Genomic DNA, 72,089 nt, shown 5'->3' with positions numbered 1-72,089 from the left:
GTGGCCTGGATGGTGGGGGTCCTGGGTGAGCACCATGGTGTAGTGGTTAGTACAACGCCATTACAGCTCGGGCTGTTGGAGTTCAGAGTTCAATTCCGATGCCATCTGTAAGGAACTTGTATGTTCTCCCCGTGAACCGTGTGGGTTTCCTCCCACAGTCCAAAGACATACAGGACAATAGAGTAATTGTAAGTTGTCCCGTGATCAGGCTAGTGTTAAGTAGGTGGGTGGCTGGGCAGTGAGGTTCATGGAGCCGAGAGGGCCCGTTCTGTGCTGCGTCTCTAAATAAGTGACGGATGCTGCTTTCCTGCCACAGCGCTGCACGTAGACGTGCTCAGTGGCGAGCTGCAATCAGCGCGAGGGGTCGTTCATTGGTGATGCAGCGCGAGGTTTTAAGAGAGCGCGCGGTGCTTTCGGCTCTTCTCTGTGGGCTGCAATCAGAATGAGAGGTCGTTTGTCAGTGACATAGAGCGAGTTTTGAAAAGGAGCCCCGGGTGCTTTCGGCGTGCAATCGGTGGCTTTGGTGGGTTGCAATCAGCACAGGGCCAATAAAAAGAAGGGAGGTGTAAGCAGAGCGGCCATTGTTTGAGTGGGCTAGTGTTAGAGTGAGCAGTTGGCTGAACATGTTAGGCAAGAAGAGGCTCAGGCAAGCACGGACAGTGGTTCTAAGTAAGTTATATTTCCTGTTAGTACACAGCTAGTGCACTGAGAATGGGTCCAGAGGGAGTGGTCTATTCTTTGTGTGAGATGTGGGAACTTTGGGAGGCCTCCAGACTCCTAGATAACTACAGCTGCAGCTCCTTAGAGACCACGTTAAGGAAATACGTGCTCAACAATTAACTTGATAGGGTTCAAGAGATGAAAATGAGGAGCTGATAGATATGAGCTGTAGGGAGGTAATAACCCCTACGTTGCAGGAGGCAGGTGCCTGAGAGGGAAGGGGAATAAACAGCCAGTGTAAAGTACCCCTCTGGCTGTTTCCCTCATTAATAAGTATACCACTTTGGGTACTGTTGACCCACCAGGAAAGGCACAGTGACCGGGTCTCTGGCAGTGAGTCTGGATCTGTGGCTCAGAAGGGAAGGGTGAAGATGTGAAAGAGACATCTGGATGGTATGTTGTCTCCCAGCTGCAGGGTCAGGGATCAGGGATCTGTTGGATTAGGGCCATGGCATTCTAAAGGGGAAGGGCGAACAGCCAGAAGTTGTGGTACTCATGTTGTGCACGGAAACGGAAAGGTACGCCGCATCCGGAGTTTCTCCGGTTAGCGGACGATTTCCCTCCACGCCTCTCTGACGCAGTGGGGAACCGCGTACGAGGCAAGTTACAGCAGTGGTTTGCCATTGCCTTCTGCCGGGTGAGTTTCCAAAGAGATCACCACCAGCTCGTAACCCAGCACGGATGGAAAGCGTGCAGGGGAGTCGAACTCGGGACCTTTCGTCCCGAAGTCTGGCACTGATGCCACTACGCCACCAGCTGGGTCATGTTACGCATGACAAAGGTAGAGAAAGGAAGGAAGTCCTGAAGAGAGAATATAGGGAGTTAGGCAGAAAGCTGAAAAGCAGGAACTCCTGCGTGGTAATCTCTGGATTGCTGCCTGTGCCATGTGCCAATGAGGGTAAGAATAGAATGACTTGGCAATGAACGGGTTCCTGAAGAATTGGTGCAGGGGCCTGTGTTTCAGATTTCTGGATCATTGGGATCTCTTCTAGGGAAGGTATGACCTGCACAAAAAGGGAAGGTTGCACCTGAACTCAAGGGGGACCCATATCCTTGCGGGCAATTTTGCTAGAGCTGTTGAGGAGGGTTTAGACTAATTTGACAGGAATATGGAACTGGGTGATCGGATAAAGGGTGGAGCAGTTGACAGGGCAGTGTGTAGTGAGGCTGTGAGGAAGGACAGGAGATTAGAGGGCAAAATTGCAGTCAGTAGGATGAATTGAAATGTAACATGGGGGCAAATTCGAAAAGGGTAATGGATACAGCACTGAAAGTGTTATATTCGAATGCACATAGTATACGGAATAATGTAGATGATCTTGTAGTGCAGTTAGAGACTGGCAGGTATTACATTGTGTGAAACTTGCTGAAGTTTAGAAGAATGAGGGGAAATCTCAATGAAATCTATTGAATATTGAAAGGCCTAGTTAGTCTAGATGTGGAGAGGATGTTCCCTACAGTGGGAGAATCTCGGACTAGCGGGCACAGCCTCAGAATTGTGGGACGTACAGTTAGATCAGAGAAGAGGAAAGATTTCTTTAGCCAGAGGGTGGAGAATCTGTGGAATTCATTGCCACAGATGCTGTGGAGGCCAAGTTGTTGAGTATATTTAAACAAAGGTTAGTACTTTCTTGATTAGGAAGGGTATATTTAAGGTGGAGGTTGATAGTTTCTTGATTAATCAGGGCATGAAAAGTTACAGGAAGAAGGCAGGAGAATGGGGTTGAGAGGGATAATGAATCAGCGGAGAAACTCGATGGGCTGAATGGTGAAATTCTGCTTCTGTGTCTTATGGTGGGAAGGGCTTTACCTGTGATGGACTGGGCTGTGTCCACTACTTCTTGTGGGTCTTTCTGTTTAAGGGCATTGGTGTTTCCATACCAGGCCGTGATGCAACCAGTCAGTATACTCTCCACTGCACTTGTATGGAAGTTGGTCAGGGTTTCAGATGACATGCCGAATCTTCACAAACTTCTGGGAAAATAGAAGTGCTGCCGTGTTTTCTTCGTAATGGCACTGACATACTGCACCCTGGGCAGATCCTCTGAAGTGATAACACCGAGGAATTTAAAGTTGCTATCCTCTCCACCTCTGCTCCCCCGATGAGGACTGGCTCATGGGCCTCTGGCTTCCTCCTCCTGAGGTCAATAATCAGCTCCTTGGTCCTGCTGACATTGAGGGAGAGGTTGCTGCTGTGGCGCCACTCAGCCAGAATTTTAATTTCATCACCATCTTTGATTCGGCCAATGACAGTGGTGTCATCAGCAAACAAACATGGCATTGGAGCTGTGCTTAGCCTCAAAATACCATAACTGTAAAGCGAGTAGAGCAGGGGGCTAAGCACACAGCCTGGTGGTGCACCTGTGCTAACGGAGATTGTGGAGGAAATGTTGTTGCCAATCTGACTGGCTGGGATCTGCATGTGAGGAAATTGAGGATCCAATTGCACAAAGGGGTATTGAGGCCAATGTCTTGAAACTTATTGAATAGTTTTGGGAGGGGATGAGTGCCAAGCTGTAGACAAGAACATCCTGACGTGTACATCTTCACTGTCCAGATGTACCTGGGTTGAGTGAAGAGCCAATAAAATGGCGCCTGCTGTTGACTTGTTATGACAGTCGTCAAGTTGAAGTGGATCCAAGTCAATTCTCAGGCAGAAGTTGATATGTGTTAAACGATCAACTTGATAGGGTTCAAGAAAAAATTCTTCACACCTACTTTGCAATTTAACCTCAGGGCTAACGTTTTACCTTTTTTTTTACTGGATCAGTGATTTTGCAACTTACAGAAGTTGGGGAAATTTCATCATCATCAGGTGTCGTGTTGTATGCCATGGGCGACCATGGTCTTCCATCTGTCTTTATTAGAACTTAACAAATTAAACTCTTCAAAACTTTTGCCTGTCCATCCCTTATGTAACTCATGAACGTCATGCACTGTCATCTGCAACTGTTTCTTCCATCAGTTTATCCCGTCATTGCAAGATGTTCAAGCTTCTTCCTCTGTACATGTCCCAGAAATTCCAGCTGCTGTTTCCTGATTTATGATATCAGCTCTATTCTTATTCCGGCTTTTCACAACACTTCCTCGTTCGTCACTCTGTTCTTCCACAATATTTTCATCATTCTTCTTAAAAATTACTTTTCTGCAGCTGTGAGTCTTCCCTCATTTTGCTTTGATATTGTCCAGCATTCACTTCCATATGTTAGTGTGGAATGAACGTAGCACCGCAACACTCTTGAGTTTCATACCCAAAGAAATTATGTCATTCTTTAGTATCTTGCTCAAACCTACATTCAGCAACCCCAATCCTCCTCCTAATTTCAACATCAGCCCTATTGTCAGATGTTATCGTGCTCCCTAAATAATTGAACTTCCACATTTGTTGAATTGTTTCGTTACTCACTTTCAGTTTGCCGGGGAAATTTAACCAATCAATTCAATAAATCCTGAAACAAAATGACAAGTTTTACTGGTAACCATTAAACCACCGGATCATCATCGCCCATCTGGCCCACTCATCTCCCTCACTGAAAGAAGTACGTGATGAAAGGAGCCTCGACTCAAAACATCGACTGTTTATTACTCTCCACAGATGCTGCCTGACCTACTGAATTCCTCCAGCATTTTGTGTGTGTTACTCCGGATTTCCAGCATCCGCAGAATCCCTTTAGTGTCCGGTTGATAGGCAACTCCAGACCCTGAATAATGTGGTTTACTCTTGATTAAAATATCACCAAGAAGGCACAAGAGGCCGCAGATTCTGCAATCTGCAACAACAAAAATCTGCTGGAGGAATTCTGTGGGTCGAGTAGCATCTGTAGGAGGAAAGGCACTGTCGACATTTCGGGTCAGAACCCTGCATAGCATAGAAAGTCGCCAAGATCAGAGTCAATTTGAGATGTTCATTAAAGGTCAAACTTGGAACAATTATGAAACTCTGTAAGGGCAATAATATAAACATTACCGCTGGCAATATTTACTACAAGTGAATGTCAGATTGGACAGCATCATGCTCAAATCTCATACACTCTGTTGCAATTTGTGATGAAATTAAAGCAATATTTTTTTTAATTGACAAGAAATGAAGAAAAAAAGTGTAAAAATATTTTGCTGACATTGACAAAACAAATTTAACCCATTTATCTGTGTTATTAAGGTGGAGACTACATGAAATGGAACATACAGCGCTTGTAACAGTAGCCTCATACAGTGGATGTACAAGAAAGGGAAGTAGGTCACACACCAGATTCAAGAAGAATTCCTACTCTACAATCATTAGGGTCTTGAACTGGAGTGGATAGCTTTATTCTATAACCTACAGACTCACTTTTCAAGGACTCTTTACAACTCCTATTCTCAGTATTTTTATATTTGCACAGTTTTACTTCTTCTGCATATTGGTTGTTAATCTTTGTTACGTATAGTTTTTCATAAAATTCTACTGCATTTGTTTTTCTCCAAGAAGATGATTCTCAAGATAGTAAATGGTAACATATACGTGCTTTACTTTGAAGTATTCTGCCAGTTAATAAGATCAGAGTAGAGGTAAATGTTGGTGTTGTATTTTTCTGTCTGATTCCCCACATCCCTTTAATTCTCTGCAATCCAAAGGTCTGTCTCACCCTTGAATACACTTTATGACTCAGCATTCACAGCTCTCCGTGGGTGGAGAATTCCAAAGATTTTCGACTACTGAGAAGAAATTCTCCCTCATTCAATGATAACCCTTTATCTTCGGATGATAGAATCTTAGGATCATGCAGCACAGATTGAAGCCTTTCGGTCCATTGGCTGAAGTTTGTGCTGGTCGTCAATCACCCAGATATGCCAATTCTGCATTAAGTGAAGCTTGTTCTAAATGACACATCGGGGTGTTGGTGGTGGGGGGAGGCGGGGAATGTCCTCACAGCATCTCAAAGCTGAAGTACATTTATTATTAAAGTACATACCTATCACCATACACCACTCTGACATTCTTGTGGGCCTTCACAGTAGATACAAAGAAACTCAATAGAATCAGTGAAAAACTACACTCAAAGGTGGACAATATGCAAAAGAAGACAAACTGTGCAATAATAACAATATTAAATAAACCAGTAATAAATAATACTGAGAACATGAGTTGTAGAGTCCTTGAAGTTGAGTCCATAGGTTGTGAAATTGGTTCAGTGTTGAGGTGGGTGAAAAAAGGGCCTAGTGCTTTCCTGGTGTATGTGACGAATAAACTCTTCTCGGGCTTCCAGCCAGGTACAGGTATCGATTTTAACTGACATTTCGATGACAAGCTCTACCATCCTCATCAGGATGATGCCTGGGTTCTTTGGCCCAACCTCTTTGTGTTTTCCAAGTTGCCTAACAGAGCTATCTGACTTACCTGTGTTTGGTTCATATCCCTCCCCACTTCCTATCCATTTCCCTGTCCAAATGTCACGATGGTACCCACCCCCTACCTATCACTTTCTCTGGCTCCCACGTACATATCATCCTCCGTGTGGTAAAAATGACCCCTCGGGTCTCTTTTAAATCTTTTCCATCTCACTTTAAAGCTACACCCTTTAGCTTGGACCCTGGGGAAAAGACTGTGGCTATTCATCTTTTCCATGCCCCTTGATTTTATAAACCTCTGAAAGGTCACCCCTTAGCCTCTTGTACTCCAGGGAGAAAAAAACAGACTAGGCCTATCCAGTGTCTCCTTACTTCAAACATTGCTTAGAAGTTCTCCCTGTGATCACGTAGGTTTCCTCTGGGTACTCTGGTTTCCTCCCACATTCCAAAGATGTACGGTTAGCATTAGTGAGTTGTGGGCAGGCTTTGTTGCTCCAGAAGTGTTGTATCCTGTAACATCTGGACAGCAAAGATACCATTTCATTGGCTCAACCATGCAACATCTGTTCAGTGAAGATGCATACATCAGATGCTCTTTATCAACTACAGCTTGGCATTCAACACTATCATCCCCTCAAGGCTAATCAATAAGCTTCAAGACCGAGGCCACAATACCTCCTTGTACAACTGGATCTTCGATTTCCTCATTTGCGGATCCTGGTCAGTTCAGATTGGCAACAGCATCTCCTCCAAAAGCTCCATCAGTAAAGGTGCACCACAAGGCTGTGTGCTTAGCCCCCTGCCCTACTCGTTTTATACGTATGACTGTGTGGCGAAGCACAGCTCCAATGCCATATTTGGTTTGCTGACGGCACCACTGTCATTGGCTGAATCAAATGTGGTGATGTATCAGTATATAGGAGGGAGATTGAAAATCTGACTGAATGGTACAACCTCTCACTCAGTGTCAGTAAGACTAAGGAGCTGGTTATTGACTTCAGGAGGAGGAGGAAGCCGGAGGTCCGCGAGCCAGTCCTCATCGGAGGATCAGAGGTGGAGAGGGTCAGCAACTTTAAATTCCTCGGTGGTGGTGTCATTTCAGAGGACCTGTCCTGGGTCCAGCATGCAAATGCGATTATGAAGAAAGCACAGCAGTGTCCCACTTCCTTAGAAATTTGTGAAGATTCGGAATGACATCTAAAGTTGTGACAAACTTCTATAGATATGTGGTGGAGAGTATATTGACAAGTTGCAGCACAACCTGGTATGGAAACACCAATGCCCTTGAACAGAAACTCCTACAAAAAGTAGTGGATATGGCCCAGTACATCACGGGTAAAGACCGCCCCCCCCCCCCAGCCACCATCGAGGACATCTACAGTGAGCCCTGTCGCAGGAAAGCAGCATCCATCATCAAGAACACCCACATTGTCTTCCCTCTCGCTGCTGCCATCAGGAAGGTGGTACAGAAGACCTTCTTCCCACACCACCAGTTATTACTCACAGCACCATTTCAGGAACAGTTATTACGCTTCAACCATCACACTCTCGAACCTTTGGGATAACTTTACTCATCTTCACTCACTCCATCACTGAACTTTTCCCACAAGCAATGGAATCTTTATCTCACGTTCTCGATATTTATTGCTCATTTGTTTGTTTATTTATTCTCTTTCGTACGTGCACAGTTCGCTGCCCTTTTCACATGGGTTGTTTGTCCATCCTGTTGGTTGCAGTCTTTCATTGATTCTATTGTGTTTCTTGGATTTACTGTGCATGCCCTGTAAAAAAAAATTAATCTGAGCATTGTATATGGGGACATATATGTACTTTGATAATAAATTTACTTTGAACACTTGCAGGCTGCACAGTCCAATCGTCACTGATTTGATTTGATTTGACACAAATAATGCATTTCATTGTGTGTTTCGATGTACATGTGACAAATAAAGCTAATCTTTATTCTTTCTTTCTCCCTATCTCCCACTTGTATTTACAAGCAGATCTTCTAGGCCCATTTGGCCATTTACACATCCTATACTGAGTCTCTCTTTCTACTACCTCGTAATTGCTCTGTTTTGGCTTTACTATAAATTAAAATCACTAACCATAATAATTCTTTGGTAATTGAAAGTCAAAAGATCGCACGTGCAGGAAATGTGGGAAAAGGACAATGGTGTGGACACATTTACTAGGAGCGTTGCATATGCAGGACCCTCAGCATAGTCAAGGATTCCTCCCATCCGTCCCACAATTTCTTTGCCCCCCCCCCCACCACCAGAGAGGAGATACCATAGCATTAGGACAAGGACTGTTAGGATGAGAATCAGCTTCTTTCCCCAGGCTGTGGGACTGCCGAACCACCCAGGTATCACCACATCTGAAGTTTACTGTTTACTTTTTAAACTTGTGTCGTAAGTGCACCTTGTACTAAGTGTCAATCATCCGGAATAGATTTTAATATCTGGAGAAATTCTACTTTATGTGTTGTGTGTGAGTTGTATGTATTCTGTTGTGCACCTTGGTCTGGAGGAATGTTGTTTCGTTTGGTGGTATACCTGTGTACGGAGAATGACAATAGACTGAACTTGAACCTGTCAACAGATCAGGCAACATTAGTGGGAAAAAAAAGAGTTAATGTTTCACATTGAATCAATTCAACAGAACTGAGGATGCAAGCGGGGAGAGACTCAGACACAGAATGAGAGAGAAAGAGACAGACAGACAGAATATGAGAGAGAAAGAGAGAGAATATGAGACAAAGAGATACAGGCAGAGACAGAGACAGTGTTAGTTCAAGGCTCTTAACTTTACATGCTCTGGTGGACATTTACACCAAAGCCATTGTCTAATTTAACTTTCCGTTACTGATTGTTAGAGGACAAGACGCTCCTGCCTACATTCATCTGGAAAAGGTTAGAATGATTTTCTCAGGGGACGGGCCAGTTTCTTTATAATGGTTACTAGCAGCAGAGTACAATAATCACTGTTCACATCATTCTACCTGCCCACATTTTGGCTTCAATTGCAAAATTTTCACTGCTTCTTCAGTATTAAAGCCTGAAACTCATGACATTACTCTCTCACCTACAGTGGATAGTTTCCCTTTGAAAATTAAGGTAATTAAGTGTACTGTTTGCAACGAAATCGTATCTACAAACTGTCCCTAACCACTACGTTTATGCAGAAAATAATATTTAATTCCGGGAATTTGAGGAATAGTTATGGAAGGAGATTGGTGAAGACATATTCCTTGGTTAAGGTGGGGATGAAAGAGGTCACGCTCTGCAGACTAGGAGAGAATAGGTCAGAGTAAGCCGTTGCAATGATACTATCATTTACTATTTTTAGATTTTGTGTTCGACTATTTCTGAATTGCTTCTCTAGGACGTTACCCAAAGTTCAGTGACTAGCATTTTTGCCCAATATAGAAGGTTATGGGATTAAATTATACATGAGCTCAAAACCCAGCTAAACACGTGTGTTCAGTCCTCCTTCAGTCAGGGTTGCTTTCTTTCAAAAAGACTTTATGCCAAAGACGGCCCAGACAGTCACCTGCAGCCCGCAACCTCAGCGGGAACCACCAATACCACAGCAGGCTCAGCCCTTTCCTAAGTTTTATGATTATTTAAAGATAAGCCTTATTTGTCACACATGCATCGAAACATACAGTGAAATGTGTAATTTGCGTCAAATCAAATCAGTGAGGACAGTGTTGGGCTGCCTGCCAGTGTTGGCACCCTTCTGGCGCCAACGTACTGAAGCATGCCCACAACTCACCAACCCTAATCGTATGTCTTTGGAATGTGGGTGGCGACTGGAGCACTTAAGACCATAAGAGTACAAGATATAGGAGCAGAATTAGGCCATTTGGCCCATCAAGACTACTTCACCAGTTCATCGTGGCTGATCCAATTTTCCTCTCAGCCCCAGTCTCCTGCCTTCTCCCCGTATCCCTTCATGCCTTGATCAATCAAGAATCTATTGACCTCTGCCTTAAATATACATAAAGACTTGGCCTCCACAGCCGCCAATGGCATACTAGCTTACTAACCCATAGAAGAGAGAGTGATGGGTTGAAGGGGCTTGTTCTCGCTGTAGGCCTGTAATTAGTAGTATTCTGCAGGGATCCATACTGGGACCTCTGCTGTATACAAATGATCTGCAGAGGTCATTTCACAAAGATGGCAAAGCTTCAAGTTGGTGGTTCTTTACCACCTTCAGGGCCAATCAGGTCACCAGTAATATATAACCATAAAACAATTACAGCACGGAAACAGGCCATGTCGGCCCTTCTAGTCCATGCCGAATGCTTACTCTCACCTAGTCCCATCTACCTGCACTCAGCCCATAACCCTCCATTCCTTTCCTGTCCATATACCTATCCAATTTTACTTTAAATGACAATATCGAACCTGCCTCTACCACTGCTGCTGGAAGCTTGTTTCACACAGCTACCACTCTCTGTGTAAAGAAGTTCCCCCTCATGTTACCCCTAAACATTTGCTCCCTAACTCTCGACTCATGTGCTCTTGTTTGAATCTCCCCTACTCTCAGTGGAAAAAGCCTATCCACGTCAACTCTATCTATCCCCCTCATAATTTTAAATACCTCTATCAAGTCCCCTCTCAACCTTCTACGCTCTAAAAATAAAGACCCAACTTGTTCAACCTTTCTCTGTAACTTAGGTGATGAAACCCAGGTAACATTCTAGGAAATCTTCTCTGTACTTTCTATTTCGTTGACATCTTTCTTATAATTCAGTGACCAAAACTGTACACAATACTCCAAATTTGGCCTTACCAATGCCTTGTACAATTTTAACATTACATCCCAACTCCTATACTCAATGCTCTGATTTATAGAGGCCAGCATACCAAAAGCTTTCTTCACCACCCTCTCCACATGAGATTCCACCTTCAGGGAACTATGCACCATTATTCCTAGATCCCTCTGTTCTACTGCATTCTTCAATGCCCTACCATTTACCATTTTTATGTAGCACCTCACATTTATCAGCATTAAACTCCATCTGCCATCTTTCAGCCCACTCTCCTAACTAGCCTAAATCTCTCTCCAAGCTTTGAAAACCTACTTCATTATCCACAACGCCACCTATCTTAGTATCATCTGCATACTTACTAATCCAATTTACCACCCCATCATCCAGATCATTAATGTATATGACAAACAACATTGGACCCAGTACAGATCCCTGAGGCATACCACCAGTCACCGGCCTCCAATCTGACAAACAGTTATCCACCATACTCTCTGGCGTCTCCCATCCAGCCACTGCTGAATCCATTTTACTACTTCAATATTAATACCTAATGATTGAACCTTCCTAACTAATCTTCCATGTGGAACCTTGTCAAAGGCCTTACTGAAGTCCATATAGACAACATCCACCACCTTACCCTCGTCAATTTTCCTAGTAACCTCTTCAAAAAATTCAGTAAGATTTGTCAAACATGACCTTCCGTGCACAAATCCATGTTGACTGTTCCTAATCAGACCCCATCTATCCAGAAAATTATATATACCATCTCTAAGAATACTTTCCATCAATTTACCCACCACTGATGTCAAACTCACAGGCTGTTAATTGTGAACGCAGCAGGCCAGGCCAGGCAGCATCTCTAGGAAGAGGTACAGTCAACGTTTTGGGCCGAGACCCTTAGTCAGGACTAACTGAAAGAAGAGCTAGTAAGAGATTTGAAAGTGGGAGGGGGAGGGGGAGATCCGAAATGATAGGAAAAGACACGAGAGGGAGGGATGGAGCCAAGACCTGGACAGTTGACTGGCAAAAGGGATATGAGAGGATCATGGGACAGGAGGCCTTGGGAGAAAGAAAAGGGGGAGGGGGGAACCCAGAGGATGGGCAAGGGGTATAGTGAGGGGGACAGAGGGAGAAAAAGAATGTGTATATAAATAAATAAATAATGGATGGGGGTACGAAGGGGAGGTGGGGCATTAGCAGCAGTTTGAGAGGTCAGTATTCATGCCATCAGGTTGGAGGCTACCCAGACGGAATATAAGGTGTTGTTCCTCCAACCTGAGTGGGGCTTCATCTTTACAGTAGAGGAGGCCATGGATAGACATATCAGAATGGAAATGGGATGTGGAATTAAAATGTGTGGCCACTGGGAGATCCTGCTTTCTCTGGCAGACAGAGCGTAGGTGTTCAGTGAAATGATCTTCCAGTCTGCGTCGGGTCTCGCTAATATATAGAAGGCCACGTTGAGAGCATCGGACGCAGTATATCACCCCAGCCGACTCACAGGTGAAGTGTCGCCTCACCTGGAAGGACTGTCTGGAGCCCTGAATGGTAGTGAGGGAGGAAGAGTAAGGACATGTGTAGCACTTGTTCCGCTTACAAGGGTAAGTGCCAGGAGGGAGATCGGTGGGGAGAGATGGGGGGGACGGATGGACAAGAGAGTCGCGTAGGGAGCGATCCCTGCAGAAGTGGGGGGGGGTGGGGGAAGTGAAAGATGTGCTTAGTGGTGAGATCTTGTTGGAGGTGGTGGAAGTTATGGAGAATTATATATTGGACCCGGAGGCTGGTCAGACAGAATATAAGGTGTTGTTCCTCCAACCTGAGTTTGACTTCCACTAATGCCCCACCTCCCCCTCATACCCCATCTGTTATTTATTTATATACACACATTCTTTCTCTCTCTCTCCTTTTTCTCCCTCTGTCCCCCTCACTATACTCCTTGCCCATCCTCTGTTTTTCCCCCCTCCCCCTTTTCTTTCTCCCTAGGCCTCCTGTCCCATGATCCTCCCATATCCCTTTTGCCAATCAACTGTCCAGCTCTTGGCTCCATCCCTCCCCCTCCCACTTTCAAATCTCTTACTAGCTCTTCTTTCAGTTAGTCTTGACGAAGGGTCTCGGCCTGAAACGTTGACTGTACCTCTTCCTAGAGATGCTGCCTGGCCTGCTGCATTCACCAGCAACTCTTATGTGTGTTGCTTGAATTTCCAACATCTGTAGAATTCCTCGTGTTTGCGGATTTATTTTCACCTTACTTGCCAAAGCAACCTCGTATCTTCTTTTAGCTTTACTGATTTATTTAAGATTCTTTTTACATTTTTTATATTCCTCGAGCACCTCATTTACTCCATGCTGCCTATATTTATTGTAGATATTTTTCCGAACCAAGTTTCCAATATCCCTTGAAAACCATGGCTCTCTCAAACTTTTAAACTTTCCTTTCAACCTAACAGGAACATAAAGATTCTGTAGCCTCAAAATTTCACCTTTAAATGACCCCCATTTCTCTATTACACCCTTCCCATAAAACAATTTGTCCCAATCCACTCCTTCTAAATCCTTTCGCATCTCCTTAAAGCCTTCCTCCAATCAAAAATCTCAACCCTGGGTCCAAACCTACCCTTCTCCATAATTATATTGAAACTAATGGCATTGTGATCACTGGACCCGAAGTGCTCCCCAACACATACTCCCATCATCGGACCGATCTCATTCCCTAACAGGAGATCCAACACTCCCCCTTCTCTAGTTGGTACCTCTATGTATTGCCGCAAAAAAAAACTATCCTGCACACATTTTACAAACTCCAAACCATCCAGCCCTTTTACAGTATGGGCTTCCCAGTCTATGTGTGGAAAATTAAAATCTCCCACAATCACAACCTTGTGCTTACTACAAATATCTGCTATCTCCCTACAAATTTGCCCCTCCAGTTCTTGGTCCCCTTTAGGTGGTCTATAATACACCCCTATAAGCGTCACTACACCTTTCCCATTCCTCAATTCCACCCAAATAGCCTCCCTAGACGAGCTCTCTAATCTATCCTGCCAGAGCACCGCTGTAATATTTTCTCTGACAAGCAATGCAACACCTCCCCCTCTTGTGCCTCCGATTCTATCACACCTGAAGCAACGAAATCCAGGAATATTTAGTTGCCAATCACACCCCTCCTGCAACCATGTTTCACTAATAGCTACAACATCATACTTCCAGGTATCAATCCATGCTCTAAGCTCATCCACCTTTCTTATAATGCTCCTCCTAATGGCCTTGCTGGCAACACCTATACACCAGAAACTGGAACTACTGAAGCTTAATGTGGTTGCAGGGAATTTGGGCCAATAACATTTTGGTCCAATATTTCAAAGACCATAAATTTTCCCTGTAGTGATCTGGTCCCACACTTATTATTCCCCAATCAAAATAAAGGGTCTGCTTAGTATGACATAGCTGCTCGTCGAAAGTTACTGTGCAACATTAAACTAAATTTCCTCTACCGAGTACAAAACTAAAGTTCTCATTCGGTAGTTAAAAGTTAGAGGTTGTGAAGGTACTATTTTATATATTTTTTTATTTTATATTAAGTGCAATTGTGAACAATAGCCAGGTCAGAAATGCTGATCAAATCAACTAGTTCCCAAAGAGAACTCTGATAGGCCAGTCAGATGGTTCACTGCCGCTCAGCGATAGAACACAAAACAGGCACTAGGGTCACTAGCCCCTGTACCCCAGAAACACACCTGAGCGGTATGGCGGAGGTATGTGCTATGCATGACCTGATCTGAAAGCATCATGTTGACTCATAACAGATCGTGTTCATGGTGGAACAGCTTAGTCAAGGATGAGGTGATCAGCACAGATGGACCAATTATACCTCCACTACTCCAATATTAAAAGAAGTTGTCTCCTCTGTTACTTAGTATCCTTGGCCTGCTAGTAGACCAGAAGACATAAGAGCAGAATTAGGCCATTTGGCCCATCGAGTCTGATTCACCATTCAACCATGGCTGATTTATTAACCCTCTCAACATCATTCTCCTGCCTTTTCCCCAGAATTTTTTATGCTCAAACTTATCAACCTCTGTTTTTAATATACCCAATGACTTGGCCTCCACAGTTGTCTATGGTGAAGAATTTTAGTTTCACTGACCTCTGGTCTTAGACTCTCCCATTATGGGAAACATAGTGTCCATGTCCACTCTATCTAGGCCTTCCAATTTATAAATATCTATAAAGAGAAGCTACCAACAGTGTTAGTAGTCAACACAAACTACCTTGAGTTGAATGAAATGGAGCTGACCTTAGTCCTGGACCTGTGTTAAAGGGAGTTTTTTTTTGGCACAGGCTTAAAAAAGCAGAAAACTTTGTCCAAGTACTGTTCGGCAAGACCACTGTAGAAACTAAATTCCAAAATTTCCATTTACACCTATCCAGAAGATTGTTAGCCATGGCTAACAGGAATTTCCTACAGTAGTCAGGAAGTAATTGTTACACCAAATCAGGAATTGAGTTTCAAATATAATTACTATGTCAAAAATTATCATTACAAATATACATGAAAACATACTGAACTGAATTTGGAGTGACACAGTGGTGCAGCAGCCTCCAACTCCTGCAGACCAAGATCACTCTGATGCTGTCTGTGTGGAGTTTGCATATTTTCCCCATAATTTCCAAAAATACTCCCAGTATGTAAATTTGGTGGTGGAAATGCAAAGAGAGCAAATCAGATTAAGGTAGGATTCTTGTAAAAGTGGATCCTTGATAGGCAGTGCAGACTTGATGGGCTAAAGAACCCACTTCTGTGGTCTCTCTCTCTCTATGGCAACCTATAAAAAAACTAATATAAAGTGTTATAAAAGTACATCCAAATTAAAATTAAGCCAAGGCAGGAAAGCAAAAGGGAAATTAGTTAAAAGAAAAAGATTGCCTCAGTTCAGGTAGATACACTCAAATGAAGTAGGAAGACATTGGGGACTTTAAAAAGCAATTATGATGAGCCAAATGAACTTCTCACAACCCTGACCTTTCCCGTGAGTCACCAATAGTTATTAAGTCTCAATTGAAATAAAGGCTCTGGAACAGATTACATGATCAACCCTCATGATCCTTACAACATTTTCCAAACATACATCCCACATTTACATACACACCACAGTGCCAGAGATTGAGTCATAGTTAGTCACAATGCATTTCAGAATGTTTTTAAAAATGGGACAACTAACACCACAGCTAGAGTACATCAATAATATCGAAGAACATTAGCCTTGCGTTTCCCTCATTGTACGTTTGACAGCAATTTCCACAACCTTTTCTCAAAATATAATAATGCTGTTTTCAACAGTAGTCAGTGGTTGCAGTCACATTACTTCACCCTCAGACTGAATGACTACAGCAAACAAGTGAATAACCTTTTATTCAAGAAAATATTTCATTGCAAGAGGGAAAAAAATCTTGGTTTAATTCCTTTATTCTACTGTGCAATATCAAAGACAATCTGTAGAAATTACAGAGGTCAGAGGGGTTTACATCTGAACATTTTCAAGCATGGTTGAAGAAAAAGTTGAAACACCCAGATAAGGCATTTGCTGGAAATGTTAAAATTAACTTGCATTTTGTTCTACAATGTTTAGCTGAAGGATGATTTTAAAAATCCTTTCCATATATGAAGTCAAATAGGTATACTGCTGAATACATGCCCAGTTTATAAGTTGTGTGCTGTGACATTTTTCATTCGAACTATAATATTCAAAATTTGTATCAAAGTAGAGGTTTTACGTATGAAAGCAAGCTTACCTCATCCACTACAATAATTAAAAAATACAGAAGTAATTTTACCAATTTGTGTCTCAGGTTGTAAAGTCCACCATTCACCACATACACCATTGAGGTGCATGCCTGGCACTCTGATTATGATAGCCTCCAGCTGCCTTTACAGGGAGAACTTGCCTCATTCTCTACCTAACTCCACTCATCAGCTCATGGCTCACGGATGATAATGTGGCTCACGGATGATAATGTGCCTCTCTCCTGTCACTGGCAAGTATCATTTGGGGCTTTCCGCTTAGCCAATTATAATTTTACATCCAAAATTCTGTTTGATAGCAGGACAAAATACTTAGCAATAACCCATTTGCATCAAGGGAAGGGTTTGGTATTTTTTTTGAAAATTCTCTAAATGAAAAAAAAAATTAACTGAGCATATCATGTCCAAATACTGATCAACACCGGAAGTTCAAGTCAAGAAACAATCCAACCATGTGATACAAAACTATTCTGCTTGGTGATCAAAGAAAACACGTTACAATTAAATGTTCAGTTTTTAAACATGATTATAAAATGGAATATTGACAGCAGGGCTAGAAACTCAAAAAGAAAAAGATGATTCTTTGCTTTTTAAATAAATATCAATCCCTTCAGTATTGCTAGTAATTTTGTCTTGGAAAGGAAAGAACATGTTGGAATTGCACTGCAGATCAAAGTATGCATTGAGTGGTTCTTTATTAAATGGATAACTACAGTGGAAACCACATGAAAACTTGATTAAGTTCTGTAACTGCCATTTCAATTCCTTCCATTTAGCACTCCTCCATTACACTCAACCCAAGGAATTGAATCGAGGCTCTTGTGTGGTGATTCTGGAGATAATTTCATTTTTGCAATACTGATCATATCTCTTAAATTAAAAATTTTCAGCATAAACCATCTTAAATACAAGTCAAACTGTTTCATGTCAGAGAACATTAAAAGTAACCATGCCATCAATGCTGAATCTGCTACATCTCCAGCAACTCTAAACAGTGGACTCTTCTCAGGGGCTGGATTTCCATCTGTACTACTCAAATGAATTACTGAGATAAACGTCTCATAGACAGATGTTTCCTGCTTTTCTTATCCACTACATTAATGTATCAGTGCAGAACTTCAGTCATACCTCTCCAATTAGGCATGAGCAGATACCATATAATTACATGCCAACTTTGACTAACAAAAGATCCCATTTAGGAAGGCTGATAATGGATTCTGATTCTTTACGATTCTGAAGCGTTGCTCACTTCTGGAATTTTCTTTTTAAATACAAATGTAAAAGGAAGTCAACATGGAGCTTGCATTTAAAAAATAATAATTCCACGAGAATAATAAAAGGTTCTTCTGACAAGTGTGTAGAGTCTGAACTTTCCAACCCTCAAAAAGGGGTTGTGAACCGTGATCAACTCTAGAAAATACATTGAAGACGTACATCACTGTAGAGTACAAATTTCATTTATGAAGCTGCCACCATCACTTGGTTCTGCAGATTTTTAGCTGGCTCTTTGTCTGTTAAGAGACAAATAAAGTGTTAAAAATTTTAAAGGATTTATGAAGGAAACAATTAAAAAAAACTCTACATGTACTAAACCTGATTTTTTAAATACTAGATCAACATCAACTGCCCCTAGTTCAAAATTAGGCTTCAGCCCTTTCCCCCTGTAACAAAAAGGGATACTCTCCCGTCCTAGAAACATTTGAGCCCCACCTCATTTTCTGTTCCTGTCCCAGCATCCAGTGATCCAAAAACCAGTGTTCAAATACTGCTTGACAGAGCTACAAAAATGTTGTAACATACATACCAAGCCATATTTACATAGTGGAACTTAACCAGTGAAAAATTATAAATATTCAACAATCTTCATTGATTATTTTGAATTGGTAACAATTACGAGCCTCTGTGTGGAAGTTATATACTCTGGAGCGGGTAGTCGCTGTTCTATGACAATTGAACATCATGCAGTTGAATGCCTGCTCGGGAAGTTTACTGTTGTGCTCATCACCACGGTCAAGGACACACTGGGAGAGCTTTACAATATCATCAGCTCTCTTAAAAACAATAATCTGGACACTCTCTTCATTATTGCAGGAGACTTCAATGATCTTATTTATTGTTTTTTTTGTTTTTTATTGTATTCTTAATGCTTTATTGCATTTTTTTTAAATGTTGCCTCAGATCCAAAGTAAAAATTACTTTTTCTCCAATACACTTGTGTACAAAAGAACGACAATAAATAATCTTGAATTTTAAAGTTAATTCAACATTACAAGCAGAAAACAGAGTCAAGAGTAATTGGAAAGCACATGGCAGGGATTCCTCCAGTGTCCCTGATGAGTATAACTGTGAGAAGTGCATCCAGCTGCAGCTTCTAACAATCTGCGTTAAGGAATTGGAGCAGGAACTGGATGAACTCGGGATCATTTGGGAGGCTGAGGAGGTGATAGAGAGGTAGATATACTCAAGGTGCAGGACACAGGAAACTGGGCGACAGTCAGGAAGGGGAAAGGGGTTCAGGAGCCAGTGCAGAGTACCCCTGCACCCACCCCCTCAACAACTTTGGATATTGTTGGGGAGATGACCCAACAGAGGAAAGTCACAGTGGTCAGGCCTCTGGCACTGAGTCTGCTTCTGTGACTCAGAAGGGAAGGGGGGGGGGGATAAGAAGCACACTATGGTGATAAGAGATCCGTTAATTAGGGCAATGGACAGGAGGTATGTTGACTCACAGGTGTCAGGGTCCGGGATATCTTGGATCGAGTCCTCAGCATTCTTAAGTGGAGGGTAAGCAGCTAGAAGTCGTGGTCTATGTAGGTACCAATGTCATGGGTAGGTCAAGTGATAGGTTCTGCATAGGGAGTTCAGGGAGTTAGCTGCTAAGTTAAAGGGCAAGAATTCCAGGGTTGTGATCTCAGGATCATTACCCATGCTACATGCTAGTGAGGTGAGAACTAGGAAGATTACTCAGCTTAATACTTGGCTAAGGAGTTGATGTAGGAAGGAGGGCATAAGATTTTTGGATTATTGGGCTCTCTTCCAGGGAAGGTGGGACCTGTACATAAGGGACAGTTTGCACCTTAACTGGAGGGAGACTAATATCCTAGCAAGAAGATTTTTTAAAGCTGCATTTGGTGGAGTTTAAACTAGAGTTGCAAGGGGATGGGAACCAAAGTGCCAGAGCAGTTAGTGGAGGGGTTGTGGAGGCAGATGTTGGTAAGACCTGAAAGTTAGGAATCAAAAGGTTGAGCATGGTGCGACTAGTGTCCCAAGCAGTGCATACTTCAATGCAAGAAGTATCGCAGGAAGGGCTGATGGTAGTGCTGAAGATGAGGTAGCTGATTTACAAACAGAGGCAATGTGCAGTGAGGAGAGGCTAGGGCAAAATTGCAGTCAACAGGATGAGTTGCGACGTAAAAGGTGGAAAAAAATCGAAAAGTGTGAATACAGGACTGAAGGTGTTATATTTGAATCTGCGCAGTGTACGGAATAATGTCGATGAACTTGCAGCACAGTTGTAGATTGGCATATATGACGTTGTGGGGCATCACTGAATCATGGCTGAAAGAAGATTAAAGCAAGGAGCTTAATGTCAAAGGATACACATTGTATCGAAAGCACAGGCAGGAAGCCAGAGGGGGTAGCATTGCTCTGTTGGAAGAAAATGAAATCAAAACATTAGAAAGAGGTGACACAGGGTCGGAAGGTGGTGAGTCATTGCGGATAGAGCTAAGGAACTGCAAGGGTAAAAAGACCCTGATGTGAGTTGTATACAGACCCCAGTAGTAAAGATGTGGACTACAAATTACAATGGAAGATAAAAAAAAGTGCATGCCAAAAGGGCAATGTTACAATAGTCATGGGGGATGTCAATATGTCGGTAGATTGGGAAAATCAGGTTGGTACTGGACTCCAGGAGGGGGAACTTCTAGACTGCCTACAAGACTGCTGTTTAGAGCAGCTCGTGGTTGAGCCCACTAGTCTGGTTGAGCTATTCAGGATTGGGTGTTATGTTATGACTCAGAGTCGATTAGGGAGCTTAAGGTAAATGAACCCTTAGGGGCAAGTGATCATAGTATGATCGAACTCACCCTGAAGTTTGAGAAGTAGAAGCTAAAGTCAGTATCAGTATCACAGTGGAGTAAAGAGAATTACAGAGGCATGAGAGGGGAATTGGCCAGAACTGACTGGAAAAGAACACTGGCAGGGATGACAGCAGAGCAGCAATAGCTGGAATTTCTGGAAACAATTCGGAAGGCGCTGGATATATACATCCCAAAGAGGAAGAAATATTCTAAAGGAAAGATGACACAACTGTGGCTAACAAGAGAAGTCAAAGCCAACATAAAAGCCAAAGAGCGGGCATATAATGAAGGAAGTTTTAGTGGGAAGTTAGAGGATTGGAAAACTTTCAAAAAACAATTGAAGGTAACTAAAAAAGTCATTAAGGTAGGATGAAATATGAAAGCAAGCTAGCCAATAATATTAAAGAGGATACCAAAAATTTCTTCAGATACATAGTGTAGAAGAGGAGTGAGAGTGGATATCAGACTGCAGGAAATGATGCTGAAGAGGTATTAATGGACAATGAAATAGCGAACAAACTGAGTAAGTATTTTGCATCAGTCTTCACTGTGGAAGACACTAGCATAAGGTGGAAGTTCCAGGCGTCAAGGGGCATGAAGTGTGTGAAGTTACCATAACTAGAGAGAAGGTTCTTGACAAACTGAAAGGTCTGAAGGTAGAAAAGTCACTCAGACCAGATGGTGTACACCCCAGAGTTCTAAAAGAGGTGGCTGATAAAATCGTGGAGGCATTAGTAATGATTTTTCAAGAATCACTAGATTCTGGACTGTTCCAAAAGACTGGAAGGTTGCAAATATCACTCCACTCTTCAAGAAGGGAGATAGGCAGAAGATAGGCAATTATAGGCCAGTTACTCTGACCTCAGTGCTTGGGACGATGTTGGAGTTGATTATTAAGGATGAGATTTCAGGGTACTTGGAGGCACATGATAAAATTTATGGTTTCCTTAAGGGAAAATCTTACCTGACAAATCTGTTGGAATTCTTTGATGGAATAACAAGCAGGACAGACATATTGATGTTGTGCACCTGGATTTTCAGGAGGGCTTTGACAAGTTGCTACACATGAGGTTGCTTAACAAGCTATGAGCCCACAGTATAACAGGAAAGATTCTAGCATGGATAAAGCAATGACTGACTGGGAGGCAAAAAGTGGGAATAAAGGGAGCCTTTTCTGGTTGGCTGCTGATGACTAGTGGTGTTCCACAGGGGTCTGTGTCGGGACCCATTATTTTTACATTATATATCAATGATTTAGATGATGGAATTGATAGCTTTGTTGCAAAGTTTGTGGATGATAGATGGAGCGGCAGGTAGTTTTGAGGAAGTAGAGAGGCTACAGAAGAACTAAGACAGGTTAGGAGAATGGGCAAAGAAGTGGTAAATGGAATACAGTGTCGGGAAGCGTATGGTCATGCACTTTGGTAGAAGGAATGTAAGGGTTGACTATTTTCTAAATGGAGAGCAAATACAAAAAACTGAGGTACAAAGGGACTTGGGAGTTCTTGTGCAGGATTCGCTAAAGATTAATTAGCAGGTTAAGTCTGCGGTGAGGAAGGTAAATGCAACGGTAACATTTATTTCAAGAGGGCTAGAATATAAAAGCAAGGATGTAATGTTGAGACTTTATAAAGCACTGGTGAGGCTTAACTTGGCCCCTTATCTTAGAAAGGATGTGCTAAAACTGGAGAGGGTTCAAGAGAGGCTCATGAAAATGATTCCAGGATAAACTGGCTTGTCATATGAAGAACGTTTATCCCTGTAGTTACTGTAATTCAGAAGAATGAAGGGTAACCTTACTGAAATCTATCAAATGGTGAAAGGCCTTGATAGAATGGATGTAGAGAGGATGTTTCCTCTGGTGGGAGAATCGAAGGCCAGAGGGCACGGCCTCAGAATAGAGGGTAGTCTTTTTAAATGGACATGAGGAGGAATTTCTTTGGCCAAAGAGTGGGAATCTGTGGAATTCTTTGCCACAGCCAGCTGTGGAGGCCAAGTCTTTATTTAAGGCAGAGGTTGATAAATTCTTGATTGATCAGGGCATGAAGGGATATGGGGAGAAGACAGGAGACTGGGGCTGATAGGAACTTTGGATTAGCCATGATGAAATGGCAGAGCAGACTCAATGGGTCAAATGGTCTAATTCTGCTTCTGTATCTTAAGGTCTTATGATTTACGCGCGCGTGTATGTGGGTGGGGGAGAGGGGCAGAGTTACCTTCAGTTCAAATGCTGAAAATTCATGTAATTTAATGACTTTCAAATGGTGTGGTAGTAGGGTGGTATAACCACAGAACAAATGACAAACAATATACTTCCGACAGCAATGACGGTTCATGAGTATAACAGCATTATCTGCCCTTGCCCTGATGATGTGAATAAATATCGCAGTGTGTCACTACACTATTACCTTGATGTATTACAGTCTCTGCAAACAGTCACATCAGAAAACAATAGGAAAACAAAATCAGAACTACAACTATATTTAGAACACCAATAAATTAAAAAGGATGCTATATATAGTGAGTTGCATCAACTTTCTATTAGAACATCACACACAACTGACTACAGTTGCTGCTTATGTAACCTTCATTATACATCTAAAATTTTAAAAAACCTAATGTTCAAAAGTATCCAAACTACCAGAAGTTTTCTAAAAGTCAAAAAGTGGAATGGCGTTTTATAAAGAGAATGACTTTGGTTAGAAATCTCATAGGTACCTTTCTCACTGGCAGGAATATTTGGTAGTACTTCTGCAGGAACTTCTGGAAGTTCAATTTCTTCCTGAAACAGTAAAACAAAAGAATATAAGAACTTAGAGCAGGGAGAATGTGTATTGCTGTTCACATGGGTGATCTTCTGCCTCAGCACCACCTCTATAACTCTCAATTCCTTACAATCCAGAAATCTATCGATCTCAGTTTTTAATTAATGTAATTTCTGAGTCTCTTTACAGTTCTCTGACATGAAGAGTTGTATAGAACCCTCATAGTCTGAGTGAAGAAAATGCTCCTCACCTGACATTACAGGCCTAGCCCTACTCAACCTCGACCATACAGAAACCCACCATTGCACGGAACCCATCTAATGCACCTTTCCCTCAGTGGCCAACTCTCTGGCTATCCATCCCATAGGATGATGATGGTTCTTTTCAGTCAGTTGATGGGGTTTATATCCCACTCCTCAGAAAGGAACAGCATGTGCGTGAGTAGATTTTAGGTGCGTAGGGGGTTGCACAGGTCCAGACCCACCCTCTCGACATCCCCTCCTGGATCCAGTGGCATGGTGGGGTCCAAGACGGCTGGGGCAAGTTCTGCTGCAGTGAATGGCCAGACCAAGCTTCGATGCAAGGGATGCCCTTTCCGCGCTTCATGGCACGTGTTTGCTAGGTGGCCGTTGACCCTACGAGAGGGTTCATCCGCCCTTTGACAGGTCTTGTTTTTCGTCCTGCAGGGTGTCTAGCCACCCTCCTCACCAGGCAAGCCTGGTGGGGGAGCTGGTTTAGTCGCAGACCACCCGACCATACGACAGGTAGTACTGGGTTACATGGTACCAGTAGCACTCAGACCAGTGACCTGACCAGATCATGTGGCCATCACATTTGGCATGGAGGCAAAAACCTGTGTGCATAACTCCAGGTGTGATCTTACCTGGGCCCTCAACCAAGGGCTCCCAACCTGGGACCCACCAACTCCTCAGTTAGCGGTAGGGGTTGGAAAACGCTTGCCTAAACAATTACCATAAGATGTCCTTACTTTCGTATTCAAGCCCTCTCTGAATAAATGTTAATATATCACTTGTCTTCCTGAACACGTGTCACATCTAAATACTTGCTTTCAGTCCAAATGTACTGTGGTCTGGAGGAAATGAATAGTAAAGTTGCCTACTTTGTAAGGTGCAAAGCAGCCAGCTATCCATTATTGGGAAATCTGATGCTTTGGGGCTCCCTAAAGCAGACCTATGGTGCGTCAGCAGGAAACTACAGCATGCCTCTTCAACCTGATGGGAGAATCCATGACGTAAAGCAGGAAGTTCAATTGATTGTAAAACTTATGTACAGGAAGTGACAAAGTGACCATGAAGAATAACAAAATATATACATTACACAGAACAGTGGGAAAATTACACAGCACAACATTAACTAAAGCAAAAATCAATATTTGGAACGTGGAATTCTGAAAGATCCAAAAGTAAACCAAAGGAATAAAGATTAGATACAGCCTGATGAAGGGTCTTGGCCCAAAATGTTGACTGTTTATTCCCCTCCATAGATGTTGCCTGACCTGCTGTATTCCTCCCACATTTTGTGTGTGTTACTTTAGATTTGCTTTATTGGAAATATCATAACATACAGTGAAATGCATCACTTTGTGTCAATGACCAACACAGTCTGAGGGTGAGCTGGGTGCAGCCCACAAGTGTTACCATTCTTCCAGCAACAACAAAGCATGGTCACAATGTACGAACCCTAACCTGCATGTCTTTGGAATTTGGGAGGAAACCGGAGCACCCGGAGGAAACCCATACGGTCACAGGGAGAATAGAAACGTAGAAAACCTACCGCACAATACAGGCCCTTCGGCCCACAAAGCTGTGCTAAACCTTACAAATGACCTAGGGTTACCCATAGCCCTTTATTTTTCTAAGCGCCATGTACCTATCCAGGAGTCCCTTAAAAGACCCTATCGTATCCAACTCCACCGCTGTCGCCAACAGCCCATTCCACTCACTCACCACTCTCTGCGTAAAACACTTACTTCTGTACCTACTTCTAAGCACCTTAAAACTGTGCCCCCTTGTGTTAGCCATTTTAGCCCTGGGAAAAAGCCTCTGACTATCCACACGATCAATGCCTCTCATCATCTTATACATCTCTAACAGGTCACCTCTGATCCTCCGTCACTCCAAGGAGAAAAAGCCGAGTTCACTCAACCTATTCTCATAAGGCATGCTTCCCAATCCAGACAACATCCTTGTAAATCTCCTCTGCACCCTTTCTATGGTTTCCACATCCTTCCTGTAGTGAGGCAACCAGAACTGAGCACAGTACTCCAAGTGAGGTCTGACCAAGGTCATATATAGCTGCAACATTACCTCTCGGCTCCTAAACTCAATCCCACGACTGATGAAGGCCAATGCACTGTATGCCTTCTTAACCACAGAGTCAACGTGCGCAGCAGCTTTGAGTGCCCTATGGACTCGGACCCCAACATCCCTCTGATCCTCCACACTGCCAAGAGTCTCACCATTAAAGCCATGTTACATTAATATTACATTGAAGGAACAACGGTTTGACAGGAGTAGCAGAGACAGAGTTGGAGAACACCGGGAAAGTGCTAGAAAGATTGTGTGACATACGATTCAAAGTTATCGAACAATTCACTTGCACCCGAATATTGCAGGCCTACCTTTGGTGAATTTAACGGGTAATGGGCAAGAATGCAACTCCATTTCCTCACATACATATCAACTCCAGTTTGTAGCAGTTACTGTAGCAGTTATTTGTGAACTCCTTATCCAAATAAAAATAAAATTTAAAAAAAAAGTAGAGGGCTATGCAGTGGGGAAATCCTAGGCAGTTTCTAGAGTAGGTTACATGGTTGGCACAACATTGTGGGCTAAAGGGCCTGTAATGTGCTGTAGATTTCTTATGTTTCTATGTTATAGCAATAAAAAACTAAGTAAGCTAAATTAGCAATATAGCGGAATAAGAGTAATTAGCATTCAAATTAGCAGTCGACAAAAAATATCATCCCAGTCTGCCTTTAACAACCAAAACTAAACAAACTAACCAGGACAAAGCGAGAATATGTAACTATGCACATTTGCTTCTACCACACCCCAATCCACGTGACAAATTATCGTAACCCAAATAAACGTGCAATACAAAATATAATACAGAGAGACTGAAAACAGATACATGGCTCCTACACAGTTGTTTCAGCAAAGTCACAGTTAAACACTGTTCACTTTTATCCCCATTTTCCTCAAGTGGACTCTGGAATGGCTGTTAGCCTCTGCAGTATTCAGGTATTAAATCTAGATTAATATCTTAGGGTAACCTTAATAAAAGCCATCACTTTTAAGTGTCCATTTGAATAAATTAATGACAATTGAAAAGGCAGGTTCTAAATAATTAACTGAATCTATCTTGCTCACCTGAGTTATGGCATCTAACTCTGCCAGAATAGCATCCTCATCCTCTTGAGACAAACCACCAGCTAAAATTTCATCAATTTGCTGAAATAAGAACAAGTCATGTCACTTAGAGCACATTTAATAGCTATAAGTTGTTCTTGGTTTAATTCTATACATTCACACATTAGTAAAGTTTTGGCAGCATATTCCTCACCCGCTGGTATTCAACAGCTTCCTGGGTCTCATCCATTATTCGTTCTACTTCTTCAATAGACATCACCTAAAATAGTAACAGATAGAATAACTGCAGTTGGAAACAGTTTTGGAACTTGTTCATTATTCATACCCAAAAAAGGCAATTTTTTTAGTGTCTCCAAAAAATTTAAAATTCACCAATGGGAACAATAATTTTAACATACATACCTCATGCATTTTCTTCAGACAATCATTTCCGATTTTCAGACCTTCTATAACTTTCATTTCTATTTGAGTAAATTCAATGTCTTGAACCTTAAAAAGAGAAAAAAATTCGTTACTTCCAAGCTAAAAATAGGCCAGGTTTTATTCATCAGAGCTAGGCTAGTATCAGAAAAGGAGAAAATTAAGTGGACAGAGAAGATCAGCTCACCATCAGACAAGTAGAATGGAACATATTGTTTCTTAACCATCAGGCAACAAAATCAATTCTAATGTTAAGGACAAACTACCTTTACTGTTTACACACTTAAGATGATGAAAAACATTACTGTTATACAACATTCAACACTGAGACTGAAAATAAATCTGAAGCTGCAGATGCTGGAAATCTAATCTAAAAACAGTAAATGTTGGAAAAACACAGAACAGTACAGCACAGGACCCATGTTGTAGTGCTGATCATTATGATCATTATCCTATCAGCACATGATCTATGTCCATCCATTTCCTGCAGGTTCATGTGCCTGTCTAAATGCCTCTTAAAAAATTGCTACTGTATCTGCCTTCACCACTTTCCTTGGCAGTGCATTCTAGGCATCCACTGCTTCTTGTGCTATTAAAAAAAACTTTCAGTTTTCCCCTCTCACATAAAATACATGACCCCTACTACCTTACATTTCCACCTGGCAAACTTCTCGTTACTTTATACATTTCTATCAAGTTGTTCTCTCACCCTCCAACACTTAAGAGATAACAATCTAAATCTGCTTAATCTCTCTTTATAACTGCTTTCCAATCCAGGAAACATCCTGGTGAAGCTCTTCTGCGCCCTCTCCAAATCCTCCACATCCTTCTTGTAATCCTTCAATACTCAAGACACAAGATTCTGCAGATACTGGAAATCTTGAGAAACACATATAAAATGCTGGAGGAACTCAACAGGTCAGGCAGCATCTATGGAGGGAAATGAACAGTCAACGTTTTGGGCCAAGATGCTGTTTCGATCCTGATGAAGGGTCTCAGTGGAAAAAATTGACTGTTTATTTCCCTCCATAGATGCTGCCTGACCTGCGAATTCCTCCAACATCTTGTGTGTATGTGTGACGACAGTACTCCATGTGACCTGACCAAAACTTTATACAACTGCAATATGACTGCCTGGCTTTCATACTCATTGCTACAACTGATGAAGGCAAGAATACCATACATCTTCTTCAGTGCTCTATCTAACTGTTTTTTTTGTGTGGGCACATGGCCAAGTGGTTAAGGCATTGGACTAGCGACCTGAAGGTCATGAGTTCGAGCCCCAGCCGAGGGAATGTGTTGTGTCCTTGAGCAAGGCACTTAATCACACATTGCTCTGCGATGACACCGGTGCCAAGCTGTATGGGTCCTAATGCCCTTCCCTTGGACAACATTGGTGTCGTGGAGAGGGGAGACTTGCAGCATGGGCAACTGCTGGTCTTCCATACAACCTTGCCCAGGCCTGCACCTTGTAGAGTGAAGACTTTCCAGGTGCAGGTCCATGGTCTCCCAAGACTAATGGATGCTGTTCTGTCCCTTTCAGGGAACTATAGACATGTACTCTGAGATACCACTGTATATCAATGCTCTTATAGATTCTGCCATTTAATACACTCTTGTGCAACATCCCATGGGTCTATATTTAACTCCATCTGCCATTTCTCTGCCTACGTTTCCAGCTGATCTATATCTTGCTGAATTTTTTGACAAACTTCCTTACTATCCACAACTCCACCCATTTTAACCCCTAAAGTTACAAGTCTGACAGCATTTGTGGAATGAGAAGGAGTTAATGTTTCAGGTCCAGTTCTGTTGAAGCACTTTTCACCAGAAACATTAACTCAGTTTGTTTCCTTACATGCTGCCTGACATGTTGAACTTTTCCCAGGATTTTCTATTATTAATCTGTATTAACATTCCCTGGATATATCTGTATCACACTGTGATGCACTTTCCTGTGTCGCAGGAAAACATCCTCTCGTCATTGCATTTCAGTGTGATTGCTTTCCATTTCTCATAACAGCCATTCAGAGTAGATGCCAAATTATGGACACATTTGTATTGGCCCCTGAACTGAATAGGAATGGGATGCATCGAATCAGTTTATAGGAGATATCTTCAACCAGATTTTAACCACTTTGACCCTACTATGCTTAAATCAAACCAATAATTTATTTTAACTTTCATGATCATTGATTGCCTATGTTAATGGAAACAGAAATAAAAGTCCTTACCATGTGTTCAAGATTACTAATCTGAACTTCAGTTTTATCAAGAAGTTGCTCCTGGTATCGTTTTTTCTTGAGCAGGAGCTTGGCTTTCCTGAGAAATAAAAAAAAAGTCTTTATAGGGAGCATTCAAATCCAGAATAAGACCATAAGACAAAGGAGCGGAATTAGGCCGTTCAGCCCATCAAGTCTTGTGCATCATTCCGTCATGGCTGATTTATTATCCCTCCCAACCCCATTCTCCCCATAACCTTTGACCCCTCCTTACTAATCAAGAACCAATCAACCTCTGCTTTAAATATACCCAATGATTTGGCCTCCACAGCCATCTGTGGAAATAAATTCCACAAATTCACCACCCCCTGGCTAAAGAAAATCCTCCTCATCTCTACTCTAAAGGAATGTCCTTGTATTCTGAGGCTGTGCCCTGTGGTCCTGGACTCCCCCCACTGTAGGAAGCATCTTCTCCATGTCTACTCTATCTAGGCCTTTCAATATTGGATAGATTTCAATGAGTTCCACCCTCCCCCACCCCTTCATTCTTCCAAATTCCAGTGAGTACAGGCCCAGCGCCATGAACACTCACCATTCATTAATGCTTTCATTGCCAGAGTCATTTTCGTGAATACCCTCTGGATCCTCTCCAATATCAGAACATCCTTCCTTAGGTAACGGGCCCAAAACTGCTCACTACTCTCCAAGTATGGTCTGACCAATGCTTATAAAGCCTCAGCATTACATCCTTGTTTTCGTATTTTAATCCTCTCAAAATGAATGATACCCGTTTTGTTGATTTGACTTCAATTATGTAACAAAGTAAGCTTGTAATGACCCCTGCTAGCATACTTTTGTAGAAATCTTTACACTTATTAAAACATCTCTAAGGACAATAAATCAAGCAAATGCAAACAATTCTTTACAGCTTTGACTATTTTGTTCATTGTAAACTCTTAAAGTTGCTGCTTTTTGAAGGAAACAACTAGGGTGACTCAGGCATAAAATGTTTTCTAGATTAGGCGAGAGATGGGGAGAGGGACTTAAAATTCATCCGCACAAGTAGCTTGGTAGCAGTGTTAGTGCCGGAGCTGGCCAAGTCTCAGTTTTCAGAGGTTTGCTGCCGGTGATGAATGAGCAACCTTGCTCATCAACCTATACTACTCCTGCCTGGATGAGGCAATTCTCACAACTCCAGAATCCCAGAAAGAACAATCTGCTGGACTGATACCCGAAGTGCAGTTAACAACCCTATCGATAAAGATGTCAGTCAGTCACATACTATCAAGGTCACACATCATCTCACAAAAGAAGATCTAAATAACATACGAGGACGGTTTGATGGCTCCGGGTCTGATCTTGCGGGAGTTTAGAAGAATGTCGGGATATCTCATTGACACCTAAAAAATACTGAAAGGCCTAGGTAGAGTGGCCATGGAGAGGATGCGGAAGAGTCTAAGACCAGAGGGCTCGGTCTCAGAATTGAAGGATGAGCTTTCAGAACAGAGATGAGTACAAAATTTTTTAACTAGAGGGTGATGAATCTGTGGAATTCAATGTTACAGATGGCTACGGAGGCCAAGTCATTGGGTATATTTAAAGCGGAGGGTGATAGCTTCTTCCAGTTTTAGAAGATGCTGGTGAATCTCAGCGACTTCTGGCTGGTGGCTAATGAAACAAAGAAAACTACTAAATACTCTGTTAATCACTCTTTCTGGTAAATGATCATCACAAACAATAGTCTGTTGTTTCCCTGTGGACTTGGAGGGAATTCAATGTGGCGGAACTGAATTGAGCCAGTGGGCTCATTGCTGGGAGCGAGGAAGACCCGAAGTTCGATTTAAGCACCAGGCCATATGGAAAAGTCGGGGACAGGCCGAATCATGGTGGCGGGGTCCAGGCCCCAGAGGGTAGTGAAGCAACCGAACCCGATGTTTGGATGACAATTTAGGCGCTGGGTGGAATCAGAAAGGTCGGGCACAGGTTGCATCGAGGTGGCGGGGTCCAGGCCCCAAAGCGTACTGAAGCAATCGGATCCAATGTCTGGACGACAGTTTAGGAACTGGGCCAGATTGAAAAGGTCAGAGTGTCGGGGCCCAGGTGAGGTATGGGCCATTTCAGCTCACTGCTCCGCTCTGCGTTGTACTAAGGGTCTGGAGACAGATTCTGTGCACTTCAGTTCAGAACACTATTTGCTCGTGCTTATTGCTTGCATGATTTGTTTTTTTTCCCCTCTGCACATTGGGTGTTCAACGGTCCTCTTTTTTTTTAAAAAATCGGGTTCTTTTGGGTATTTTTGTTTCATGGCTGCCTGTTAAGAGACGAATCTCAATGTTGTATGATGTATATATACTTCGATAACAAATGCACTTTGAATTTTGATTAGTAAGGGCCTTAAAAGTTTCAGGGAGAAAGCAGGAGAACGGAGTTGAGAAGAATAACAAATCAGCCATGATGGAATGGCAGAGCAGACTGAATGGGCCAAATAGCCTAATTCTGCTCTTATGTCAATTACCCTCCAAACAGTATTCTGTATCATGAAACAATGTACGAATAAAGACCAGAGACACAAGTTGAAATACTGGGACAGCAGATGTAATTATGAAGGGCCAGTTACTGTACTGTAGTGCTCTATGACTCTATGACCAAAATAATACAACAATTCAAAAAGGATTCAATTTTGAGAACTGTTGCATAGTCTAAACTTATCTCCTTGATCTCCTACTTTTCAGTGAATAAATTAAGTGTTTAAGATCATTAAGGCATCTGGCAGGGAGTGTAAGGAACCATAAATCCAAGATTGGAACTTGGCTTTTCAAAGATGGTTATCAGGAAATGCCTCACACAAGCCTTAGTATCTTCTCCAAAAACCTGTGAAAGTTAGGTTGATTCAAAATTTCAAATGGATAGGAATGGATTTTTCAATTTAAGAACTAAATTTCCCCTCCTGTTCTCGTGTGAGAAACAAATTTAAAAGGAAGGCATTTGCAATCCAAGTACCAGAGCATCTGTTGAGATGAATATGGTAATAAGCAGCCACGAGACTGATGCTGGGCACTGTGGAAAGGTACCCAGTTTAAATTGTCACAGATAATTAGCTCCTTCAATTCCTGCAATACTCACTCCTTCTTTCCATTGTGCAGCAACTGGCGTGCAAGCTGCCGTTCCTTTTCCAGCTGAATGCCAATCCTTTTCTGGTACTGCTTCAGCTTGTCACGTTGTTGTTTTAATTGCTAGAAAGATAAAAACGTAAAGAATTAACAAAAGTAAAATATTAATACAAATCTATCTTACTAAGTAATGTAAAAGGTGGCAGAATGATGTTTGGTTTATTTAATTTATCTGATTTCAAGGACTTCCAGCCATTAACTGCAGTGGAGATGGCAGAAGAGTGCAACGACCCAGCTCTTACCTGGAGACGGTTGTACAGACACCCAGAGAAAGAAGGCCATGTAAGCTCATCCACTGAGGAAAACTTCCACCTGCTAATGCCCATATTAACGTACGCTACTATTAAATAGGATACCATACTCGAAAAGCCTTGAATGGATGAATCATCACATTAAATTGGAGAAAAACCCTGTTCATCCAGACTAAAATCATACTTGTAGTCAGAATCAAGGATATTATCAAATATACAAAAGCTGACATAATGCCTACCAAGGACACATGGCATTACGCTAGGGCAATCCACTGCTCATAAGATTCAGTTATATTGAGCACAGTGGTAGGAGTGGAGTCAAGTATTAGTGGCACCATGCAGTTGGAATTTAAAAGGAGTTATGGAGCAAGATGAAAAGATGGTCAAGTCAATCAAGGGCTATAAAAGCACAGCGTATTTTCTTATTATTACACGGTATGTAATGAGGAAGCATTAGAAGAAAGAGGGAGTTCTTAATGAAACCTATCACATATTAAAAGACCTGGATAGAGTAGATGTAGAGAGGATGTTTCCTATAGTGGAGGGGTGTAGGGCCGGACAGCACAGCCTCAAAACACAAGGCCATCCCTTTAGTACAGAGAGGAGGAGGAATTTCTTTAGCCAGAGGGTGGTGAATCTGTGGAATTCAAGGCCACTAATGACTGTGGAGGTCAACTCATTGAGTATATTTAAAATGGAGGTTGACAGGTTCTTGATTAGTAAGGGTGCCAAATGCTACAGGGAGAAGGCAAGCGAATGGTGTTGAAAAGGATCATAGATCAGCCATAATGGGATGACAGAGTAGCCTAATTCTGCTCTTATTTCTTACTAGACAATGGGGTGACCCGTTGGGGCACCCTTTGAGAGAAGGGTAATGACCAGAATGAACATTAAATTTTCCTGAATGCTATTGGTATCGCTTTGCTTTGGAAACTGAAGTAGAAAACCTCAGTTTATTAAAGAAGAACGACGCGTAGCAAAGCAAATATAGCTGCTCCTCATTTAACGAAGGACACTTTTGATGGCATTATTTCTGGTTTATCTGCCACCCTTGTGGCTCTCGCTGTCATTCTGGAGACATGCAGCCCTTTCATCCCCCACCTCTTCAGCTCTTCTGCTGTTTGCTGTTTGTCTCTGATCCCGGAGACGTGCATGCCTCTCCTCCTCTGTCTCTTCTTCTCTCATCTTTTTTTGTCCTGACTGTTTGATCCTGGAGTCGTGCGGCCCCGGCCTCATCCGATTCTTGTTCTCTCCCTCTCCTTGGCATTTCCCGACGACGCCTGGTGTCATCTCTTGACCATAATGTCCCCCTTCCCTTTCCACGCAGCATAATTAGGCTGACATTTTTTTTACCCTAATGCTGGATAGAAGATACAAAGCAGTAACACCAAAGGATGCTGATTATTCTTGATGATGTGGTTGTCACTCTCCTAAATGGACGTGATATAGTCACCACTGTCCTTTGACTGCAGCAAAGGGTTTTATGGGTGTCTCTAAGTACGTCATTACAATAAGATGTAATTATCTTTTATTGATGGGTGGCAATTAGATCTGTCCCAATACTGCACATACTGATGGTGGTGATTAGCAGAATGTGACCCCTTGAAATACAGCAGCCCTGCCCTTTTGCTCTGGTAGGTGTTGCTGCTGAGATGTTGGGCTGTCGCGTCCCGATTTCCATGATGGCCGATCAGGTCTCGGGTTAAAAGGGAAGCTGTTTATTTTGGTGAATGAGCAATTTTATACAAATATATAACCCTGAACTTTGCCTGCGTTCTGTAAGTTAGCACATTTTAATTCGATTTAGCTAAAAAAAAGTGCCGCTGTAATGCACCGTTTGTGCTAACTGGAGGTCACAAACAGACAGACAAAGCATGAGAGTTTTAGTAGTATATAGATGGTCTAATGACTTGATTTTGAATGTGGGATTACAATCAGACTATAGACATGAAATGGTATCACAGAATAAATAATCACTGAGCTACATATGAAGCTTCAGCAATGTTTAATCAAATATGGCCATTTTGATGGTGCGAATTCTAAGTAAGTCTCAGAAAGAAAACTGAAACGGGAACTCACAATGACACACAATTTCAAATTGATAATGGATAAAGGAATGGAGTTTAAAGAACATAAAGTGACAAGAAAGCCAGGTTCCATGCTGGGTATAAAACAATTCAAAAGAGATGAAGAAAAGTCAGCAAGAGCTTCGACCTAAACAACATGTTTAATGCCCTCATAGTGTGACAGACTTTTGCTCCCAACTCATTACAAGTGTCCCCCCGCTTTTCAAACGTTTGCTTTACGAAATCTCGCTGTTACGAAAGACCTACATTAGTTACCTGTTTTCGCTAACAGAAGGTGTTTTCATTGTTACGAAAAAAGCAGCACGCGCCCCGAGCAGCCAAGCTCCTCCCACGGAATTGCATTCTAGCCGGCATTGCTTAAACACGTGCCTGTGGACAACCGTTAGCAAGATGAGTTCTAAGGTATCGGAAAAGCCTAAAAGAGCTTGTAAGGGTGTTACACTTAGGCATAATTAAGCATTTCGATCGTGGTGAATGAAGTAAGGACAAAGTGAGTTTGGCTTGTGGAAGTTGACGAAGATGATGTTGAAGAGGTTTTGGCATCCCATGACCAAGAACAGATAGATGAAGAGCTGATGCAATTGGAAGAGGAAAAGATAACAATCGAAACCGAATGCAGTAGCGAACGGACCAGAAGTGAAGTCGTCCAGGAACTGAACGTGAAGCAACTGCATGAGATTTTTGCTGCAATGATTGCAGAAAAGTACGACTTTAATTTTGAAAGGGTACATCGGTTTAGGGCATATTTGCAGGATGATTTGAGTGCTTACAAAGAACTGTATGATAGAAAAATACGCGAAGCTAAGCAGTCAAGCATACTGTCGTTTTTCAAGCCTTCCACATCAGCCACAGCATACAACGAACCTCGACCTTCGACATCGAGGCAGGCAGACATAGAAGAAGATGACCTGCCTGCCCTGATAGAAACAGATGACGATGAGATGACACCCTAGTATCCCACCACCCCAACCCCCGGGCTGCGGACCGATACATTGCTGTGGAGAATGCAGTGGTAGCCAGGACGCACCCAGCACATCTTTAAGAAAAAAAGCCGAAATAAACAAACTAATTAATGAGGTGCCGCCCGGCACGTAAGCGTAAGCCCAGATCAGAGGCGATTGCCAATTGCATCGCCTCTGATCTGGGCCAACATTTACGTGCCAGGCGGCTCCTAATTAATTAGCTTGCTTATTTTGGCTTTTTTCTTAAAGATATGCTGGGTGCGTCCCGGCTATCGCTGCATTCTTCGCGGATCAGTATCGGTTCACTGCCTGAAGGTTGGGGACTACTGCACCACCCCATCCTCTGACGACTCCGCCTAACACACCATCATCAGTATGCTCGGTGCTGTCTTCTCCATTCCGGTAAGTGATACTACACTGTACATACATTATTTCTACTTTATATAGGCTGTGTATTTTTACGTGTTATTTGGTATGATTTGGCAGCTTCATAGCTTAAAGGTTACTGGAGATTGTTTCTGCCGAGAGCGCTTGTACCGTGTTTCTGCCGAGAGCACTTGCGTGAGATTTTCGCTATGGAGAACAGTGTGGCAATGATTGTAGAAAAGTATTTCTACTTTATATAGGCTGTGTATTTATCATATCATTCCTGCTTTTACTATATGTTACTGTTATTTTAGGTTTTATGTGTTATTTGGCAGGATTTGGTAGGTTATTTTTTGGGTCTGCGAATGCTCACAAATTTTTCCCATATAAATAAATGGTAATTGCTTCTTCACTTTACGACATTCCGGCTTACGAACCGTTTCATAGGAAAGCTCTACCTTCAGATGGCGGGGGAAACCTGTAGTTCTTTCAGAAGACTCAGTTATCAAGGATCAAAAATATACTTTATTCACCATATACATGGATATGTTTTAGAAATTACCTTAAATAATAAATAACTAATAAAGTCTTTTTGTTAGCAATTTAAATAAGAATTTCATATAAGGCAAGATGAATCACCACTTTCTCCTTTACAGAAAATATTGAAGTACCTGCTTTTACACAGTACCCTTTCTATTTTTAGGCTGTCTTTTATATCTGTTGGAAGTTTGATTGCCGGACAAATACAATACCAAACTTTTAACACAATAGCCAAGTCCCACAAACGTTAAAGCGATAAAGGATCTGTTAGGTAATATTAGCCAAAAGATAAGACCATGAGACACAGGAGTAGGATCAGGCCATTTGGCCCATCATGGCTGATTTATTATCTTTCTCAACCCCATTCTCCAGTCTTCTTCCCATAACCTTTGATGTCTTTACTAATCAAGAACTTATCAACCTCTGCTTTAAATATACTCAATGACTTCTTCAACAATGATTTGGACAGATTTACCACCCTCTGACTAAAGAACTTTTTCCTTGTCTTTGTTCTAAAGGGAAAGTGGCATACATTCCACCTCAAGCCAATGTCAGGCAGGCACTGGAAGAGCTGAGCACTGTGATCAGCAGTGACGAAACAGCACACCCGGATGCCTTCGCTATCACTGCAGGGAGTTTCAATCAGACCAGCTTCAGCCTGATAACATATCACCCGTGGAACCAGAGGAGCCAATGCACTTGACCACAATTATGCCACCATCAAGAACGCTAAGTGTGCCATCCCATGCCCACACTCTGGAACATCCGATCACCTGGCCGTACTTCTATTTGTGGCATGTAGGCAGAAACTAAAGACCACAGCACCAGTGGTGAGGACCAAGAAGGTATGGTCAAGGGAGGCAAGGAGTGCTTACAGGACTGCTTTGAGTCAGTAGACAGGACATTTTGGGACCCATCTTTGAAACTGAATGAATACAGCACAGTTGTCGCCAACTTCATCAAGGCCTGAATGGATGAGTGTGCGCCTTCAAGAATATACCAGACATGCCCAAACCAAAAGCCGTGGATGAACCAGGAAATTCAGTTTGCTGAGGATGAGAACTTTATACAAGTCGTCCAGGTATGACCGACGGAAGGCTATTTTAAGAGTGAAAAAAAAAACAATTCCAATTGAAATTAGAAATGGAATTGGAAGCTCATCAGCTCTGGCAGGGTTTGCAGGCCATTACTTCCTACAAGGCAGATCATAGAAACATAGAAAAACCTACAGCACAATACAGGCCCTTCGGCCCACAATGCTGTGCCGAACATGTACTTACTTTAGAAATTACCCAGGGTTACCCATAGTCCTCTATTTTTATAAGCTCCATGCACCTATCTAAAAGTGTCTTATCGTATCCACCTCCACTACTGTTGCTGGCAGCCCATTCCACGCAGTCATCACTCTCTGCGTAAAAAACTTATTCCTGTATCTACTTCCAAGTACCTTAAAACTGTGCCCTTGCATGTTAGCCATGAATCCTAACATGATGAGTGGCTTAGATGCTTCGCTCCCAGGTCAACTCAATGACTTTTATTGATGCTTTTAAAGGGAGAATAAAAATACACCTGTGCAAATCCCTGAAGTATCTGGTGACTCTGTCATCTCTGTCTTGGAGGCCGACATCAAAACATCTCTCAAGATGGTGAACCTTCACAAGGAGTCAGGCCCTGATAGTGTAAACTGAACACACACCAGTCCTCATCAGGGGATCAGCCGTGGAAAGGGCGAGCAGTTTCAAGTTCCTGAGTGTCAATATATCCTGGGCCCTACATATTGATGCAATTACAATGAAGGTACGACAGTGGGTGTACTTCATTTGGAGTTAAAGGAGGAGACTTGCAAATTTCCTCGGCTGTACCGTGGAGAGCATTCTAGCTGGTTGCATCACCATCACCCTCTACTGGTATGGAGGGGCCACTGCAATCTGCAGTAATAAACTCAGACAGCTCCATCATGAGCATCAGCCTCCCCAGCACTGAGGACACCTTCAAAAGGTGATGTCTCATAAAGGCAGCATCCATCATTAAGGATCCTCTTCACCCACCCAAAGCAGGCCGGCTTCTCATTGCTACCATCAAGGAGGAGATAAAGGAGCCTGAAGATACGCACTCACCATTTCAGGAACAGCTTCTTCCCTTCTGCCATCAGATTTCTGAATGAACAACATACCCATGAATACTACCTTACTATCTCTTTTTGCAATACTCCTATTTGATTTAATTCATATATATAAATATATGAGTGTGGGTGTATATGTATGTGTATATATACACACACACATATATACATACACACACTTATTGTAATTTCTAGTTGCTTAAAATGATCTATTGCAATGTACTACTGCCACAGAACAACAAATTTCATAATAAATGCCAGTGAAAATAAACCTGATTTTGCTTGTTTCTCAAAGCCATTTGAAAGCTGAGTAGGCCAGTGTGGGCAATAGCATCCCCCAGTGGTGGACAAATATATAGTTTAAATTGGATTTTCTTCTAACTCCAACTTCAAAAGGTCAAATTAATTATCAAATAGACAATAGACAATAGGTGCAGGAGTAGGCCATTCGGCCCTTTGAGCCAGCACCACCATTCACTGTGATCATGGCTGATCATCCACAATCAGTATCCAGTTTCTGCCTTATCCCCATAACCTTTGATTCCGCTATCTTTAAGAGCTCTATCCATCTCTTTCTTGAAAGCATCCAGAGACTTGGCCTCCACAGCCTTCTGGGGCAGAGCATTCCATATATCCACCACCCTCTAGGTGAAAAAGTTTTTCCTCAATTCCATTCTAAATGGTCTACCTCTTATTCTTAAACTGTGGCCTCTGGTTCTGGACTCACCCATCAGCGGGAACATGCTTCCTGCCTCCAGCGTGTCCAATCCCTTAATAATCTTATATGTTTCAATAAGATCCCCTCTCAGTCTTCTAAATTTCAGAGAATACAAGCCCAGTCGCGCCAATCTTTCGACATATGACAGTCCCGCCATCCCGGGAATTAACCTTGTGAACCTACGCTGCACTCCCTCAATAGCAAGAATGTCCTTCCTCAAATTTGGAGACCAAAACTGCACACAGTACTCCAGGTGTGATCTCACCAGGGCCCTGTACAGCTGCAGAAGGACCTCTGCTCTTATACTCAATTCCCCTTGTTATGAAGGCCAGCATGCCATTACTTTTCTTCACTGCCTGCTGTACTTGATTACATGCTTTCAGTGACTGATGTACAAGAACACCTAGATCTCGTTGTACTTCCCCAACTTGACTCCATTTAGATAATAATCTGCCTTCCTGTGCTTGCCACCAAAGTGGATAACCTCACATTTATCCACATTAAACTGCATCTGCCATGCATCTGCCCACTCACCCAGCCTGTCCAAGTCACCCTGCATTCTCATAACATCCTCCTCACATTTCACACTGCCACCCAGCTTTGTGTCATCGGCAAATTTGCTAATGTTACTTTTAATTCCCTCATCTAAATCATTTATATTGTAAACAGCTGCAGTCCCAGCACTGAACCCTGCAGTACCCCACCTGCCATTCCGAAAGGGACCCGTTAATCGCTACTCTTTGTTTTCTGTCAGCCAGCCAATTTTCAATCCATGTCAGTACTCGGCCCCCAATACACTAATCTCCTATGTGGGACTTTATCAAAGGCTTTCCGAAAGTCCAGGTACACTACATCCACTGGCTCTCCCTTGTCCATTTTCATAGTTACATCCTCAAAAAATTCCAGAAGATTAGTCAAGCATGATTTCCCCTTCGTAAATCCATGCTGACTCGGACCAATCCTGTTACTACTGTCCAGATGTGTTGTAATTTCATCTTTTATAATTGATTTCAGCATCTTTCCCACCACCAACGTCAGGCTAATCGGTCTATAATTCCCTGTTTTCTCTCCTCCTCCCTTCTTGAAGAGAGGGACAACATTAGCCACCCTCCAATCCACAGGAGCTGATCCTGAATCTATAGAACATTGGAAAATGATTACCAATGCGTCCACGATTTCTAAAGCCACCTTCTTAAGTACCCTGGGATGCAGACCATCAGGTCCCGGGGACTAATCGGCCTTCAGACCCAACCGCCTATCCAACACCATTTCCTGCCTAATATATATTTCCTTCAATTCATCCATTACCCTAGGTCCTTTGGCTACTATTACATCTGGGAGAATGTTTGTGTCTTTCCTAGTGAAGACAGATCCAAAGTACCTGTTCAACTTGTCTGCCATTTCCTTGTTCCCCATAATAAATTCACCCGCTTCTGTCTTCAAGGGCCCAATTTTGGTCTTAACTATTTTTTCCTTTTCACATACCTAAAGAAGCTTTTACTATCCTCCTTTATATTCTTGGCTAGTTTACCTTCATACCTCATTTTTTCTCCCGTATTGCCTTTTTAGTTACCTTCTGTTGCTCTTTAAAAGTTTCCCAATCCTCCGGCTTCCCACTCGTCTTTGCTATGTTATACTTCTTCTCTTTTATTTTATACTGTCCATTACTTCCCTTGCCAGCCACGGCCTCCCCTTACTCCCCTTAGGATCTTTCTTCCTCTTTGGAATGAACTGATCCTGCACATTCCGCAATATTCCCAGAAACACTTGCCATTGCTGTTCCACTGTCATCCCTGCTAGGGTATTGTTCCATTGAACTTTGGCCAGCTCCTCCCTCATAGCACCATAGTTCCCTTTGTTCAACTGTAATACTGACACTTCCGAGTTTCCCTTCTCCCTCTCAAATTGCAGATTAAAACTTATCATATTATGGTCAAAGTATGTATATGCCACCATTTACTCTCTTGAGATTCATTTTCATGCAGACATTCACAGTAAAACAAAGAAATACATTTGAATCTTTATTTAAAAAAACTACAGACAAGTGAAGATTGAGAAATAGCCAATGTGCCAAACACAAATTGGGCAAATAAAAATTAAGTAATAAAAATACTGAGAACATAAGTTGCAGAGTCCTTGAAAGCAAGTCCATAAATTGTGGAATCAGTTCAGAGCTGAAAATTTTAAGCACAAAACAAGAGTAAATGTGACAATACTATATTAAAAAATAAACCACAGATTTCATATTGTTCAAGAACATATACTAACCAGCAATGAAAATGGAACTATATATCATATTGTAAGTTTCACCACAGTTGTGCAATTTATACTATTCTGGTTACATCTGATGAAAGATGTGATTCCACCGGAGAGTGCTCTGATTTTGAGTTTGTTGTCGCAAGTGGAAGATAGAAGCCAAGAGGCAAGACTGGCCCAGAAAGGGTTATTTTTTTTAAACAGAGGTGGCTGAGGGGAAAGTTAATGAGATGTTCAAAATAAGAGTAAATAGGAAGAACCGATTTCCATGAACAAGATATAGTTTCAATATAATCCGGTAGAAGACACAAAGGTTGGGGGTGTTGTGGACAGTGTGGAGGGCTGTCAGATGTTACAGCGAGACATCGATGGGATGCAAAACTGGGCTGAGAAGTGGCAGATGGAGTTCAACCCAGATAAGTGTAAGGTGGTTCATTTTGATAGGTCAAATATGATGGCAGAATATAGTATTAATGGTAAGACTTTTGGCAGTGTGGAGGATCAGAGGGTCTTGAGGTCCAAGTCCATAGGACACTCAAAGCTACTGCACAGATTGACTCTGTGGTTAAGAAGGCATACGATGCATTGGCCTTCATCAACCATGGGATTGAGTTTAAGAGCTGAGAGGTAATGTTACAGCTACATAGGACCCTGGTCAGACCCCACTTGGAGTACTGTGCTCAGTTCTGGTCACCTCACTACAGGAAGGATGTGGAAACCATAGAAAGGGTGCAGAGGAGATTTACAAGGATGTTGCCTGGATTGGGAAGCATGCCTTATAAGAATAGGTTGAGTGAACTCGGCCTTCTCTCCTTGGAGCGATGGAGGATGAGAGGTGACCTGATAGAGGTGTATAAGATGATGAGAGGCATTGATCATGTGGATAGTCAGAGGCTTTTTCTCAGGGCTGAAATGGCTAACACGAGAGGGCATAGTTTTAAGGTACCTGGAAGTAGGTACAGAAGAGATGTCGGGTAAGTTTTAACGCAGAGTGGTGAGTGCATGGAATGGGCTGCTGGCAATGGTGGTGGAGGCAGATACTATAGGGTCTTTAAAGAGACTCCTGGATAGGTAAATGGAGCTTCAAAAAATAGAGGGCTATGGGTAACCCTAGGTAATTTCTAAAGTACATGTTCGGCACAGCATTGTGGGCTGAAGGGCCTGTATTGTGCTGTAGGTTTTTTATGTTTCTAAGAATTAGAAAGGAGAGGAGAAAGAAACCTCAGTCCCAAGAGATAGTAGGGGTTTGAAACTAACTGATGGAAAAAGGCTGCAAAGGCAGAAACACATGTTAAATTTGAAATGTACTAAGGACATGCGCTTTAAGGGCCAAGACCTCATTTCTATGGACCTGGAGCTGGAAGGTGGGAGTGGGCTAGGTAGCACTTTCCTAAACTAGTACGGGAAGAATGGACTCAAATAGTACCATTCTACAATGCAGATTTTCTACTATTGTTGGGAAAGGTGAGAGAGCTTTTAAAGGAAACTGATAGATATTAACCTAAGGAAGTGGTGTTGAAGTTACATAAGATGTCAGTGAAGCCAAATTTGGAGTCTTGTGTGCAGTTCTGGTTACCTATCTACAGGAAAGATATCAATAAGACTGAAGAATTTACAAGGATGTTGCCAGGACTTGAGAACTTAAGTTATAGGTTAGGACTATTTCCTAGAGCAGGGGTTCCCATTCTGAGGTCCATGGACCCCCTGCTTAATGGTATTGGTCCATGGCATAAAAAGGTTGGGAAGCCCTGCCCTAGAATGTCTTCCCTGGAATGAAAGAAGATTTGATAAAGATGTTCAAAATTATGAGTTCATGGGGTAAGGGTGAAAGGTAAAATATTTAAGGAAAACTTGAGGATTGTGACAATAGGTGATTTTAGCTCTCAGCATGTTGACTGCCATACTATAAAAGGGCTAGATGGTATAGTTGTCAAGTGTGCTCAGGGAAGCATCCTTTATCAGTACATAGAGGTTCTAACTAAAGAGTGCCATACTCAATCTCCTATTAGGGAATGAGAAATGGCAGATGACAGAAGTTTGTGTCGGGGAACACTTTGCACCTAGTGATCATAATACCCTAGTTTCAAGATAATTATGGAAAAGGATAGATCTGGCCCTCTGGCTAAGATTCTAAACTGGAGAAAGGCCATTTTTGCTGGTACCAGAAAGGATCAGACAAGTGTGGATTGGGGCACGTTGTTTTCTGGCAGATGTACTTCAAAAGTGAAATTTTGAGAGTACAGAGTTTGCATGTTCCTCTCAGAATAAAGGCAAGGATAACACGTTTAGGGAACTTGTTTTTCAAGAGACATTGAGGTTCTGGTTAAGAAAAAGGTGGTGTATTGCAGGTATCAGCAGGATGGGGCAAATTAAGTACTTGAGTAGAAGAAATGCAAGAGACACTTAAGAAAAATCAGGAGGGCTAAAAGAAGGCATGAGGTCGCTCTAGCAGGTGAAGGAGAATCCAGGGTTTCTACAATTAAGAGCCTCTACTACAGACAAGAGCAGTGTCTCAATGCCTTCCACCTTCGCAGCCTGAGACGCATCTTGGACATCATGTGGACCGACCGAGTCACCAACAATGAGGTCCTGGCCCGCGCCCAGATACCCAGCCTCTTCACCCTGCCCCAACAACACTGTCTCCGCTGGCTGGGCCACATACATCGCATGTCAGACGGGAGGATCCGGGAAGACCTGCTGTACGGGGAACTGGCCTCCGGCAAGGGAGCACAAGGACAGCCCCCATCTTCGTTTCAAAGACGTTTGCAAGAGAGACATGAAGTCACTGAAAATGAACGTCAAGAGGTGGAAGGACATCGCAAGCAATCGCTCTCACTGGAGGCTGGAACTACGCAGTGGTCTAAAAAAGGAGAAGAGAAGCTGAGGCTTGCTGTTGAAGAAAAGTGCACTCGTCGGAAAAACAGCACCAAGACAACACTGGAGGACGGTGCCTTCAAGTGCAGTCGCTGCAGCCGAGACTGTCACTCCCGTGTGGGCCTCTACAGCCACAACAGACGCTGCTCTAACACAGACTGAAGCAAGACTTTCCAGGCGCAGATCCACGGTCTCGCGAGACTAACGGATGCCACCTAAGGATTAAGAGCAAAAGGATAGGAAGGCTTCAATTATATCAGTGCCTAAGAATGCAGTAACCTGCCTAAAGGACTATCATCCAGTAGCACTTATATCCACTGTGATGAAGTGCTTTGAGAGATTGGTAATAAAACCCTGTCTGAGAAGTGACTTGAATCCGCTCCAATTTGCCTACCGTCACAACAGGTCAACAGGAAATGCCATTCCATTGGCTCTTCATTCAACTCTGGAACATCTGGACAATAAAGATGCTCTTCATTGTCTACAGCTCTACATTCAATACTATCATCCCCTCAAAACTAATCAATAAGGTCCAAGGCCTATCACCCCTCAACCATCAGGCTCTTGGGCCAGAGGGAGTAACTTCAATTGTCCCATCACTGAACTGTTCCCATAATCTATGGACTCACTTTCAAGTACTTTTCATCTCATGTTTCCAATATTGTTTATTGATTGTTATATTTTGGGGTTTTTAATTGCATTTGCACAGCCTTTTGCACATATTGGTTGTTTGTCTGTCTTGTTATGTGCAGTTTTTTGTTGATTCTAGAGATATAAAGGAAGATTTTGGTACATTGGCTTCATAAATTGGAGAAAGGTGAAATTCCAATATCCCTTGAAAACCATGGCTCTCTCAAACTTTTAACCTTACAGGTGGTGCGGATGTGGACTAAGCTGCCAGAGGAAGTGGTGGATGTGGGTTAGACTGCAACACTTAAGAAAAGTTTGGACAAGTACATGGATGGGAAAGGTATGGAAGGCTATGGTCCAGTGGAGGCCAATGGGACTAGGCAAAATAATAGTTTGGCCCAAACTAGATGGGTAGAAGGGCCTGTTCCTGTGCTATCGTGCCTATAAAAAGTATCTCCCCCCCCCGCCCCCGAAGTTTTCATGTTTTATAACACTGAATCACAGTGGATTTTATTTGGGTTTTTTTTACACTGATCAACAGAAAAAGGCTCTTCCTTTCAGATTGCATGGGGGATCGGGAGTGAACAGCCCATTTCAAGTCCTGCCACAAATTTTCAATTGGATTGAGGTCTGGACTCTGACTTGGCCACTCCAGGACATTAACTTCATTATTTTTAAGCCATTCCTGTGTAGCTTTGGCTTTACGCTTGGGTCATCGTCTTGCTGGAAAAAAAATCTTCTCCCAAGATGCAGTTCCCTTGCAAACAGCATCAAGTTTTCCTCCAGGATTTTCCTGTATTTTGCTGCATTCATTTTACCCTCTACCTTCACAAGCCTTCCGGGGCCTGCTGCAATGAAGCATCCCCACAGCATGATGCAGCCACCACCATGCTTCGTGGTAGGGATAGTGTGTCTTTGATGATGTGTTATATAAGACTTTGGTAAGGCCAAGCACTGTGTGCAGTTCTGGCCACCTAATTACAGGAAAGAGAGTAATATGATTGGAAGAGTGAATTTACATTTACAGAAAATACTTACAAGGACTTGAATACCTGAGTTACAAGGAAAGGTTGAATAGACTAGGACCAAAGTCCCCTCCAATTTTTCTTGTTTCAGATGTGCGAACCATCCATTGTTCTGAGCAAGAAGTTTTTACACGTCTGAAACCTGCACAAATTTAATTTATAAAAGAAAATTCCAGCTGCGTGGCAACAAAGGCTCTGCAGCTACACAGCTTTAGAGGAAACAGCAGCTAGAACTTTATTCCCCAAGCACAGGAGAATGAAAGGATATCTTATAGAGATATACAAAATGATGAGGGGTATAGGTGGAGACTTCTTCCACTGAGGTTGGGTGAGACTAGAACTAGAGGACATAGGTAAAGGAAAAGTGAAATATTTAAGGGGAAATCTGAGAGGCTTCTTCACACAGAGGGTAGTGCAAGCATGAAATTATCTTAATATTACAGATTATCTGAATGGTGGCCGATTAGGAAAAGAAGAGGTGCAACGAGACCTGGGTGTCATTATACACTAGTCATTGAAAGTGGGCGTGCAGGTACAGCAGGCGGTGAAAAAGGCGAATGGTATGCTGGCATTCTTAGCAAGAGGATTCAAGTACAGGAGCAGGGAGGTTCTACTGCAGTTGTACAAGGCCTTGGTGAGACCATACCTGGAGTATTGTGTGCAGTTTTGGTCCCCTAATCTGAGGAAAGACATTCTTGCCATAGAGGGAGTACAAAGAAGGTTCACCAGATTGATTCCTGGGATGGCAGGACTTTCATATGATGAAAGACTGGATTGACTAGGCTTATACTCACTGGAATTTAGAAGATTAAGGGGGGATCTTACTGAAACGTATAAAATTCCAAAGCGATTGGACAGGCTAGATGCAGGAAGATTGTTCCCTATGTTGGGGAAGTCCAGAACAAGGGGTCACAGTTTGAGGATAAAGGGGAAGCCTTTTAGGACCGAGATGAGGAAAAACTTCTTCACACAGAGAGTGGTGAATCTGTGGAATTCTCTGCCACAGGAAACAGTTGAGGCCAGTTCATTGGCTGTAATTAAGAAGGAGTTAGATATGGCCCTTGCAGCTAAAGGGATCAGGGGGTATGGAGGGAAGGCTGGTACAGGGTTCTGAGTTGGATGATCAGCCATGATCATACTGAATGGCGGTGCAGGCTCGAAGGGCCAAATGGCCTACTCCTGCACCTATTTTCTATGTTTCTATGAAATGAGCTGCCAGCGGAAGTGGTAGAAGAGGGTCTGACTGCAACCTTTAAGAGTTGTTTGGATACATGGACATGGACATGGAAAGCTCTGGTCCAGGTGCTGGTTGATGGGTCTAGGCAGAATAACAGTTCAGCACAATGGCCAAAAAGACCACTTTCTGTGCTGCCGTGCTCTATGACCCTGTCTTTTGGCCTAAAGAAATTCTTCCTCATCTCTGTTCGAAAGGGATATCTTTTTATTCTGAGGTTATATGCTCTGGTTCTATACTCTCCCAGTACTGAAAATGTCCTTTCTACATCCAATCAGCCCTGTCAATATTCATTCCAAGGGTTAGCAATTTGTTGTCAGGGAACATAATACCATTCTAACTCTGCACATCAGATCATTCAAAGCAAGTATTTCACTCCATAGACAGTTCTTACCAGAGAAACTAGTCTGAACAGCTTGCTTTACTTGAACAAAAAAGAACATGAACTCTGTACTTCTCAGTCTTAACTTGTTGTTTCCATATATAAAAATGATGACTCAAAATTTATTTGGCTCTGGTGCACAGACAGCCCTGCAAAAGACAGTCAGCAATTTCTTTTTTCTTGCCGTCAAATTGAAACAGGCTGTGCAATCTTTTGCAACACTGGGTCTGGCAACATCTACAAAGGGAAATAGACAGTTGATAGTTCGGGTCAAGACTCTTTATCCGTGCAATATGTGGATGCTGTCGAAATATCCATCAGAAAACAACTACAATAATTAGATCAGAACCCTTCCTCAAAACACACAAGCAGAACTACCACTGCAGCCTATAGAGCTGATCAGTTGTCCAATGACAACTGCGGGCTACCAGTTACACAGCCGTAATGAAATGAAGTTTGGTCAACCACATTGTCAGTTCATCCATGTTAACTAGACAGTCCAATTTGGGATTGAATATTAACATAATACTTGATTGCAAGCATCTCAGTTCTTTACCTTGGTAAGTGAACTTGGGCTTTGCAGAATTCTCAGCCAAAAAATGTCCAGACAGAAATAATGGCTTCTTGTAGGAAATAGAACACCTACTCCTTTCCCCACTGCTTCCAACAATTACTCGAGTTAAACATCCAATGCTGGGGAACGGTGGGACAAGGATGCAATTTCCCCCTATAGGTATATTAACACACAAACAACAAGGGATGGGCAGGGATTTTCTGTCCTCATGCAAAAAAGAAGAGTGCATTCAGCTTGCCAACTAACATGTCTGAACAAACACAGGTGAAGAGGGAGCCAGCCACCCTCAAAATTAATTTTGGGAACAGATGAAAGCAAAAGCATTCAAATGTTTATCTTACTCGTTGTACGTTGCACCCATTTTAAAGTAATGGGTGTTCTGTAATCTCATGGTCCAAAGGGTCTGTGCTGTTCTAAATGTTACTCTTCTTGCATTAAGCCCACTGTTCCATCTATTTCTCCTTTTCCAGAAATAAATTCCTTTCATAAACTGTGTATGGACTTTGGTAAGAACTTGCATTTGCTTACTGTGACCAAATTTTCTCTAACCTTTTCTTTAATGTATATAAATCACTGTTTTTGAATTAAAAATAAACATTTAAACGCGCTCTAGTTCAATGCAAATTACTGGTGATCCATGTGTAAACAAGAACATTTCATAAAATAGAGGGGCTGAATGTTTATCACAAACAAGAAAAATTCTGCAGATGCTGGAAATCCGAGCAACGCACACAAAATGCTGGAGGAACTCAGCAGACCAGGCAGTATCTATGGAAAAAAGTACAGTCGACATTTTGGGCCTAAACCTTTGCGGCAGAATGCTTATTCCTGCTTTTATTTCTTCTTATATTAGGAAATAACATACTGCCCCATTACATGAGTGGATTTCAGTACAAAGAGCATGTTGCTTCAATTACACAAAGCCCCACTGAGACCACATCTGGAACATAATGTGCAAACCTGCTCTCCCTATCAGAAGAAAGGCATAGAAAGAGGAACTCAGAAAAGATTCCTAGGCTGGAAAGTTCATTGTACATGTGATCAGGCACATCAGCCAGTACTTGGTGAGGTTTGGACAAATGAGAGATAATCTCATTGAAATATACTAAATGCTTAGGGATTTGACAAAGCAGTTAATTGTTATTTTCCCTAACTGGGATGTCTAGAACCAGAATTCAGAGTTTCAAAATAAGGGGTCAGCCATTCAGGATGAATGATTTCTTTACAGAGGGAAGTGAATCTTTGAAATTCTGTACCCAGTAGAGCTGTGGTCATTCACTCACTAAATATATTCAAGACACAGACAGATTTCTAAAAGTGGAATTGAAGAATTATGGGATTAGTGCAGGTAAGTGGATCTGAGATAAGAGACTGGCCATGATCTCACTGAATTTACTCAACACAAGCGGCTGAATGTCCTACTCCCATTTCTACTTAAGCTCTGAGCATTGGAGAGGACATGATCATTAGACAATTATTTTCCAGGATGTGTGTCATATCAACGAAATCATCCTTAAGACTTTCTACTTCAACATCCTTATTCACACATTTCTTTTGTCTAACAATGCTCAACTAAGCAGAGCAGGAAGATAAATAACAGATGTAAACAAAACCATTAGATTAATGTTTCAGGTTGATGACCTTTCACCGATAACCTTTCCCATGGCTAAGATACACTGCAATAACAAAAAAGGGTCAGGGCCAATAGCTCTGTAATAGTGAGAGTATATTTATAATTAATTGTGAATAAAGAAACTGAACTAAAATTCTTGGGCTTTAACATCAGGTCACATTGGAAATAACTGAGCCTTTACATCAAGTGAAGGAGGAACAATCTGGGAATCACATGCAGATCTCTACAGATGTAGCGTGAAGAACATTCTAACTGGCTGCATCACTGTGTGGAATTGGGGGTAGGGTGTGTACAGGATCAAAATAACCCACAGAAAGTTGAAACCTTCAGGCTCTTGAACCAGTGAAGATAACTTCACTCAACCCATCACTGAAATGTTCCCACAACCAATGGGCTCACTTTCAAGAACTCTTCATCTCATGTTCTCAATATTTAGTGTTTATTATTTTCTCAGTATCTGCACAGTCTTATCTTTTGCACATTAGTTTTTTCTGTTTGTCCTGCTGGGCGTGGTCTTTCAGTGATTCTATTATGTTTCTTGGGCATTTATTTACTTATTTATTGGTGCACTGTGCGGGGTAGGCCCTTCTGACCCTTCGAGCCGCACTACCCAGCAATCCCCCGATTTAACCCTAGCCCAATCAAGAGACAATTTACAATGACCAATTAACCAATCAACCTGTCTGTCTTTGGACTGTGGGAAGAATGTGGAGCACCTGGAGGAAACCCCCACGGTCACGGAGAGAACGTACGAACTCCTTACAGGCAGCGGTAGGAATTCAACTTGGGCCGCTGGTACTGAACTGTGTATGCCCACAAGAAAATGAATATCAGGGTAGTGTATGGTGACATATCTGAACTTTGATTGAAATTATTTACTTTGAACTTTTGAGATGGTGAGATAGTACTACAAAAATTTGATGTTAAATTTGAAGTTCAAGGACAAAGGATATTTGAGAATGGGAAACTTGAAGGATTAGACAACAAAAGTATGGAGCCGAGCAGATGAGTGGCAGAGTTCATGAAGGTGAAAATCGCACAATATGAAAAATGCTGATGTAAATGTAAATGGGAACGTCTGGAGGTGGCATTGATGGCTTGTTAGTGGTAGGAATCAGAGTCATAGAGCACAGAATCAGGACCTTCGCTCCATCTTGTCCATGCTGACCAGGGCAAATTGTGTCTAGCTTGATAAGTTTTTTTAAAATAATGGGAGTTCAGAAAGAGAACACAATTGATGCAGTGTACATAAACATACGGAAAGCATTTGCGTAAGTATACAAAATAAACTTTTTAATCAAGGTTGCAGCACCAGGAATAAAAAAAGGGCTGTAGTAGCAGAGATAGGAAAGAAAGTAAAACTATTAGTGATAGGTTGCTTTTTGTGTTGGAAACAAAGTGCAGTTTGAGGGTGACCTGGGGGTTGGTCTAATCTACTTTGAAGACTTTGATGCATAGGATACAATTTTCCGAATTTTCAGATAATAAGAAAAAAAAACTTGGAGGCACTGCAAGCCCCAAGACGGGTGACATTGAGCTTCAAGAAGACAAAGCCACGCTGTTGGAACCGGCACTTGAGGAGCTGACAGATGAAGATTAGTGCTGAGAAATGGAAAGTTTTACATTACAGCGGGAAGAATGACACAGTGGAGAAAATTCCAAAAGAAATACAGGAATAGAAAGATGAAGAGTGGACTGAGAGACAATTCAGAAAAAAGCTTGAGTTCGAGTCCTAACACTAAAGGAAGGACATGATTGCACAAGAGATGTTTCAGAGGTCTTTCTTATTTAGTTAGCTTGCTTGCTAGCTAGCAATGCGGTGCAGAGCGGGCCCTTCTGACCCCAGCAACCAACCTCACAACCCCAATTAACCCTTACAAGACAATTTCCAATGACCAATTCCAATTCCAATGGTATGTCTTTGGACTGTGGGAGGAAACCACAGCACCAGGGGAAAACTCACACATTCCACGGCATTGACCAGTATTATTGTCTGGGATGGGCTAGTTCAGTTATGCAGAGGCTGTACAAGATGGGCTTGATTTTTCTAAGAGTACAGGAAGCTGGGCAGAGGGGCTGGCTTGAACGAAGTGTACTAAATTATAAAAGGCACAGGGTACTGTGATACAAAACTACTGCACAGAAAGGCTCTTCAGCCTATCTAGAGTGTGCCAAACTATTATGCAAGTTATTAGATTTTTTTTTCACTAAAGTCCACCAAGAAAGTTTTGAAAGGACTTTATCAATTAAATTTATTTTTACTTGTTAGCAGACAAATGGATTAATAATTTAATGTGCTATAAAACCATAAGATATAGGAGCACAATTATGCCACTTAACCCATCCAGTCCGTTCTGCTATTTCATTATAGCTGATCAATTCTCTCTCTCAACCCCAATTTACTGCCTTCTCCCCATATCCCTTCATGCCCTGATTAATCAAGAATCTATCGATCTCTGCCTTAAATATACCCAATGACTTGGCCTCCACACTTGCCTATGGCAATTAGTTCCTCAGATTACTACTCTCTGGCTAAAGAAATTCCTCTTCATCTCCATTCCAATAGGATGACCCTCTATTCTGAGACTGTGTGCTCTGTGCAGATGTTTCCCTGACAAATTTCCATGAAACAACTAGAAAAGAACATTTTTCCCCCCAAAACAGAAGTTTTTAAAAACTTGAAGGCTTTGGTTTATGGTAAGGGATAGAAAATTTAGATATGATCCTGAGAGAATATTTTTCTCAGCTGAAGAAAGGCTGAAATCAGGGACACGCCGCTCAAGGGAGCGGTGGAAGCAAGGACTTGCCCAAGAGTTGAGTAATTATTCACAATCTATGTGGATCAGAAATAACATCTCCACCTCGCTGACAATCAACACTGGCGCACCTCAGGGGTATGTACTTAGCCCTCTGCTTTAGTCTCTCTACACCCAGGACTGTGTGACTAGGCACAGCTCAAATGCCATCTATGAATTTGCAGAAGATACAACCATTGTTGGAAAGAAGAGGGTGTACAGGAGGGAAATATTTCAGCTTAAGTGGCATCATAGCAACAATCTTGCACTCAACATCAGTATGAACAAAGAGCTGAACATGGACTTCAGAAAGGGTAAGACGAGGGAACACACATCAGTCCTCATAGAGGGCTCAGAAGTGGGAAGAGTGAACAATTTCAAGTTTCTGGGTGTCAGTATCTCTGAGGATTTAGCCCGGGCCCAGCAAATTGATGCAGCTACAAAGGCGGCGTGATAGCAGCCATATTTCATCGGGAGTTTATAGAAACATAGAAAACCTACAGCATAATACAGGCCCTTCGGCCCACAAAGCTGTGCTGAACATGTCCTTACCTTAGAAATTACCTAGGGTTACCCATAGCCCTCTACTTTTCTAAGCTCCATGTACCTATCCAGGAGTCTCTTAAAAGACCCTATCGTATCAACTTGAGGACATTTGGTATGTCACTCGCACATTTCTCCAGACGTACCATGTACAGCATTCTAACTGGCTGAATCACTGTTTGGTATGGGGAGGGGCTACTGCACAGGATTGAAGTAAGCTGCATGCAATTATAAACATAGGCAGCTCCATGGTGGACACCAGCCTCCATAAGTATCCAAGACATCTTCAACAGCAAGGCCTCAAAAAGGCAGCGTCCATCAGTAAGAACTGTCACCCAGGACATGCCCTCTTCTCATTGCTATCATCAGGTAGGAGGTACAGAAGCTGAAGGCACACACTCAATGATTCAGGACCAGCTTCTTCCCCTCTGCCATCCGATTCCTGAGTGGACTTTGCACACATGTATTGCAATTCAGTTTTTTTCTGTTACTGTATTATGTATCGCATTGTACTGTTGCTGCAAAATTAACAAATTTCACGACAAATGCCAGTGATATTAAACCTGATTCTGACATTTGAATTGCCAAGATACATTAAGTTACAGACCAAATGCTCGAACATACGAATAGATTAGATGAAAAACAAATGAGTGATTGCTGGAATCGGAAACAACAACAGAAATATGGCAAGAACTCAGCAAGTCGAGCAACATCTGTGGAAAGAGAAACCAGTTAATGTTTCTGATCAGAAGTCTTTCATCAGAACTGGTTTCACTTTCCATTCATGCTGCTGCTTACTGGCCCTGTTCTTCCGGCATTTGTCTAACTACGGTATAAATGCAGGCTGTATGACTACAATAAAATTAAAATACAGGGTGGTGGAAGCAGATTTAACTAGTGCATTAAATTGCAGGGGAATCTGCAGGGCAGTTCAGAAAGATTGACAGGGCTAGTTTTACATAGAATCGGTGACTCAATGGGCCAAATAATTCGTAAACCGCGCTGTGATGCCAAAATAGCTGTAGGGAGCTGAGGAACGATAGTCAAGCATAATGGCAAGACCCTCAGTCAGCAAATGCCTGAGAGGGGCTAGAGCGGGGACAGGGGGACCCGGCGGCCTGGGGGGAGAGGGCCGAAGCACCCGGTGGTGTGCGCCCTTACTCTCCTACAATCACCGTCCCCTGCAGTCCGGAGAAGGGCCGTCTTCCCACCCCACCCCGGTGCGATCCGATCCCCTCCCGTCCCGTCCCGTCCCGCGCCGACCCCCAGCCTTCCATCCCACTCACCAGCACGGCCTTATCTTGCTCGGTCACTCGGGACCGCTTCTTCTTGCTGAACAAGTTTCCCATTTGCGCTGCCTCGGTCCGGGCCCGGCCACATTCCCGTCCCAAGGAGAGCAACCACCCGCTCAGCTCCGGCTGGGAAACGTCCCCAAACGCCCGGAGGCCCGGCCCAGGCCGCGCCGTCCCCCTGGTAACCACGCCCGGGCTCCACCTACGGGGAGCTGCCAAGGACAAGGCGTACGGCGCGCCGTCAGTTCGAAATCCTGCGTCTACTCCAGCAAAGGATTAATTCATTGATCAAGATTCGATACATTAATAAAAATAACAATATTTTTGCAGCTATGGGTCACTTTTTTAAGAAATAACGGGATGGACTGCGAGTGGGAACAATTGCACAACACTTTACTTTTGTGTCATTTGATTTTGCTATGGAAATGACAGTAAATCGTCTTTGGATCAGCCATGAAGAAATGGGGGAGTAGCCTCAACGGGCCAAATGGCCTAATTCTGCTCCTACATCCTATGGTGGACTTTAGAGATGGGCACATGGATGTTAGAAAAAATGGAGGGTTATGTGAGAGGGAAGGGTTAGATTGTTCCTGGAGTAGGTTAAAAGGCTAGCCCAACACTGTGGGCCGAAGGGTCTGTACTGTGCTGTACTGCTCTATGCTTAAGTGGACAAACAAATCACATGGGATTACATAGAAATGTATCACAAACGTAGGCTTTTCAGTACAACCATCCCATGCCTGTTTGTGCTCCAGTCCAATATAAGCAGGGGTTCCCAACCTTTTTTTTCTGCCAAGGAGCCCTACCGTTATCCAAGGGATTGTGTACCCCAGGTTGGGAACCCATGCATCCAGTGCCCTCTCTCACATATGCTTATCCAGCCCTCCCTCAAATGCAACAATGCTTTTCACAGCAACCACTTCTTGCCGTGAGAGCAAGTTGCACGTTCTCCAAAAGACATAGGAACAGAATTAGGCCAATCAGCCCATCGAGGCCGCTCCGCCATTCCATCGCAGCTGATTTATTATCCCTCTCAACTCCATTCTCATGCCTTCTCTCTGTAACCTTTGATGCCCTTACTAATCAAGAACCTATCAACCGCCACTTTAAATATACCCAATTGTTGTGTCTGTACAACTACATATCAAATAAATAAAGGCACACACTCTGAGGTGAAGTTAACATGCACAGTATATTCACTTTGCAGAGAAAGCAACAAATCAATTCGCCTGTGTAAGTTATCAGTCAATGATTAGTGCTAAGGGGAGTCACTGTGCTGCAAGAAATAGATCCATACATCACACTTCCTCTCCCATTAGATTATTGTATCATAAGCTGTATTTGTAACAAAACATACAATTTCCCTTTAACAAACCATATTCAAATAACATGCCTACACAATACAGTAACAGTGTTTTCAGTTGATTTTTCTCTTTTTAAGTAACAATCCGTAACTAACTTCGCTATACCAGTCTTTTGGGTGGCGCTGTTTCTTTCAAGATGGCGCCTCTAGACCTGTGGAGTGGCATCAGGTTTGGCAGGTGTCTTGTCAAAGTCAACCTTCTCTGTTGCAGGTGTCACTTTGCTGTTGGTAACATGACCATCACCGAGAGGTAAGTCCGGTGGCTGGAATGTGTCCTTCTTGTTGGATGCAGTCGACGCAGGTGTGTTCTTTGGCTGAGCATCCAGTATCTGGTCCACATGATGTCTCCATGTCTCATCTCCAACATCCACTGTGTCCATCAGTGGTCCAGTTCTTGTAGCTACCCTACTGGGTGTCCATGACTTCTCAGTAATCACGCTCTAGGACTTTAGATTAGATTAGATTAGATTATGAGGACACGCAGTCCTTTTTTTATTGTCATTCAGTAATGCATGCATTAAGAAATGATACAATGTTTTTCCAGAATGATATCACAGAAACACATGACAACCTGACTTAAAAACTAACAAAAACCACATAATTAGATTATGAAGACACACAGTCCTCTTTTATTGTCATTTAGTAATGCATGCATTAAGAAATGATACAATATTTCCTCCGGTGTGATATCACAAAACACAGGACAGACCAAGACTGAAAAAAACTAACCAAAAACACATAATTATAACATATAGTTACAACAGTGCACAACAATACCGTAATTTGATAAGAACAGACCATGGCACGGTAAAAGTCTCAAAGTCTCTCGAAAGTTCCATCATCTCACGCAGACAGTAAACCTCCAACTTGCCGATGCAGCATCCTGGAAGCACCCGACCACAGTCCGACTCCGAGTCTGTCCAAAAACTCCGAGCCTCCAACCAGCTCTCCAACACCGAGCACCGAGCACCATCTCTGCTGAGTGCTTCGACCCCGGCCCCGGCAACAGGCAGTAGGCAATAGGCAAAGCCGAGGATTTGGGGCCTTCGTCTCCGGAGATTCTCGATCGCACAGTAGCAGCGGCAGCGAAGCAGGCATTTCAGAAGTTTCTCCAGATGTTCCTCCGTGCTTCTCATGGCTGTCTCCATCAAATCCGGACTGTGCACGGCCCCCTAGTTACACATATGATATTCATTTGGAATGGCCACGCATACTGTGCCGCACAGCCATCTTCTCCTCCCTCCTCAACTTCCTGTCCAACCTCAAAACTCCTGGCAGCTGGCTGAACTGTTTATCCTGCACTTCCCACTGTAGATCTGGTTTCAGGAGGTCTATGTGAGATCTCAAATTCCTGTTCCTGAGCAACATTTCAGGTGTTTGATTTGTTGTCGCATGAACAAAGCTCCGATACATGAAAAGGAAGTTGTCCACCTTGTGCTGCAGAGAAATGTCCTCCTTGCCCATCGCTTTAATGGACTTCTTGAAGGTTTAGATAAACCTTTCAGCTAACCCATTCATTGCTGGGTGGTGAGGAGCTGTCTTGAAATGTCTGATGGCATTTTTCTTCATGAACAGTCTGAACTCTTTTGACGAGTATTGTGGTCTGTTGTCGCTCACTGTTGGTTCTGGTAAGCCACTTTTGGAAAAGGTAGTCCTCAGAGTGGGAACAGTCTGTTCTGATGTGGTTGACTTCATTGGTATGATCTCAGGCCTCTTCGACTGAGCATCCACAGCAATCAGAAACCTGGAGTCCATGAATGGCCCAGCAAAGTCAACATACACTCTTCGCCATGGTAAAAATGGCCACTCTCATGGGTGTAAAGTTGCCAGTGGGGGTGCATTTTGAATTTTGTGGCATCCTGAACAGCTTTGGGTCAAGCCTTCAATCTGTCTATCTATTCCCAGCTACCACACGTAGCTCTGGCAAGAATCTTAACCATGACTGTGTACCCAGGTGTCCTGCATGTCCGATACTCTGGTGCGCAGGTTAGAGGGAATCACAACACAACACCCACACATCAGGGCCCTTTGACATGCAGACAGCTGGCCTCGTCTCACTCAGACCTCTGGTAGGATTACCATGAGCTGGCTATCCTTGCACGGCGATTTCATAGGCTTTTGACAATGTTGGGTCATTCCTTCTTTCTCTTGTATTTGTTACTGGTAGCTGGTCCACCAAAACTGTGTGGAATACCTCTACTGGGTCACAGAATGAAGACTTTTCTTCTTCAGTTACTAACAGTGGAAGACATGACAAGCCGTCAGCGTTGCAGTGTTATTTGGTACCCTTGAATGCTATGTCATAGGAGTGGGCTCCTAGGAAAAGTGCCCAACATTGCAGCCAGGTAGCAGACAGGAATTCCCTTCCTGGGGTTAAAAATAGACACAAGGGGCTGGGGGTCTATCACCAGAGTAAGCTTTTGTCTGTAGAGGTAGTGATGGAACTTCTTTACTTCCCTAAGGGCCTCTCGGACGGTCTGTGCGTAGTTGCATTCTGCACTTGTCAGTGATCTTAAAGCAAATGCAACTGGGCGTTCAGATCCATCTTTCGTAGTGTGCGACAAAACTGCTCCAATGCCATAAGGGGATGCATCGCACACCAGTCTGATGGGCAGCGACGGGTCATAACGGGTGAGCAGTTTATCAGATGTTATTAGTCTCTTTGTTTCCTTGAATGCTCTTTCACATCTTTCCGATCATGCCTATTTTTCTCCTGTCTGTTACAGTGTGTTCAATGGATGCAGCACTGTAGCAGGGCTTGGGAAAAACTGATGGTAGTAGTTTACAGTGTTGGCACATGGTCAAGTGGTTAAGGCGTCGATCTAGTGATCTGAAGGTTGCTAGTTCGAGCCTCAGCTGAGGCAGCGTGTTGTGTCCTTGAGCAAGGCACTTAACCACACATTGCTCTGCGATGACACCGGTGTCAAGCTGTATCGGCCCTAGTGCCCCTCCCTTGCACAACATCGATGGCATGGAGAGGGGAGGCTTGCAGCATGGGCAACTGCCGGTCTTCCATACAACCTTGCCCAGGCCTGCGCCCTGGAAACCTTCCAAGGTGCAAATCCATGGTCTCACGAGACTAACGGATGCCTATTAAGTTTACAGGCCCAAGGGTGACCTGAGTTGTGACACATTTTCCAGTTTTGGTGCCTGCAACACTGCTTCAGTCTTCTCTTGTGTCTTATGTAAGTCATGCTTGTTAGTGACATGTACACAATATGCAACTTCATTCTTGAAAACTCACATTTCTCTCTCTTTGCACACAGACCATACTCACTCAGCCTGTTGAGCACTTTTATCAAGCTTCTGGAGGTGCTCGTCATTATTCTTGCCAGTCACGATGATGTCAGCAAGGTAACATTGTGTTCCTGGGATACCTTGGAGCACTCAATCCATTGCTCTCTGCCAAATTCCTGCAGCTGATGTGACGCCAAAGACGAGACAGTTATACTTGAACAGTCCCTTGTGAGTGTTGATTGTGAGGAACTTCCTGCTTGACTCCTCAATCTCAATTTGCAGATAGGCTTGTGACAAGTCAATCTTCGAAAACCTTGCCCCGCCTGCCAAAGTTGCAAAAGTGTCTTCTCTTCGTGGCAGGGGATACTGCATGGTACGCAGCACCGGGTGGATACACACTTCGAAGTCCCTGCATATGTGAACAGCTCCAAACGATCACCGGGACAATGGGCATGACTCAATTGCTCCACTCAAACTTGAAGAGAATGCCAGATGCCTCCAGGCTCTGCAGGTCATAGTGCGTAAGGCACTGGGCACACTTTATAGTTCCTTGGTGTAGCTGCTTCATTCAGTTCAATTCTGGCACTCATGCCTTTGAGTTTACCAATAACCTTCTCAAACACCTTCTCATTAGTATTTAGCAGCTGTGACTAGAGCTACCATTATGGCTGCAGTTGCCTGTTGTTGACACTTTGACTGAGGGCTTTGATTGTGTGCCAGTCTAGTTGAATTTTTCTCAACCATTCATGTTTGAAAAGTGCTGGCTGTCCACTTTTCAACACATAAAGCTCTAACTGCTAAGTTTTGCCTCCGTATGTCATATTCGCTTTCAGCTCGCCTTTGGGAGACACTTTTACACCCGTGTAGGTCCTTAGAATCACCGAGGTCTTTTCTAAAGGTAGCTTAGAAAACCGTCTGATATAGTCAGCCTCTGAAATGACAGGCAAGCTGACCCTGTATCCAGCTCCATTTTCAGTTTTACACCAGACACATCTGCTGTGATCCATATCATTTTGTGATCTACTTCAGTAATGCTATTCAGTTCTTCTCCGTGGATTGTCACCTTGTCACGGTGGAGAAGCTTGTGTGGTCCTGTGATCTCGAGAGCGATGCCGTCTGGAGCTATGCTCCTGGTAGGGTCACCCATGGCAGTAAGGTCAAGGGTGAGGTCCCTGACAAAGAACAATCCAACCAAGACCTCAACGGTGGAACAGGCGGACAAAGTTACTTCGAACTCAACGGCTGTGAGGGTGGATGAAGGCTGCAACAAATCCATCAGCTCCAATCGTCGTGGTTTCCATGCCATTGGAATCAGTTGGTTGATTTGTGAAGTATCGTGTGCTTCTTGGAGTGCAACATCAAGTACACATTAAACAAATACACGCACAGGTGTCTTTGCTCTGTGGGCCACTTCTTCAGAATGAACACCACCATCCTTGACCTCGAGCGATAGCCACGACGATGGGCTATACAGTTCTAGGCATGACAGTTCACCTTTGTCAGACTCTGTTGTCTGATTCAGTTTCACATTCAGTCACTTTATGTATTTGTTTAGTTTTGTGTTTGAAACTTTTCACTCTGTGTGTTTTTTCTTTTTAGTTGTGCTTTTTTTCTCACTTGCCAACCCTCCCAAAATGACCTTCTCTGTGACACTTTCTGCAAACTTTTTCCAGTGGTGGAGGTGGATATGATAGGGTCTTTTAAGAGACCTTTGGATAGGTACATGGAGCTTAGAAAAATAGAGGGCTATAGGTAAGCCTCGTAATTTCTAAGGTAGGGACATGTTCGGCACAACTTTGTGGGCCAAAGGGCCTGTATTGTGCTGTAGGTTTTCTATGTTTCTATGTTAAGTCTTCAATGGTGGAGAGGCTCGTGTCCATATTGGAGCTGGCTGAGTTCACAGCCCTCAGCAGTTATTTCCAATCCTGTACAATGGCCCTTCCATGCCTGACGGTGATAGACAATAGACAATAGGTGCAGGAGTAGGCCATTCGGCCCTTCGAGCCAGCACCGCCATTCACTGTGATCATGGCTGATCATCCACAATCAGTACCCCGTTCCTGCCTTCTCCCCATATCCCTTCACTCCGCTATCATTAAGAGCTCTATCTAACTCTTTCCTGAAAGCATTCAGAGAATTGGCCTCCACTGCCTTCTGAGGCAGAGCATTCCACAGATCCACAACTCTCTGGGTGAAAAAGTTTTTCCTCAACTCCGTTCTAAATGGCCTACCCCTTATTCTCAAATTGTAGCCTCTGGTTCTGGACTCCCCCAACATCGGGAACATGTTTCCTGCCTCTAGCATGTCCAATCCCTTAATAATCTTAAATGTTTCAATCAGATCCCCTCTCAGCCTTCTAAATTCCAGTGTATACAAGCCTAGTCACTCCAATCTTTCAACATATGATAGTCCTGCCATCCCGGGAATTAACCTCGTGAACCTACGCTGCACTCCCTCAATAGCAAGAATGTCCTTCCTCAAATTTGGAGAACAAAACTGTACACAATACTCCAAGAGTGGTCTCACCAGGGCCCTGTACAACTGCAGAAGGACCTCTTTGCTCCTATACTCAACTCCCCTTGTTATGGCCAACATGCCTTTAGCTTTCTTCGTTGCCTGCTGTACCTGCATGCTTACTTTCAGTGACTGATGTACAAGGACACCTAGATCTTGTTGTATTTCCCCTTTTCCTAACTTGACACCATTCAAATAGTGAATCTGACTTCCGGTTCTTGCCACCAAAGTGGATAACCTCACATTTTTTCACATTAATCTGCATCTGCCCACTCACCCAACCTGTCCAAGTCATCCTGTATTATCTCGACATCCTCTGCACATTTCACACCGCCATCCAGCTTTGTGTCATCTGTAAATTTGCTAATGTTACTTTTAATCCCTTCATCTAAATCATTAATGTATATTATAAATAGCTGGGGTCCCAGCACTGAGCCTTGCGGTACCCCACTAGTCACTGCCTGCCATTCTGAAAGGGACCCGTTAATCCCTACTCTTTGTTTCCTGTCTGCCAACTAATTTTCTATCCATGTCAGTACCCTACCCCCAATACCATGTGCTCTAATTTTGCCCACTAATCTCCTATGTGGGACCTTATCAAAGGCTTTCTGGAAGTCCAGGTACAGTACATCCACTGGCTTTCCCTTGTCCATTTTCATAGTTACATCCTCAAAAAATTCCAGAAGATTAGTCAAGCACGATTTCCCCTTCATAAATCCATACTGACTTGGACCAATCCTGTTACTACTATCCAGATGTGTCGTAATTTCATCTTTTATAATTGACTCCAGCATCTTCCCCACCAGATGTCAGGCTGACTGGTATATAATTCCCTGTTTTCTCTCTCCCTCCTTTCTGAAAAAGTGGGATAACATTAGCTACCCTCCAATCCGCAGGAACTGATCCTGAATCTATAGAACATTGGAAAATGGTTACCAATGCATCCACGATTTCTAGAGCCACCTCCCTAAGTACCCTGGGGTGCAGACTATCAGGACTGGGGATTTATCAGCCTTCAGTCCCATCAGACTATCCAACACCATTTTCTGCCTAATGTGAATCTCCTTCAGTTCCTCCGTTACCCTAGGTCCTCCGTCCACTATTACATCTGGGAGATTGGTTGTGTCTTCCCTAGTGAAGACAGATCCAAAGTACCTGTTCATTTCTGTTCATCTGCCATTTCCTTGTTCCCCATAATAAACTCACCTGTTTCTGTCTTCAAGGGCCCAACTTTGGTCTTAACTAATTTTTTCCTCTTCACATACCTAAAGAAGATTTTACTATCCTCCTTTATATTCTCAGCTAGCTTGTCTTCATATCTCATCTTTTCTCCCCATATTGCCTTTTTAGTTATCCTCTGTTGCTCTTTAAAAGTTCCCCGATCCTCTGGCTTCCCGCTCATCTTTGCTATGTTATACTTCTCTTTTATTTTTATTCTGTCCTTGACTTCCCTCGTCAGCCACGGTCGCCCCTTACTCCCTTTAGAATCATTCTTCCTCTTTGGAATGAACTGATCCTGCAACTTCTGTATTATTCCCAGAAACACTTGCCATTGTTGTTCCACTGTCATCCCTGCTAGGGTATCTTTCCAGACAACTTTGGCCAGCTCCTCCCTCATGGCTCCATAGTCCCCTTTGTTCAACTGTAATACTGTCACTGCCAATTTTCCCTTCTCCCTCTCAACTTGTAGATTAAAGCTCATCATATTATGGTCACTACCTCCTAATGTCTCCTTTACCTCGAGTTCCCCTATCAAATCTGGTTCATTACACAAGAATAAATCTAGAATTGCCTTCTCCCTGGTAGGTTCCAGTACAAGCTGCTCTAAGAATCCATCTCGGAGGTACTCCACAAACTCCCTTTCTTGGGGTCCAGTACCTACCTGATTTTCCCAGTCTACCTGCATGTTGAAATCCCCCATAACAACTATAGCATTACCTTTGTGACATGCCAATTTTAACTCTTGATTCAACTTACACCCTACATCCAGACTACTGTTTGGGGGCCTGTAGATAACTCCCGTTAGGGTCTTTCTACCCTTAGAATTTCTCAATTCTATCCATACTGACTCTACGTCTCCTGATTCTATGTCGCCCCACACAAGGGACTGAATTTCATTCTTCACCAACAGAGCCACCCCTCCCCCCCTGTCCACTTGTCTGTCCTTTCGATAGGACGTATACCCTTGGATATTCATTTCCCAGCCCTGGTCCTCTTGCAGCCATGTCTCCGTTATTCCTACAACATCATACTTGCCAATTTCCAACTGAGCCTCAAGCTCATCCACTTTATTTCTGATACTTCGTGCATTCATACATAATACTTTTAATCCATTACTCCCCTCACCTTTCCCATCGATTCCTATTGCACTTTTTTTTAAGATTATGAGAACACTTAGTCCTCTTCTTATTGTCATTTAGAAATGCATACATGCATTAAGAAATGATACAATGTTTCTCCAGAGTGATATCACAGAAAAACAGGACAAACCAAAGACTAACACTGACAAAACCACATAATTATGACATATAGTTACAGCAGTGCAAAGCAATACCATTATTTAATGAAGAACAAACCATGGGCACAGTAAATAAAGTCTCAAAAGTCCCCAAGTCGATTGACTCCCGAGTCCCCGATAGCAGGCAGCAAAAGGGAGAAACTCCCTGCCGATGCCTTGGAAGCAGCCGACCGCAGCCGACACTGAGTCCATCCGTCCGAAAACTTCGAGCTTCCGACCAGCCTCCCGAGCGCCATCCTCTGCCGAGCGCCTTCGACCTCGCCCCGGCCGCTGAAACACGCAAAGCCGAGGATTTCGGGGCCTTCTGCTCCGGAGATTCCGGTTACCACACAGTAGCAGCAGTAGCGAAGCGGCCATTTCAGAAGTTTTCCAGATGTTCTTCTGTATCCTCATGTCTGTCTCCATCAAATCAGGATTGTGCACGGTCCCCTACTTAACGGATAACAGATATCATCACTGGAAAGGCCGCGCGCGCTGCCGTCGCGCCACCATCTTCTCCTCAATCAATAAGTAAGAAGCTGTCCTTATGCCTGGTGATATGTACTTCCAGGCTTTTTTAACTTCTGCCCAATGGGAGGCGGGTGAAACCAGAATGCCTGGAGTGGGTGATGTCTTCGATTTTGTTGGCTGCTTTACCGCGGCAATGAGTATTTTAGTGAGAATCCATGGAGGGGGTCTGGTGTTGGTGACGTGCTGAGCCGTGCCCACAGCTCTCTGCAGCGTTGGGCAGAATGAATCCACAATGCAGTCAGGGAGTATGCTTTCTGTGGTGCATTGATAAAAATTGGTGAAGGCTAATAGGGACGTGCCAGATTGCTTTAGCTTCCTGAGGAACTAGAGCTCCTGCTGGGCTTTCTTGGCCAGGGTCTCTATGTGGTTCAACCAAACAGGCTATTGATGACGTACGTTCAGATCTTGGAACCTGAATTTCTCAACCCACTCCACCTCACTGATCTGGGTTCAATCCCGACTTCGGGTGCTGTCTGTGCTGAGTTTGCAATTCCTTCCTGCAATCACATGGGTTTCATCCAGGCCCTCCAGTTTCTTCCCGCATTCCAGAGGTGCGCTGGTCAGTTGGTTAGTTGGTCACTGTAGGTTGCTCTTATTGCATAGGTGAGAAGGAGAGCCTGGGGGAAGTGGATGAGAATGGGTGAAGAATAAAAGAAAAAGAAAGTGGATTAATATAGGATTAGTGTAAATGGATTGCTCGTGGTCAGCATGGACTCAGTGGGCAGAAGGGCCTGTTTGAGAGCTGTATGACTGATTTTAACACAGAAATATAAAGCTGCTGCTAGAGAAACTGTAGTTTTCCCCCAAGGCCACAGGCTGGGCCTCTCTTTTTATTTGCTGAAAGTAAATTACTCGGGATTTGAAAAAGCACATGGTTATTGAGTCTGTATTTGAAAGTAGCTCATTTGGTCTACTCTGCCACCTCTACAAAGACAACAAAACTCTTTCCCTTCAGACTCTCATCTAGCCCAAATGCTTGTTGTCATCTCAGTTTTGGTTCTTCCTATACCTTCATCCTATAAACACAAGCGATTCTTCGGGTGCCCCTGACACCAGTGGGTATAGCTTCTCTTTTGCCTGTACCTTCAATGACCTTCAATACTTCTACCAGATCCCCTTCCAAGTTCTGTTCCGATTTCTCCATCCTGTCCGTACAACCCCAAGGTATAGGTGCAGAAACAGACCGTTCAGCCCATCAAGTCTGCTCTAGCATTCAATCATAGCTATTTTTATTTTTCAACCCATTTCTTCCACCTTCTCCCTTAACCCCTTACCAATCATGAACTTATCAATATCTGCCTTACATACACACAATGGCCTGTCCTCCACAGCCACCTGTGGCAATGAATCCCACAGATTCAAATTATCCTTCTGAACTCCATAGAGAACAGAGACATCAAATGTTTCCTGCGTGTTTCCTACTCGTTACTGTTATATTATTTGATAAGTGTAAAATTTCCACAATTAAGGTTTCATATTAAGACCACTTTAAACTGCAAGTAGAAATAAAATACTTAGGCTGTACACATAACCAATGCCCCTTATCCTTGGAATAATTCCTGGAAATTTATTTTGCATTTTCTCCAAAGCCATTCCATCTTTCCTAGGTTAGGCATCCAGAACTGGATGAAAGGGTGACGCCTCTCTGTCCCTTTATTGAAGAGAGAGAGAGCCTGGGAACGATTAGTTTTTGTTGTACTGCAGATCATGGTTTCTCTTGGGGGCTTTGCTATTGCTTGCTTCGTGGGTGGAGGGTGCTGATGCTTTCTTTTTGTTGAGCTAAGTAGGGAGGGCGAGGATGTTGGTTTGCTGCTGCTTTGCGAGAGGGAGCTTTGCAGTTCTAACGTTTTCACTGTCACTCATTCTTTGGCGCACTCTTCTGCGTTTGTGGATGTCTGCAAAGAACAAGAATTTCAGGTTGTATATTGAATACATTCTCTGATATTAAATGGAACTATTGAATTATTGAACTATTATAACTATTGATCCTATTCCAGTGTTCGATAAAAGGTCATCATGACTACCTTGTTCTTGTTCTCTGTGTTAATATTCACAATCCCCAGGGTCCTGTTTTTTTAAGCACCCTTTCAACCTGCCTTGTCGTTGCCCTGGACCTCTCTGCTCTTGCATCCCTCTTGCACCCTCTAGCTTTTAAGCCCGAGTATATATTTAATAGGTTAAACAAGTCAGCAGTCCTCATACCAACTCCTGTTCAATTCTGCTGTGTGCTTCCCTTTTAAATGAAATATAGCCTTTCAGTTCTGCTGCTGTTTGCTACGTATTCATGTGTATTTTGACCCTTATGGATTGCTTTCGAGCTTCCCTGTGTGTTATGGACTGAACGGAATGTGAGAGGACATTCTGGGTAACATACATAAAAATTGCTGGTGGACGCAGCAGGCCAGGCAGCATCTATAGGAAGAGGTACAGTCGACGTTTCGGGCCGAGACCCTTCGTCAGGACTAACTGAAAGAAGAGATAGTAAGAGATTTGAGAGGTGGAGGGGGAGGGGGAGATCCGAAATGATAGGAGAAGACAGGAGAGGGAGGGATGGAGCTAAGAGCTGGAAAGTTGATTGGCAAAACGGCAATCCTATCCCCTTGTCCGTTCTATTGCACGGCCTCCAATCTCGGAGACATGCAGCACTTCACCGCCTCCACAGCATCTGTTCCCAGGACACAGCTTTCTGTTCCAGGATGTCAGAGTTCCTCTTGTCCTTACCTACCACCCCATCTGCCTCCACATCCAACACTTTCTCCTCCGCAACTTCCAGCATGTTCAAAGGGATCCCACTGCTTAACATACCTTTACTCACCCTTCCCACTTTCCACAGGGATCGCTCCCTCCATGATTCCCTTGTCCATTCGTCCCTCCACACTAATCTCCCTTCCGGCCCTTATCGCTGCAAGCAGGCAAAGTGCTACACCAGCCCGTTGACCTCCTCCCTCACCTCCATTCAGGGCCCCAAATAGTCCTCCCAGGTGAGTCAACACTTCACCTGTGAATCTGCTGGGGTCGTCTATTGTGTCTGATGCTCCTAAAGCTTCCTTCTCCACATTGGTGAGTCCCCTGGTAAATCAGGGGAACTGCTTCCTCAGGAACCTCCGCTCCATCAGCCACAAGCGGGACTTCCCGATGGCCAAGCATTTTAATTCTGATTCCCATTCCCGTTCTGACACGTCAGTCCATGGCCTCCTTGTGCCGAGGTGAGGCCCTCTCAGGTTAGAGGAACAACACCTTATATTCTGTCTGGGTAGTCTCCAACCTGATGGCATGAATATTGATTTCTCCCTCCAGTAAAAAAAAATTCCCTCCCCTCCCTTCTTCCTCTATTCCCAACTCTGACCTTTTACCTCTTCTCACCTGCCTATCACCGTCCCCTGGGTTCCCACCCCCCCTCCCTTTCTCCTATGGTCCACTCTCCTCTCCTGTCAGATTCCCTCCTCTCCAGCCCTTGACCTTTCCCACCGACCTGGCTTCACCTATCACCTTCCAGTTTCCCCTCCCCCTACCATTTATTCTGGCATCTTCCCCCTTCTTTCTCAGTCCTGAAGAAGGGTCTCGGCTGTAGACTGTTTATTCATTTCTGTAGATGCTGCCTGACCTGCTGAGTTCCTCCAACATTCTGTGTGTGTTACTTTCAACAAGTCTGTTCTTGAAGTTGCCCTTTTCTCATGGACCATCTCCACTACTCCTGAATGTATTATTAACCAGGTTACACATGATTTCCCTGTAACAAATCCATTCTGGCTTTCTTTAATCATCTCACACAGGTCCAGACGATTGCTTATTCTGATCCTGGTTATTGTTTTTAGAACTTTCCTATCACCAAGATTATATTGACTGGTCTGTGGTTATTGGATATATCCCTGCCTGAGTAATATTTGCAATTTTTTTTCTCGGGGATCACTCCTGAATCTGTACATATTACTGTTTCTAGGTTTCTATTAAGAACATTTATAACATTTTCAGATATTCTTCATGGAGAAACCAGAAGATGGCACCAAAGTATTTGTGTTTGACTATTTTTTAAAAAAATTCATTGACATGCTGTGAAAATGCACAAATTTATCAGTCAATCTTAAAATGTGCTATAAAGATCCAGCCCTTTGTAATAATGATCAAAGTGGTACAGGGCGAATCTACATTTACCAGCAAGTAACCTTTATTGTCTCAACTAAACACCGCGTGGGTTGTCAAACTAACTACCTGTGTGCAGACCCAATGGGATTCCCTGACCTTCCATGAACAGTCAATGAAGAGGAAAGGTTTACCCAGGAGGCAATTCTGCACTGGCCAGGCATTCCTCATGGTCCCAACCTCCATGTATCTGTGGGGTCCTCCTCAACCACAATGGTTAGTGTCTGGATAGTTATTGCTGTCTTGTATTTGAACCTCCTGACTCTTATAGTCTTCCTTGTTAGTGCAGCTGATGCATCTCCATCCCATTGGCTGAAGGTCACCTGACCTTACTGGCTCAGATCCAGGGCTACAACCAGCATCGTCCTGTTGTTTCTGCCCTTCCCCCCCAGCCTTGTTCCTTTGTTCCTTTCAACTCTGACTGGTTGAAACCAATCAAACTCAGTAACCCAGACACTGAGATTTCCAGATTGGTGCTTCAGCAAGTCTACCACTTTATGTAATAAATAGCTACTCGTCTGAAAATGGTCTCAGGTTTAGCAGTTGAAACTAGTTATGTTCACATTCGATTGCTCTGAATGGATTATCCCAGAGGAAATATCAGTTCAGAGTTCGCTATGTGGGAGACTGCAAGAACAGTCTCACAAAATGGCTGCCTCCATCTCCTTCAAGCACATGGCAAGACCCAAGATATTTGTTTTTTTCTCCTTCCACTGTCCTTGATTCATCCAAATTCACTGATTTGTAGACTGTAGTTCTTTCTGGCCAACAAATGTAAGCACTCCAATAATTCCAAAGTATGATACCATAAGACCATAAGACATAGGAGCAGAATTAGGCCATTCAACCCTTTGAGTCCACTTGGCCATTTCATCATGGCTGATCCCAGATCCCATACAAGCCATACACCTGACCTCTCATCATATCCCTTGATACCCTGTCCAATCAGGAATCTATCAAATTCCGCTTTGAACATACCCATGGACTTGGCCTCCACCCCAGCCTATGGCAGAGTGTTCCATGGATTCACCACTCTTTGCCTAATTCCTCTTTACCTCTCTTCTAAACAGCCACCCCTCAATCTTGAGGCTGTGCCCTCTAGTTCTGGATACCCCTACCAGAGAAAACGTCCTCTCTATATCCACCTTTCAACATTCGGTAGGTTTCAATGAGATCCTCCCACATTCTTCTAAATTCCAGTGAATACAGGCCCAAAGCTGCTATGTTAATGAAGTGTCAGAGGCCGAGGCATTTGGCATTACCCCTGGTCATAAGTCTGGGTTCAGTACACCAACTAAACTGGAAACCCAGGAAAATAACAGTGACCTCACACATTCCCTAGAAGGTAGGAGAATGAGGGAAGATTTGATAGAGGTATACAAAATTATGAGGGCTATAGATAGGGCAATTGCAAACAGGCTTTTTCCACTGAGGTTGGGTGAGACTAGAACTAGACGTCATAAATTAAGGGTGAAAGGTAAGATGTTTAACGGGAACATGAGGGTAACTTTACTTAGAGGGTGGTGCACATGTGGAATGAGCTGCCAGCGGACGTGGGTTTAATTTCAACATTTCGAAAGATTCAAAGGTTCAGTATGCTGGCTGTTGGCATAGTGGCATCAGCACTGGACTTCAAGGCAGATGGTCCTAAGTTCAAACCCAGCCGAGTCCCAACCTGGGCAGCGCAGCATCTGCGTGGGAGAAAGGCCTGGCAACCTACTTCCGTATCTTGCCATGAAAACCTTATAGTCTATTAGGTCACGAAGAGTCATATTCGGCTTAACGACTGAATAAAAACAACAAACGTATCCCTCTGCAACTCTGAGATTCGTCTTCTCCAGATAGCCACGAAACAAAGAACGAACATGAAAGTCGTTCAATGAGAAACATCAACCCCGCCCTCCGCACAAAAAAGAACACCATCCTGATTATCAACCCCCCCAAAACCTCTCACAAAATGGAACAAGAACATCGAACCCCCAAACCCCGGACTACAAATCAGAAAGAGATGGGTGAACAACATGGAATATAAAAACTATAAGTCTGAGAAGATCCACAGTCCATAAACACAATAGTCCAATCCATAATGCAGAACCATGGTAACATCTTCCATTGTCAACAAAGAGGGAGACACCATGCAAGTGCAGAGATCTACCTGCCCATCACAGCAAGCCACACAGACTCCTTCTTGGGCAGCAATCAAAAGAAAGGCAGACAGTGCTAAACTCTTGCTTGCCTTCCGAATTTGCCTCGATGTCTCAATCTTCCTCGATACTTGATTAATGGACACTTTAATCAGCAAAATGCAGCTGAACATCAGCTCATGCCCCGTCTTGAAGTTTCTTCACCTTCAGGCCGTCCAAGTATGCATTTGCTTCCCGTAATCTTCCTGAAGACAGCGAAGCACTGGATCACTCAAACAATCACAGGCTCGAATAGTTCCAGAAGCAAGATTCAAAGGATCAAGGAATCAAAGGTTCAAAGGTTCAAGGTTCATTTTATTGTCAAAGTACACATGTTCAACACAACTCTGATATCTGTCCACTCCAGATAGCCATTAAATATGGAAAGACCATGGGTGTTGATGAAAGAAAAGACATCAAATTGTCCCCCTACTCACCGGCATGAAAAAGGAACAAAACTCACCAATCCCAAAACATCCCCCTCCCCCACAGCAAAAAACAGCCACAATAACTTTCACCGACCCCCTACACATAACAATCCCCAACCCCCTCACTCGTAGAAAGGAACAGTGATAGTAGCACCAAACCTCCAACCCTCCCCCTTACACACAAAAACTAACAGATCACCCACCCCCCAGCTGTCCACACAGAAAAAAAA

General features: G+C 43.2%; 1 protein-coding gene across 1 annotated transcript; it reads right to left on the bottom strand.

Annotated features, from left to right (window-relative positions):
* Positions 1–16,263: 16,263 nt before the first annotated feature.
* chmp6b (charged multivesicular body protein 6b) lies at positions 16,264–55,161 on the bottom strand. Its single transcript, XM_063030533.1, has 8 exons — positions 54,961–55,161; positions 32,636–32,745; positions 29,525–29,612; positions 27,273–27,359; positions 27,064–27,129; positions 26,871–26,951; positions 23,432–23,495; positions 16,264–18,142 (listed from the first exon to the last, which is right to left on the bottom strand). The coding sequence occupies exons 1-8, from the start codon at positions 55,021–55,023 to the stop codon at positions 18,090–18,092; spliced, it is 612 nt and encodes a 203-aa protein (XP_062886603.1). The 5' UTR covers positions 55,024–55,161; the 3' UTR covers positions 16,264–18,089.
* Between the last annotated feature and the right edge of the window lie 16,928 nt (positions 55,162–72,089).

The sequence above is a fragment of the Mobula hypostoma genome, chromosome 22, assembly GCF_963921235.1.
Source record: "Mobula hypostoma chromosome 22, sMobHyp1.1, whole genome shotgun sequence".
In the NCBI taxonomy this organism is placed as follows: domain Eukaryota; kingdom Metazoa; phylum Chordata; class Chondrichthyes; order Myliobatiformes; family Myliobatidae; genus Mobula; species Mobula hypostoma.
The sequence above is the reverse complement of the archived record's forward strand: the minus strand, read 5'-3'. Positions and strand labels throughout refer to the sequence as shown.

Bases quoted from the DNA above. Each gene is read 5' to 3' on its own strand.
- chmp6b (XM_063030533.1), bottom strand. From the start codon at position 55,023: ATGGGAAACTTGTTCAGCAAGAAGAAGCGGTCCCGAGTGACCGAGCAA. The intron at 27,130-27,272 runs GTATGTATGTTA...TTACTATTTTAG, and splicing joins GTCTGAAGAAAATGCATGAG to GTGATGTCTATTGAAGAAGT. The intron at 23,496-26,870 runs GTGAGCAAGATA...TTACTGTTTCAG, and splicing joins AGTTAGATGCCATAACTCAG to GAAGAAATTGAACTTCCAGA.